A 72,089-nucleotide genomic window follows, 5' to 3' on the forward strand; every position below is an offset into this window, starting at 1 on the left:
GATGGATCTATCATAAGCTATTTTTATTTCTACCTCTATTCTAACTTTAAAAAAAAGGTAATAAAATAAAATTTAAAAAAAAATTAAAAAGAACTCTTTTCACACTTTTTTTTAATCAACTTGAAGAACGTTTATAATTTATTTTGTTTCTTTCTTATTTATAATTAAGTTTGTTTATGCTAGAAACTAATCAAAATTTCGGTTATCGATAAAGTTTGCTTGCATCATTTAGGTTACAATTCTAACTTGTATTAAGATAAGGCACATCTGAAATTTTAGCCACTCCCACCGCAGCTAGTCGAAATAAAATCGTGAAATTTTAACGATTGACAAAATGACTATTAATTTCACATAGAGCTGCCAGAAAACGATTCAGTTATTTGTAGTTTCATCAAATTTGGAACACCAGTAATTTTCGGTGCTCTAGCTTAGTGGTGCGCAAACTAGGGGTCGCGACCCCTGTGGGGGTCGCAAAATTTTTATGAAATGCATTATCCCCGCATGCTGCATACCATACCGTGTACATATAAAGAGTGAAGCGCCGTCACTCACTGTTTAATTGCAATTGGATTTCCGAAACGTCACGAAATATCGAGTCAGAAGTCATAAAACGCATACAAAATTCATCTCTATTTGCTTTACAACTGGACCAGTACATTTAAAAACTCGGATTACATTTAAAAACATCATTTCCAATCACATTGAAAAGTTAAAGAAAAATTTTTCGAGAAGATTCGAGGATTTTCCTGAAAATCTTGGTTGGATTCGTGATCCATTTTCCTTTGACATATGCAGTTCAACTCTTTAAATTAGTGAGAACTACTGAATCGAAATCAATTTAAGACTCAGCCTTGCCAAAAATTTTGGCTATCCGTGAAAAAACAATATCCCGTTTTATGCAAGAATGTCATCTGAATGTTAATACAATTTGCATCAACGTATTTATGTGAAACTGGATTTAGCAAACTAGTTTCAATAAAAACTAAATACCCTGATGATGACTAATACCCAGAATACCCTGACTGACCTAATACCCTAAATACCCTGAAGATACTAAACCCTGAAGATGATATGCGAATTGCAATTAGCAACATACATCCAAACATCGATGAGATAATTAGAAACTTGCAGCCACATACATCTCATTAAAGGGCAATTTACTGATTTTTGTGTTATACAAAAAGTATTTTCTTAAAATTATAAATAAAATTAATATCAGTCAAATATGATGATGTTTTTTTTCGATGAAACGAAAGAAATGCGCGAAATATACATCGTATTTGTGAACATTTATCTCTAGGGGTCGCCAAAATTTTGCTCTCTACAAAAGGGGTCGCAGTCGAAAAAAGTTTGCGCACCGCTGCTCTAGCTAATCGGAAAGCATTTGAGATTCAAATCACAAGATTTGACATTAATGTTTGGTCTAAAACAAAAGAGCTCACTTCTATCACAAATATCTTAGTGAAAGATATTCGAATCAAATTTTTTTGTTTGAGAAAAGTTAAATTTTATTCTTGAATAATAGTGATAAAAAGTTCTTCAATTGATGAGTTTTTATGAACTCTTTTACCAATGTTCCATAGGAGCCATTTAGTTTGTGCAACCAGGTAGGTACATTCCTTGGCGAAATTATTAGACGCACTATATGATTTCACGCAAAATCTTAATTATCAGGTGGGCTAATATACAGCTTTGCTGTTTTTACGCGGCTATAAACGGTTTGTACTTGTTTATATTTGTGCATCAATTGGATAGCATTGTAATACAATACGTTAAAAATAAATACAAATAGGAAGTATATAAAAATTCTCCTGAATAAGAACCCATTGCATATGTTTAAATATAAAAGTATTGCATATAAAATCGTACAAATCATGTCATTATTAAAACACTACAGTGCGTCTAATAATTTGATCTAATTTTTATAATATAATGCATGAATTAATAATCTGTATTAATATAATATATAGTCTAATTTATCTAGTCGTCAAATTTATATTATATATTTTCTAATTTAACCAATTTATATACGAACGTAAACCAGTGCAAACCAGTTTCAGTCGCGTAAAAGAAATTAATCTGTATAGTATTACCTGATAATTAAGATTTTGCATAGAATCTTATAGTGTGTCTAATAATTTGGCCAAGGACTGTATATCGATTAAATGTCTCAATTACTTTCAAATCGATTGTGATACTTAATAGCTATATTATATTAAAAATAAAATCGTTTTCGTTCGTTTCGCACTTCTATTCTCTTATGAATGCGCCGAGAAATATTCTTCTGGAATATAGTTTTGCGCAAATGGTTTGCCCCACTTCTTCGAGAGACATGTTAAATCATAAATCTGACTAAGAAAAAGACAAAATATGAAAGATGTAGATGTTTCTGAAAAAGATTTTTCAGAATTATGACTTGCCATTTCTAATATGATCGACAGGTCATGTTGTTTCTTCTTAAATAAAATATTATAATTTCTGACATGATTGGGAATAAGTTTTTCTTTTTTGTTATAATCTCAATAGATATAAAAAAAAATATTTAATTTTTTTAATATTTTAATAATTTTTTTAATATTTCCTATTTAATAATTTAAATAATTTTTTTAATATTTCCTATTTAAAATAAGTACTTTCATTACATTCAAAAGAAAAAAAAAAAAAAAAAAAAAAAAAAACACATTCGTGATGTCACAATAGGAATTACATATTTTCCATCTCTTAAAATTTCTTTAACGTCTTAAACTTATTTTTTTAAATCATTCTAAATTGAGTTGTAATTAAATTAAATAAATTATTTAATTTTTATTACAATTTTTAAAGGGCGAATATAAAATATTTTATTATTTTCTTATCGATCTTCTATTCTTTTCTTATCGATCTTACCGATCTTTTCTTATCGATGTAAAGGCTTTTATTTCAAAACTAATGTAGACTCATTAGTTCACTAAATCTAAAACAATTATTATTAAACTATTTATTCTTTAGTTCTTAACACATTCAGTTACATGGTTATGCTAATTCTTACAGTCTTATTGGCGATCGCCAAAATATTTTAAAATCTAATATTGATTATGGAGTTTGATTTTGGGCGATGTTATCTTTCGATAAATCACAAACCTTGGATCTCTTCCCATGCTCCTAACTGTCTGTTGGGAACAATTCATTCACTTTCAATTTCAGGCCAGCCCAGTATCAGCCGTTGAATATGAAATCCTAACTAGAATCCTCGATGTAAGAGAATGATTTTATTATAATCCCTTTGAGGGACTTCTTTTCGTTATTATTTTTATATTTTTCAATTATGGCCATTTGCAATAATTAATAAATCAATTTTTCTTGAAACGATTTTATTCATTTCTCTGAGACAATTATCATTTTATTACACCCAAATTAAGATGTGTCTGTAACGGCCTAAAGTCAATGATGATACCTAAACTATCACTAATTAATTTAAAACGATCACCTCCACTGCAACATTATATCAATTTATGGTTTTTAAAATTCAGTCCCCAAAATAAGTAAATGAAAAATTCATTAGTGAGGAAAAACAAATATTAGAAGCATGCATGTGAGCAGGAAAAGTAAAAATGTTAGATGACAATTAGAAGAGGGTTTGAATAATCTCTTCACCAAAACCCTTATTTTTTATTTTATAACCGATGTTGAACAGCAGACCCAATTTTTGTTCTTACGACTGCTAATGTTACAGGGCCGTAGCCTCGTCATTTTGAACCCAGTACAGAAGACAAGGGAACTCCTGGATTAAGTAATTGGAGAATTTTACTTACGTTGATGACTTTTTGATGGAATTAACAAGCATTTACGTTGCATGGAGAGGAAAACCCCGAAAACCTCCCACGGTAACTCAGACGGCACTCTACCACTGAGGATATTTCACATCACATAGATCGGTGCAAGCCGGATGCGGAATTGGTATCGAACAGCCATCGCCGGGATTCAAACCCGGTTCACCTCATTGGAAGGCGAACGCTCTATTCCCTGAGCCATCGAGGCTCAAACATAATCTCTGGATCGAAACAACAAAATTTTGAGAGAAAAAATTGTACGAAACTTTTTTTGTTTCCAGTCATAATGTTCCAAAAGAAAAGAGGTTCCGCTAAAATAATCTCAAAATTGTATGATTCCATAGCCAAAGTTATTATGAACTAGCCACTCCCTCTATCGGAGATCCACCGAAGCAGTAATAAAATTTTACCGTAGCTTTTTACGCTTGGAACTGCTCTATGTTTATTTAGGCAAGGAGAAGTCCAAAAGTGCTCCGATTCAAATTCCTTTGTAATTTTTCTGTAAATAGCCTTTTTTATAACGTAATTAAACTCCTTTCCTTATGCTAACTATTTCAGTTTTATTGATCGTTCATTAGAAGAAAGACGGCGTCAAGAAGTTATTAGGTCAGATCCGGACAATTACGAACTGTAGGAAGGTAAGCTTTTTTACCTTAATATTATTTCTAGTTTGAGTAGAAGAGAGGTTATTTTACACAAGTTATGACCTCGAACCATTACAATTGAGTTCTAGTACAAAAAAAATATCCGATGATTAGATCAAAAAATATTGAAGGTAGGGGAGAGGGGGGCACATGTGAACAAATTTTTTTATTTCTTCATTTTTCAAAAAATATTATCAATTTCTTACAGTAAAGAAGTTCATATGTTTAAATACTCTTTTCTTTATCTTATAGAATTTTTTGAGATTTTTCAATAAAATATTTCTTTATTACTTTATGATATTTTAAAAAAATGACTTCAATTGTTCACATGTGCCCCCAATAGGGGCACATGTGAACATGCCTGGGGCACATATGAACAAGATTAAAAACACAAAGGAATCATCATATTTCAAGGGAAAAAATCTTTAATATGACAGATATAGATACGTATTATACTGAAGGGGTTGTAGCTTACTATGTGAATTTAAACTGTACAACAGTACTGTCAATAAGAAAATAATTATTCAGCTGTACAATAATTTTTTCACTGTTGGGTTTTTCGCAACTTCATGTTCCTCAGGAGTTGTAATGGGCCTTTTTCTTTCCTCTCGGATACTCTTTCATGCTTTTTTTTTTTCATTTTTCTATCTTTTCATCTGTAGTTTAGCAATTCTATCTTTCTCAGGTGCATCAGTTAATATGCGTGATGCGCGATCAACCATTAAATAATAATAAAAAAATTTTAAAGAAAAAATTAATAAATTAATTATGGAAAATTAAATAATAATAATTTTAAATGCATAAATATTTTTTAAGCTTATAATATCGTGAGGATAATAATCTTAATACTACGTAGGGGCACATGTGAACTGTTTACATCTACCCCAGATGATTTGTTCACAAGTGTCCCATCATCCTTCTTAAACCTTACTTGAAAAATAAAGAATTTTTAATTGAGTAAAAAAAAAAAATAATTGTCATAAATTTACCTGAATGTTTATATAATGGTCTGCAATAGTTGATTTTAGTTTATTAGTTGATTTATACTATGCTTTCACTTGAAGAAGCTAGTGATTATAATATATACAACAACAGCTGATACAAAGAAATTGTCAGAATAGAACAACAAAATGTTTCATTGTTCTGAAAGTTTCGCAGAGAGGCAGGACTAGTACTGCCATCAATTGAAAATTTTTCAAGATTTTTTATTTCAAATCATATTGGTAAAACATACCATGTTCACATGTGCCCCCTGTTCACAAGTGCCCCCCTCTCCCCTATTAATAATTGAATATTGCGCATTATGCATTTTATACAATAATCTACTTTGAAACTTATTCTGATGTTCCAACAATAAATCTAAAAAGAAAATCTGACCTTTAAGCTATTTTCAGAATTTCTTCATTTCAACACTCTTTGAATGAAAATGTTTTGAAAAAGAATGCCCAAAACTTTTTTTTTTAACAGATTAAATTAGTTTCTGCTCAGGTACCGATTCTGTCACTTTGTTTGCAATGACTAAGGAATGACAAACTTAATGAAAAAGAACGTCAATTGACCATTTTGATGAAAATTCGACTCAAACAATATTTCAATGTTGCATCTTTTCCTGCTCGGGTACACAAACAGAAGAAAAAAAACACATCAAGTAAAGAGATATCAAATGACATTTTTGTCACCCTTCTTGTAAAGTTATGTTAGAAAGATAAGTTTTCGTCATAGTTTAAAAAAATATAAAAGTTAATAACGTTATATCTTTTTAAGGTAAGGTTTAAAAAAAATGCTTATTTCTGCTAGAATTCAGCCTGTTAAAAAATTGATTTACAATTTTTTGAAATTTTATAGTTAAAAATGCTACATTCAAGTATTTATTTAAGCATTAAGAGGCTGCAATCCCGACTCGCTCTTCTGAACTACCCCCATGATCACATCATTTTACATTTTTAATTTTTTTAAATCGATTTTTTTTTCTTCTTAAAAGCAAAGAAAGCCGTTGTGGCTCATGGAATAGAGGGTTTATTCTCCAATGAGGTGAGCCAGGTTCGAATCTCAGAGATGACTGGTCGATAAGAATTCCACACCCGGCTTGCACTCGGGTACCCACATGCGCAGGAGAGAGCAGAGGCTCTTATCAAAAGCGGCGTCCAAATGATGCGGCAGTCTATATGAGGAACAGAAACTCGAGCACAGAAAAACCATTAACTCCTATGTATACTGTGAGACACTCCAACGCCTAAGCAGGCCCATCAAGAACAAAAGACGGGGGCAGCTCGCGGAGGGTGTGTTTCTGCTCCATGATAACGCGCGTCCAGAGTCACACAAATGGAACTGGCCAAGTTCAAGTGGGAAACGTTGGACCATCCGCTCTACAGTCCGGACATGTCGCCCTGCGATTTCCATGTGTTTGGTTCACTGAAGAAACGCCTGAAAGGGAAGCGCTTCAACTCGGACGACGTACTTAAGGACGCTGTGAAGGACTGGCTCTCGTCACGGCCACAGGAATTCTGGGAACAAGGAGTCCTGCGACTTGTTCATTAGAGAGATCGTTGTGCTCAGGCCTATAGTGTATATTTTGAATAAAGTCTACATTTGTACCTACCGTGTCGTTTCGTACCTTTTCATTTGATCACCCCTTGTATTACCATATTCACCCAAAAGTTTTGCTTCATGGCAAATCCAATATGGAGAAGTTTCAGTTAGCTTCATAACAAGTTTCATTACTTCATACGCTTTTAAAGGAGGCCACACCTATCCTTTTGTTGACAACCAGGTCACTGGCACAACCTCATCTGTCAATAGAAATTTCACAATTACAAAATTGGTCCGCATTATCTGTATATTGCAAAATTAAAAATACTTTTGAACAGTTACATATTTCAGATATACAGTGGTGGCCAAAAGTGTGGACACTTTTTGAAAGTTTCATGTTTTTCAACTTTGTGTGCTTGTAGAATATATTAATTTTCACTTAAATACAAACGTTTATATATCAAATTGAAAGTAATTTAATGTAGAATTTAATAATAAATTCAGTATTACAATATCTGTATTACAAAAAAAGCTATGCAACTAATAGTAAGATCTATCTTAGATTTGCATTTTTTTAAAGTGATACTTACACATTCAATACTTAGCGGGATAACCCTTATATTTTAAGACAGCTTCACAGCGTCTTTTCATCGAGTGAACGAGTGTTTGGAGTTTATCTTTCGTAACCACATGGTGCCAAGAATCAATTATAGCTTCAATAAGTTGTCTTTTATTGGATGGACGTTTTTATCGTACAAGAATTTTCAAACGTCGCCACAAATTTTCAATTGGATTGAGATCAGGGCTGTTTCCTGGCCATGGTAATATATCTATGTCTTTATTTTGAAACCATGCGTTGCATACTTTTGCTGTGTGGCATGGAGCTGAATCCTGCTGAAAAATCCATAGTTTCATGCACTTTTTTTTTGTTTTCTATTATTACAGTGTTCAACAATATATGGCGTCTTATGATGAGCAAAATAATTTATGATTGCAATCCCTTTTTTTTTCTTTTTTTTTTAATTTCTATTTTAAATTTATTGTATTGCTTTTCTTTGTCGCCTGGACAGGATCTTCCTCTTGACGACGAATATATATTCTTTGTATTTATGTGCTTTTGTTCCCAATAAAGTTATATTTGTTTGTTAAAAAAAATAAATAAATAAATGGTGCGTTGTTTGGGAAGACATCCCTGATGGAAGGTATCAATTTTGGTTTCAGGACAGTTTCGATGTATTTTTTGGCATTCAGGATGCCATCAATCACTTGAATTCGGCCCACACCATCTGCAGACATACATGCCCAAATCATAACATTTGTTGAGTTTTTTGTAGTAGCTTCAATGCAATCAGGATGAAGTGCTTCACCTATTCTACGTCTCACGTATTTTCTACCATCACTACCAAAGAGCGATATTTTACTCTCATCGCTCCAGATTACTTGCTTCCATTGATTTTTCTGACCATTTAATGTGTTCTTTTGCCCACTTAACTCGTTTTTCGCGTTGCTCTTGAGTTAAATATGGTTTTTTCCTTGGAATTCTAGGTTGTAGTCCAAATCCTGATAACCTTCTTCTTATTGTTCTTGAACTTACTGCAATACCCGCTGCATTCATTTCACATCTAATGGCATCTGATGAAATTTTTCTATCTTGTAGGCATAGCCGTATAATTTTTCTATCGGCAGTAGCACTTGTGCATTTTTTTCGGCCTGATTTGGCTTTATTTTCCACTGATTTCGTTTTTTCATAGCGTAAACAGAACTTTTGTACACCAGAACTTCCCCAACAACGCACCATTTATTTTTCAGCTGGATTCAGCTCCATGCCACACAGCAAAAGTATGCAAAGCATGGTTTCAAAATAAAGGCATAGATGTATTACCATGGCCAGGAAACAGCCCTGATCTCAATCCAATTGAAAATTTGTGGCGACGTTTGAAAATTCTTGTACGAAAAAAACGTCCATCCAATAAAAGACAACTTATTGAAGCTATAATTGATTCTTGGCACCATGTGGTTACGAAAGATAAACTCCAAACACTCGTTCACTCGATGAAAAGACGCTGTGAAGCTGTCTTAAAATATAAGGGTTATTCTACTAAGTATTGATTGTGTAAGTATCACTTTAAAAAAATGCAAATCTAAGATAGATCTTACTATTAGTTGCATAACTTTTTTTGTGATATAGATATTATATTACTGTATTTATTATTAAATTCTACATTAAATTACCTTCAATTTGATATATAAACGTTTGTATTTAAGTGAAAATTAATATATTTTACAAGCACCCAAAGTTGAAAAACATGAAACTTTCAAAAAGTGTCCACACTTTTGGCTACCACTGTATATATGAATAAAAAAATTACATTAAAATAAAGAAATTCTTAGTTTATGATTTTTTAAAAATAAAAGCTATATATACAATGATAATCCATTACATTCAAGCTCAAGAAATCATGGGTGGCATGGAAACATTATTTTGATACACTTGGTCATTATCCATATAATGCAACATACTTTTGAACATTTACATATTTCAGATATATACATGAATAAAGCAATTACAATATTATAAAAAATGAAAATAACAAAATTCTAAGTTAAACATTTTTTAAATTAAAGGCTATATATACAATGATAATTCCTAATACTCAAGAAATCATTTTAGTGAGTATGGAAATAATAAAAAATACAATACAATAATAAAAAATTATTAACAATTTCAGCAGCCAATATTACATATAAAATATATACAAATAAAATAACGATGCATTAATATAATATCATCAGCCTGACAAATGGCTAATGTATTTAAAATTAAAAATTTAGCTCTGCAATTTGTAAGCGGGTAAACAAAATAGAAGAATCGTATATATTTATATATATTGAACAGAATTCAATGCTAATATTAAAGGAATGATTTTGTCAGGAAAGCAGGAATCCTCTGTTAAAACTTTCAATTCTACAGAGTGAAAAAAATTAATGTATTTAGACTTGTCAATCTGAACTGCCTGTCTGAACTTAACATATATCAGCTTAATATTGGCCCATATTTTTATTGGACCACGTAATATATTACCGGGTACTAGTCTATCATACTACAGTAAAAAATTATAGGCTTATTAGGGGGTACACAATGTGGCCCTTAGGTCACTCTGTGTCATGATAATTCTGTACATTGTAAGTTGGTGTTGGCAACAGTACCATTATTGATTGATTGTTGTCTTTGATATAAGTTGTTGTTGCAATGGCTGTGTAGCTAAAGAGTTGTTATGCTTAAAAGATGAACTATATTAATCCAGAAATAATCTCATTGTAAATACTATAAATAAAATGAATATGAAAGAACTATTTGTGTTCCATTAGAATTGTATTAACAACATTTGACATGGTGTCAGAAAGGAAATTGATGAAATCAGATTTCCATCGAGTCTAATCCACGTTTTTTCGATTTGCCATGGATGCGTTCCGACCACCTGCTCCTTTGAAGTTCTCCAGTGGAAATGTTAAAGAGAAATGGAGAAAATGGAAACAGGAGCTGGAAAATTATCTGCTTGCCACAGAAAAAGATGAACGCGCAGATAAAATAAAAATCGCAATCCTGCTGAATTTACTGGGAAGTGAAGGACTTGAAATATTCAACACATTCAAATTTGAGTCTCCTGAAAGCAAAGAAAGGTATCCAGATGTCCTAAAGAAGTTTGAGGATTATTGTTCACCACGGCAGAATGTCGTTTATGAACGTTATAAATTTTTTTCGTGCGTTCAGCAAGAGGGACAAACAATAGAATGCTACGTGACTCAACTTAAAACTTTAGCTTCAACCTGTGAATTTGCCGATCAAGAAAATGGATTAATTCGTGACCGCATCGTCCTAGGAATTAGGGACAGTGGTTTGAAAGAACGCCTGCTTCGAGAATCTGGTCTGGGACTAGAAAAAGCGATTGAAATCGTTCGTGCAGCTGAGAGTAGTAGAGAACAACTCCGAAACATGAAAGACGAAAGCACAGTGTCTGTTAATAGTGTAAAGAAACATTGCAAGCATAATCAGTTGAAACAGTCTGGACAAGAGTATGATTGCAAGAAGTGCGGAAGAAAACACAAACCTCGCGAGTGTCCAGCCTATGGAAAAATTTGTGCCAAGTGTAAAACGAAGAATCATTTTGCAGCTAGGTGCCACCAGAATTCAAAGTATGTGCATGAAATGAAGGTTCCTGAAGACGAATTAAGTGTATTCGTTGATTCTGTGATTACAGTACCTCCAGAAAAGAATCTAAGTGTACAAATATGTTCAAAAGATGGTTGAAAAGTATAACATTGTATGTAAACAATAAGTATTTTAATGTTGATTTTAAACTTGATACGGGTGCAGAAGTTAATATTTTACCTATGTATGTTTTAAATAGTGTTAATGTTAAACCAAAACTTAGTGAAACTAATTTGTCATTAACAGCATATGGTAATTTTAAATTGAAGCCAGAAGGTACGATTGTTATTAATTGCTCAACTGACAAACTTAAAAATGTTCCTTTACAATTCTACATTGTTGATGTTAAGTCTAAACCAATATTAGGATTAAATGCATGCTCTAGGTTAAAATTAATTGAAAGAATTGATTCTGTAAAGTGTATAAACATAAATAAAAATGAGCTGATCAATCGTTACAAAGATATATTTACTGGTACAGGTGAATTTCCTGATGAACCTTATCACATAACATTAAAAGAAAATGCAATACCAGTAATTCACCCTCCAAGGCGTGTTCCTCAGGCATTGCAGCCTAAACTAAAAGACACACTTGAAAAGTTAGAAAAAGAAGGGATTGTGTCAAAAGTAAACAAACCAACAGATTGGGTTCAAAGTCTTGTAATAGTTGAAAAACCTAATGGGAGTTTAAGATTGTGCTTAGATCCAAGGGATTTAAATAAGGTTATAAAGAGGGAGCATTATCAAATTCCTTCTGCTGATGATATAATCAGTAGATTAGAAGGTAAAAAGATATTTTCTGTTGTAGATTTGAAAGACGGATTCTGGCATGTTCCACTTGACGAAGCTAGTTCTGAAATTTGTACGTTCAATACACCATTTGGGAGGTATAAATTCAACAAAATGCCTTTTGGAATATCCTCTGCCCCTGAAATATTTCAGAAAAGAAACCAAAAGTTGTTTGGAGATATCGAAGGTGTCGAGGTTTATTTTGATGACATAATTGTCGCGGGATCTGATGAGGCCACACATGACATAATTATGTCTAAAGTTCTAGAAAGAGCTAGGTCTCTAAATATAAAATTCAATCCTGATAAATTGCAGTATAGAGTACCCGAAGTAAAGTATGTAGGCCAAATAATTTCTGAATTGGGTGTAAAAGCTGATCCTAGTCATATTAAGGCAATTACTAACATGCCAACACCTAAATCAAAAACTGAAGTTCGACGGTTGTTAGGCATGATAAATTTTCTATCAAAATTTATACCGAATGTTTCTAAAGTAACTGCCCCATTGAGAGAAGTCATTCATGAAAACGTAGAATTTATTTGGGGAGGAACTCAAGAAGAATCATTTAATAACATTAAGGAATTGTTAACTAAGGCTCCGGTTTTAAAGGTTTTTAGCGCAAATGAAAAAATAGTGATACAGTGTGATAGTTCAAAAGATGGCCTGGGTTCATGTTTAATCCAAAATGGTCAACCTGTGTCATTTGTCTCCCGCAGCTTAACAACTAGTGAAAAGAACTATGCACAAATTGAAAAAGAGTTGTTGGCAATAGTTTTTTCATTTGAGAAGTATCACAATTTTGTATATGGGCGTAAAGTCATTATACAAAGTGATCATAAGCCTTTATTGGCAATTGTAAAAAAACCTATGCATAAAATATCCTCTAGAATGCAAAGAATGGTATTAAAATTGTTAAAATATAATTATGAAATAAACTATGTACCAGGTAAGCAAATGTTTTTAGCTGACACACTTTCACGTGCATTTCTTGAAAATGAAACCATTAGTGATGATCCCGAAATGTTAAACATTGTTCATACTATTTCTAAATATCTACCTATGAGTGAAAAGAGAATTGCACAATTTAAAAATGAAACTGCATTAGATTCAGAATTGCAAATAGTTCAGAGATATATCAAAGAGGGCTGGCCCAACTCTTACAAAAATGTAGATAACAGTGCAAAGACATATTACAAAGTTAAAAATGATCTTCATATTAATGATGGTATATTATTTATTAATGAAAAAGTAATTGTTCCTGTAAATTTACGAAAAGATATGTTGCAATTAATTCATGAAGCTCATTTTGGGATAGAAAAGTGCAAGAAAAGAGCTAGGGATATAATGTATTGGCCTGGGATAAATTCTGATATAGAGAAATTAGTATCACAGTGTGAAATTTGTGAAAAATTTAAAAGAGCTAATAGTAAAGAGCCCTTAATGCCCCACACAGTTCCAAATAGACCTTTTGAAAAAGTAGGAGTAGACATAATGGATTTTGGTAATCTAAGTTATCTGATTGTAATGGACTATTATTCAAAATGGATTGAAGTTAGTGAAATTGTAAATAAATCAGCAGATGAGGTAATTATTAAACTTAAATCTATTTTTTCTAGGTTTGGTGTTCCCAATACTGTTATCTCAGATAATGTTCCATTTAATAGTTATGTTTACAAGAAATTTGCAAATGATTGGGATTTTAACTATTCATTTATTAGTCCCCACTTTTCCCCAAGTAATGGAATGGTTGAGAGAGGGGTAGGAATTGTAAAATGCATTATGAGAAAGGCAAGGGAAGATAGGAAAGATTATTTTGTAGGATTAATGGAGTATAGAAATACCCCAATTTCAGGCCTTGATCTTTCTCCTGCTCAAATGATGTTTAATCGCAGATTAAAAACTAAGCTACCAATATCTAACAGACTGTTAAATGCTAAATTGTTTAATAACATTAAAGAAAAGTTAATTGTAAGACAAAAGATTCAAAAATCTCATTACGACAAAACTGCTCATACACTATCAGAGCTTCAGCCAAAGGAAAATGTTAGAATACTAAATTTCAAAAACAAGACTTGGGAACCTGCTGAAGTAATTTCAAAGGATAAATTCTATCCTCGTTCATATTATGTTAGAAATAGTTCTGGTAGAGTTTTCAGGCGTAACAGAAAACACATAAGACAGTCAAATACAAAGTTTAAAATTGAAATAGATCCTAATGATGATATAATTAGCAATTCCCAAGCTGATTTAAACAGTTCTTCAAATTCTCAAATCTCACAGAATTGTCATATATCAAATAGTAATGTGCAAAGAAAAAGTAATCGTGTTCGTAAGTCACCATCTTATTTAAATGATTATGTTGTATAATTGTATAACGTAAAAAGGGGGATGTCATGATAATTCTGTACATTGTAAGTTGGTGTTGGCAACAGTACCATTATTGATTGATTGTTGTCTTTGATATAAGTTGTTGTTGCAATGGCTGTGTAGCTAAAGAGTTGTTATGCTTAAAAGATGAACTATATTAATCCAGAAATAATCTCATTGTAAATACTATAAATAAAATGAATATGAAAGAACTATTTGTGTTCCATTAGAATTGTATTAACAACATTTGACACTCTGTATGTATAGATATAATAGTGTGTTAAATAGCTTTAAAATGAGGAAATTCGTATTCAATATTCTGTTTTAACACATGGCCTGATATCTCACCTTAATATTGACCCATAATATTTATATTGGACCACGCATATGCGTGGTCCTATATAAATATTATATAATAAATATTATAAATATAATATAATATTATATTACCGGGTACTAGTGTACTCTACCAGAGGAAATAATTATTGGCTTACTAGGGGGTACAAAATGTGGCTTTACTATGTATATATCTATATAATGGTATAATAATATTGAATGGTGCTTTTTTTGAAATCTTAGGCTTAAAAATCAATCGAAATTAGTAACCCGGCATATTTACGACGAATTTTTTTCACTAGCTTTATCTGTGCTTAGCTTTGCACAGATAGCGCTAGTGAGTGGCACGGTTCCCAGCAGATCACCGAAGTCAAGCATCACTGGCTGCGGTCAGTGTGCGGGTGGGTGACCACTTGGGTCAGTCTGCGTAGGGACCGAGGGTGTGCGGTATTGGTCCTCGTTAAACTGTTCTACCGCAGATTGCTCGACTTTGCGTGCTGGTTGCCTGGCTACCGAAGCGGGGGTGCCATCCCCTCTGCAGAGGATCAAAATTGCGATGGCTTGTCTTCGCATCATTCTCAGGGATGTTTCCCAGTTCGTTGTCAATAGCACATCGTGCAGCTCTAGTACAACGTAAATAAAGTACCAACCTACTTGCGCCACCTGTAGCTACTACGTCTACACAAAGATTTGAAAGTTCAAAGCTTGTTTTAAATCGCACAGACATATGCAGCTGCAAGCATACTCAGCAAAACAAAAATCTGATCTCTTTCAGATACAAGATTCTAGTTATTTAGTCTTTCTGAAATAAATTTACGACATTAGCTTTTCTAATAAATGTAGTTCCGAATTAGGATGAGTGCTTCTACTTTTAATGACTGATGAAGAGCAGGTTGAGTTTCATTTTCTATGTATTCTGTAATCAGCTTGTGGGTAAGGAACTGTTTTTTTTTCATATTTCTTTTAATTATGGTATGCGAGTGATTTTTATTAATTCATTCGACTTTAATATGAAATCAAATTATAATATTAATTTGATTTCATATTAAAGTCGAAAAAATGTGAATCGTTTGAAACAATTGTAACGAAGCTTACTGTTATTTTTTTTTTAATAGTAAATGACATAGTTACACGTCAAATGACACTCATATCATTTAACTGGTCTGTCAAATTTTTTTTTATAAAACTATCGTTTTAACTAAATTTTGCTTTAATTCATTAAAATTAAGTGCATAAAGTATTAAAACTAAATTAAAGAAGAAAAAAGTGAAAAAAAATTGTAAACAATTAGTTTTGTAATCATGCATCTATTGATTAGTTTGCTTGTATATGGTACATGGGTTATTCCCTACAAATTGGCTATTTTCAGTCAATAATTTTCTATAATAAGCTACAGGATAAGGTACTAAACAAGAAAAAAAGCAGTCTTGGTTAATATTAAAAAATTGCTTTTATTATTTGAAGTTTTTATTAAAGTGAGTCTATGATAACATAGTAAGAAAACAATAATTTTAGTCACAAACATGTTTAAAATAATATTTTTAATGAACATGTTAAAGTACATCCTTAGTCCTTAATTGTTTTTTTTTTTTATTCATATATTATTCATTACTGCCAAGTATTAACTATAAAATATATATATTATTTACTTGTATCAGCTATAAGTAGTAAACATGTAAATAAATTATGGGCTGCTAATTTTTGACAGTTTTTCATTGTTTTCCTCTTTTTTTTACCAGTAAAAATCTACTTTTTATCATGTTATAGTACACCTGGTTATTAAAATCTTACCTTAACCATGTAATTCCAATTGTTATTTAAGTGTTCCAGCTATTGAAAAAGCGCTTGATTCTATAAAGATCAGTTTTAGAAAACAACTCTATGGGTACAAACATATTACTGAATTAAACAATTAATTCTCTTTTTCTGCCCATTGAGATTTATAATTTTATTCTTTAGTATCAAGATCTTCATAGCTATTTGAATAGTCTTGGAGGCAGTATTTAAGAGGAGAATTCAGATGAAGGATTTCTAGCTGATATAAATGATGTGATTGGCTGTTGCGAATTTTGACTTCATGAAGCTGGTAAAGTTACTTTTTTATTTTTCTGGAAAGAACAAATGATTATATGATTGGGAGGTTTCTTTAAGGAAGAATTGCTGCATGTGGCCAGCTCTAAATATATCTTAATGAGTAAATATCTACCTGATTTTTTCATTGCATTTCCACATATAAGAAAAACAAGTACCAGAGGTTCACAAAAAGATTTAACAAGGAAGATGCAGATACATAGACAATCAAAATGACAAACGAAATTCCAAGATCTCTGCACTCTTTAGAATCATAAAGCCATCTACCAGTTCAGGGTTAATACCTACACATATGTGCATAACTCAGAGTAAAAAATAAACAGGCCCGGACTGGCCAGTAGGCAGACCGGGCAAATGCCCGGTGGGCCGGTCTGACCTGAGGGCCGGTTGGGCCGAACCAGCAGCGCAATTTTTTTTTTATACATTGCATGAATTTCAAGTAATATTGCGCAAATAATAATAATATTAAATAACATATATATGATATATGTAGTAATAATATTGTTTTAATGTACAGGGTGATTCAGAGCATGCGTGCCACCCATTTTCTTCGAGAATGGAGCAAATAATCGATTTGAAATAAAAAATCTAACAACTAAATCGACCCCAAGGAATTCAATAGTGATATTGTTAATTCCCGGAAGTACCCTGCCTGAATCACCCTGTATTTTATAACTTAATATTAAATTAGTTCCTGGAGATACTGTTAGATGTCGTTGTAGACACATGATAGAATCAAATAAATAAATAAATGTCCGACTGGGAGTCTTTAGTGCTGTGTAAGATTCTCTTTCTTTATTATTTCCAGTATTGCACAAACGTGAACTTTTATTTTATCCAGTAGAATTTTCTACAATGTGTGACTCTTCACTAAACTTTTAATCTAATGTATTATTTGTTTTTATGTGCTTTTTAAATTCCATTTGGTAAGTACCTATCTTTAATTTTTCTTTCTATATTGTATAGGTATTAAGTTCCAGGGGTTTCCTAAGGATCGGTATCGACCCCCAACCGGTCGAAGGACTTTTAAAGGGGGTCTATAAGGACGAAGGGGTTATGGGGGCCTATAGTCGAATTTGTACCGTACTAAAACATTAAAAGTAAAAACTGGTTTAACCTCAGAATTCAATAGCATATCTCATCATCATCATAGTTGGCTAGACAGCCGAATGTGAGCCAATGCCTTCCGCAGAAGATTTCTCCTCGACGACTTCCGATTATTCAATAGCATATCTATTTGACTAATATTTGAATACACTATACACTTCATTGTCTTCTAGCAAAAATAGTAGTAAAGTTGATATTTGTTTGTATACAAATTGACTAATACATATTGTATTTATTCATGCAATATTTTTTCATATTTTGATTGGAAAATTAAAGAATTTTTATGAAACAGCTATTCTTAATGGGCTCTGAATCTTATAAACTGCTAAATATAAATGTCTGTCATTTTCAAACTCAGATTCAACTACAAAGCCGTTATATGTCACATTGATTACAAGTTTAGAAACTATACAACAAAATTCAAATTTCAAGCCAGATATCCGTGCAAAGGCAAAAATATTTTTAGAATCATTTTGCAAATATGAAACAGTAATCCCCGCCAAAATATTCTCAAGAATATTTGAATTAACTACACCACTCTCCCAATATTTGCAAACCTCTGGTTTAGACATCTTAAAAGCTTTTGGAATGGTATCACAAACGTGTTCAGAACTAAAAAAAAATAGTGAGAGATTTTGAAAGTGTACAAAAAGTTACAGATGATTTTATTATTCGCGTAAATAAGGAATTTGAACAAAGTTTCCACAAAAAAGAGTGAAGAAAAGAAAATTGATGCCGGTTGAGATAGCGTCGAATGAAACAGTTTTTGATGATGAAACCACTGCATTTAAGATAAACGTCCATAACATTATTTTCAGCACAGTTGTAGCGCCAATGGAACGCCGGTTTCCCGCAAATGGAAAATTGTACGCTGACTTTTCCGATCTAGATCCGAAACATTTTCCTGAAATACGTCTTAACAAGCTTCAATCTGGCGAACTAAATGAGTTAAGCAAACTCTTGCTAAAATTTGACGAAACAGCTATAGGTGAAAATTTGAGGATTGAACTAAGAAATTTAGCTTTACAGTGGGAAAAACTGAAAAATTCAGACCTAGAAGATTATAAAATAATCAGAGATGATCATTCAAATGACGATAATAACGACTTTACTTTGGAAACAGAAGAAGAAGTAAGTCTAAAATGTGAAACACGCAGTGCGTGCAAAAATTGTGTTATTTGTTGCTACAAGATATTACTGAGATACAATTTATTGACCAATTCTTGCAATTTAATTGGTTCAGCATTAAAATTTTTACTAACATTGTCAATAAGTCAGGTGGCTTGGGAAAGATCATTCTCCACATTAAAAGTAATTAAAATTCGAATGAGGAGTACTTTATCTTCGGATAATTTGAATGCTCTCATGGTAATGGCAATGGAAAAAGAATCTATTAATGAAATTAGACAGCGACGACATAATCAATAAAGTGGCAGAAAATAGTGAGCTTCTTCAAAAGTCATTAAATTAAATTTTTATTTAATGACTTGACTTTTGAAGAAGCATTAAATCTATTTTTAAAAAAATGTTTAGATAAATCATTCATGTATGTGTAGTATAATAAATATTTTTATTTACTCTTCATCTTTCACCTTCTTTTTGATTTTATCAAGCTATGTTTCCTCATAAGAACCATGTATTTTAAACTGAAATATATTCTATAAAGGATTATTAAGCAATTTCAATCTTCTTTCTTACTTCGATAAATTATCTTACGTTCATGAGAATTTATAAGTAAAAAATGCCTAAAAATGATACATTAGGAGCCGCGTACGCTTCGCGCACACGGTGTTTATCTGAAATAGAGGGCCGATATCTCCAAAATGCCCGGGCCGATTTTAAATCCCAGTCCGGGCCTGAAAATAAAACAACTGTCCACACATGGTATTATTTTTCTGAAATTACAAATGATCATATGATAGTGTTTTCTTTAAAGGATTATTAAAGTAGACTCAAATTAAATTCTAACTTAAAACATATTTTTAAAAGTATTTTTTCTCATTGAAGGGAAAAGATTCCGTTTATAATTAAGCATTACGATTGCATCTTATTATTTTTACTTTCTATAAATTATTATTTTCTTCTTTTTATAATGTTTTATGGTACATTAACATTAATTTTGGTCCCATCTGTTTTTTAAAAAATAGTTTTTATGGATAATATAATTATTTTTAAAGCAATGCAAAAAAAAAGACAGGAACGTGGTATAAGTATTAAAACATACTGTAGTGAAAAAATAAATGATTGGTATAAATTTCTTTGCCTAACTAATTCTATTTAATTATTTCTACGATTAACCACTGCATGTTTTGAGAAATGAAGTAAAATAGAAGTTAGTAAAAAGTTTTTAAAAACTGAAATTTAAACCATTACATTAATGAATACAAATTTACACATCGCTTATTTGAAACATTTTAAATTTTAATTCAAAAATTAATTTAGTTTTCATGGAATGCCAGATTTTCTCTTTTCACTAACATTAAACTTATTGTTTTGGGTATATACATTTTTCCTGCATTTTTATTTTGTTTCGAAAAATTATTTTAGAGTATGCCATACCCTTAAGGAAACTTTTCATTGAAAGTTCTGTTTCATCTCCATAACTAATTTAAAGTGAAGAAAAAGTGAGTTCAGACTAACCTAAAGTAAGTTATCAAGTTTAAATCGCTGAAATTTTTTTAAATTTAAATTTCAAAATGCAAACAAATTATTGGAAGCAAACCATTGCAAAATCAGAAGTTATCTTCTCATAATTTTCATGTTGATAAGTTTAATACTTTATTACCAGCGTTTGAAACTTTATGGCTTACTCTTGGTTTGTCTGAACTCACTTTTTCTTTAATTTAAATTAGTTATGGAGATGAAAGAGAATTTGCAACGAAAAGTTTCTCATGTAATATGACGTCCTCTTAAACATAATTTTGCATTTAGTAGTATAAAAATAATTTTTCTATCAGCACTTACTATTGTTTGGACCAAAGCTTAATGTTGCCTTCTACTTTTAATCATGAAGTATACACGCATAACATTTAAATAGTATTTAAATGTGCAATTGCTGGTAATAAGATATTTAAACTAAAAATAAAATTTAATGAACATAATGTAGCTTTAATTATGGTAAATTAAGAAAATATTTTTAATGAAATTATCCAGATAAAAAACAATGGGTCCAAACTAATTATTTTCTGCCAACCTTGTATTTCTACTTATCAAATTCTTTCCTGATAACCTTTAAAGTTTGAGCCTTTGTCAGTAATCAATTTGATTGCCATTCATTTTATTGATGCTGAATCTTTTTTTCAGATGCAGAAGGTACTTTAAACCCTCCTTATAATGGTTCTACAAAGTGAGTTTCAGAATGCTTCTTGCATTTTTAGTAGTTTAATTTTCATATGTTTTATTACTGAAGTTAAAGCATTGTACCTGATAGTGTTCTGTTAATTCTGAAATGTTTGTTTTCATTTTTATTTGAGTACAAATGAATAGAAATTCGATTAATGTCTTAAAAACTATTTTGCCATGTCCACCTGCTATTGTTTTCGAATAAGTTTTTATAGTTGTATGAATGAGACTCCCTACTCTTGAAATCCCCATATAGATTTGTACAGTTGCATGCTGAAATAGTCTTTTATTTATCTCGATGTTTTTATGTTCCTTTATTTTTGTTATTTTTGAAATATTAGTCCTTATCAATTTTCAATAAAGTCTTTTAATTTAGATGGATATTAAAGTAATGAAATTCTTTAGGCAAATATTTGAAAAGTCTATATATCTTACTAATTGTGAATTATAATGAATTCCTCTTATGATCAGCCTAATGGGGATGGGTCTCCATTTGTCTACCATAAGGGTGCCCAACCTTTTTGAGTGAAGGGCCACATGCATAGCAGATTGACCAATGAAGGGTCGCATGCCAAAGGGAACACCCAAAGTATTTAGGCAGACATATTCACAGCAATTTTAGGTAGTAATTGTTATAAAAACATTGTTCTAACCACTAAATTCTTTTTCTAAGTTAACCTTGTAATATCTTAGTATAAAATTAAATACTTTTAAATGTTTAAAGTTAAAACTTCTAAACTGATTACTTAAGAAAAAGATAGAATCCGAAAACCAGAATCAGTTAATCAGAAAAAAATTTAGATAAATTGAAATACAGTAGAGTCTCGAAAATCCGAGGTAATTGGGGCTGACACTACCTCGGATTACTGAAAACTCGGATTTTCCGAAAAAGTAGAAAATTTTTAACAACTAGAAATGAAATTAAATAAAATGAACATATTACCTTAAAATCCTTTATTCTTTAGTATAATGACGTAAAAGATTCTTTACAATTTAAAAAAATTGTCAATTTTTTGTTGCGTCAGTATATTACTTCTCTTTGTTGATGCGATAGTCAGCCGACGCTTCAAAAGCAAAACATCTGCAGGGGTGGCTTCAGTTTGCTGTTATACATTTTTTAAGCCTAGTTCTAAGGCTGCAGAACCTTCACTATGAGATTTTTTTTTTATGATAACGGAGAGTCGTTTTCTTCTGTTTCATATTCTTCCTCATCTTCCATCATTTCTATAATACTTGAATCTGTTATTTCCACCTTGTCGTCACTATTTAGCCATTCAGTTAGATCAACTGCATTAGAGTTTTCGCAGCCTGGTAATTCCTTCACCAAATCTTTCAAAACAATTGTTTCACTATCATCATCATTAATTTTCTCAATAGGCGTAACCAATTCAGGTAGAAACTTAGTCCACGATTTAATTACTGTGGTAGGTTGAACTTCTTCCCAAGAATCTGCTATCCAGTAGACAACATCTCTCAGACTCACATTCCTCAAAACATCCGCAACACTTTCATCATCAGACTGAACTAAATGTTGTAACAAACGGTGTCGATATTTTTTCTTTAAATTTTCCAATACGCCCTGATCCATTGGCTGAATCAAACTTGTAACATTGGCGGGAAAAAATATAGCACGGATTTCACCTCAACGTAGCTCATCATCGTCCGGATGAGATGGAGCGTTATCTAAAAACAAAATCGCTTTGCAAGGCAAATTTTTTTTTCTCAATGCCTTCCGTGTTTCTGGAACAAAATGTTCTAGAAACCATTGTTTGAAAATTTTTCGATTCATCCATGCACTTTTCTGATTTTCTGATTTTTGCACTTTTCTGATCAAATTTGGCACCTCGAATTTAGCGGAACCTCGGACTTCTGAGACTCGAACTTTCGAGACTCTACTGTAATTTAAAAACTTTGGGAAAATTCATGTTTTTTTAAAATCATATTACACAATACAAAAGTCCATTTAAACATAAATTTTAACTTTAAAAAATTTGTTCATAGAATTAAATTTAAAAAAAAATATTCTAGTTACTAAAATAAATGTAAGTTAAATACTTTGATTGAAAAAAAGTTTATAGGGTTAAAAATGATAAAAATTGACACAAAATCCCTTCTGCGAAAAATAAGATTTAGCATTTAGTAGGGGAATATACTAAAACTTTAAAACATTTATTTTAAAATAATGATATGACTCAGGGGCAAAGAGTGGGGGGAAAAAAAGAAAGGAAGAAAACATTAATTTTGAATAAACTATTTTCCTTAATAATAAAAAACTATTAAGATACTTGTTTACAATTTTTTATGGCAAATATTTTTTTAACATGACACTTACTATTTGGTTTAAAAAATGGAAAATGGTTTAAAAAATTTCTTAGTGGTTATCCTGTAATTTGAAATTTTTTTAAATATTGTGATAATTTTATTCACTTGATCATGTGATAGCTTTTTAGAGCCATTAAATGAAAATTTAATAATTTTGTTTAAAGACTGCTCTGTAATTTTGAGCAGGCCAAATTTATTCTGGAAAACAATCTTTCGACAGAAATAGTATTAAGTTAGGGCAGGGGTCGGCAACCTGTGGCTCGCGAGCCACAGGTGGCTCTTTTGATGTAAAGCTGCGGCTCTCCAGTTCCATATATGAAAAAATTTATAAATTGTTACCAAAACCCTTAAAAGTAAGAAAAAATATTTTTAAGTACCTAATTTCTCAAGAGCTTTGTATTATAATCGTTAATTACAAACCGCTACGCTCAGGCCCGTCGTTTACGGGGGTTAGAGGGGTGTCTCATTCCGACTCGATTCCGAGTATTCACCCAGAAAAGTATCAAGTCTGTTGTCTGTTTGAGCATGTCGTTACCAACACTATGAAAAGGCACAAAAAAAGGATGGTGCCCGCAGCTCTGATCTTGTGAAACAGCAGACAAAACCCCGGAAATTTCTGTCAACTTGAAAAATCCAGGGTGTTTTAAAAGTATTTAGCTAGAAATGCCTTTTTCTCACGTTTTCTCTTACTCTTTCTAAGAATAAAGACAATATCTTTGTCCATGTCGTTAAGAAGGGGAAGGAAAGGGCTCAATGCACATACAGCTGTGGTTTTCTCTATATGACTGTCCAGTTTCTTTTCACTCACCCCACCAGTTACTTCACTGACCTGTCCAGTACCAGTTTACAAGTACTTAGTTACTCAAAGCGTATTTTATAAATTAATATTATTATTGAATGTAAGTATAAATATTTTACGAATATTTACTATTTGCAGTCTTATTGTTTAAATATTAAGGTAAAATTAAATTGCATTAAATATGTTATTTTCAAAATAAATTAATTCCTCAATTATTGCTTCAAAATTTAGGTATAAGACTTTTTTTCAAAAAAGAAAAAAAAATTACTTTTTTAAAAATATATATGGGTAAAAATTGATTTTTCTGAAGTAGATAAAAAAAATTTAATCTCTTTTCTTCAGTAAAATGATTAAAAGAAAGAAAAAAGAGCAATTAAATTTTTTTTATGTTATTTATATTCATTAGTAGGAGCTTGAGATAGAAATAGATAAATCACATTTGAATTCTAAATATAGGAATTCTTTCTCCTTTTTTAAAACAGTTATTTACTAAGCTTTTTAATTTTGTGTTTGAAATAGCAATTTATTTTTAAATTTAATTTTTTCAGTTGAGATTATTTTTTATAGATCTTATTTAATTGAAATTTCAAAAATCAAATTCTATATTTGTTCGTATTTGTTTTTATAATAAGTTCAAACTGCAATCCTTTATGAACAAAACTATACTAATGCTTATTTTATTAAAAATTTAATGCGTTTAAAAATAGAATTGCGTTTAAAAAAAGCTTCAGTTTTTTTTAAATAATTTTTTTTCAAACTTTTTTGTTACTACGTTGATGTATTTCGTATATATTTAATGTTTTTTATATTATATTTTAGACTTAAGTTAACAATTTTCCATTTGTTTAAGTTAATTATTAGTATAAAGAAACTTAATATTTTTGTAATTATGTAAAAACTCAATTCGCAGTTTTGTATTAAAAGGCAGGATAATTAACAAAATAAATAATTAACAAAATTGTACTTTAACTGCCTTAACTAGAAAAAAAATTATTTTGCGATTTAAGGTTTTTTTTTTTATTTAATATTTTTAAAAAAAACTTAAACGTTCTTCGGTAAAGCATTATTTACAAATCATCAAATTTTACAAATATTTATTTATGATTAATCATGCTACAATGTTTGAATACATAGTTAAATTTTTTTAAATTTTATTTATTATTTTTATTGTGTTATTTTCATATAAAGAAATATTCGGATAAAAAATTTAGCATTCTACAAATTATTTAAGGCAAGAATGCATGAAAAAATTTATCTGTACTTCCAAAACTAGTTCATCCCCCCCCCAGAAAAAAAGAACTATTTCTATATCCCCATTCAAGATTTTATTCACAGCTCTTATATTAATTACAATGTAAATTATAAAATGAATAATAAAAATAAATAAATTATTAAATAAAAATGAATAATAAAAATAAATAAATTATTAAATAAAAATGAATAATAAAAATGAATAAATTATTAAATAAAAATGAAAAATAAAATTTTAGTAATAAATAAGCATTAAAAGTAATTATTAGCAAATAAGATTACTAAAATTAAATAAATACGCATATAATATTTGAAATGCATAAAAAAGAATCCTACTTAGATTAAGAATTTTAAAAAAAAAATGCACGAGTCATAATTGATGTCTGATAATTTTTCAGTTTAATGAACAAATACTAATTTAATTTTCATCTACATTTTTTAAAGCCTTTGATGTGTATCACATGTTATTATTATGTAAAACATGATGTTATGAAAAGACCACGCTTAATATAAATTTTTATAAACCTTGTCAAAAATAAAGATAAAAATCTACTTCAGCGGAAGTAGTAAATTAAAATTTAAAAGGGAAAAAACAAGCATATGAATTTAAAAAATATCTAATTCAATACATTGATAATAATCTTTATAATAATAGTAATAATAACAGGCCTGTTTAATTGCCAGGTGAATGTTAAAGTTTTTAATTTATAAAGTTATTTAATTTGGTAAAAAATCGTTAATCGCCTTTTTACACTTGCCTTCCTCAATAGTGATTAGTTTGTTTTCGATAGTTAAAATTCTAACGTGTGATCTCTATCCTTTCTTTCTCGCGTTCACTTGAAACAAAATTTCTTTAAATGCATATGCGGGAGCCGTCACTCCGAATCACCTGCATATTATTAAATTTGATAATCAAATACATTAATGTTGTAATTTTGCGTATAAAAGATATTTAAAATAATAGAAGATCGTTACTTTCAATGACTTTTATTAAATTAATTTTTTAAAAAAATGTTAAATTATTTGAGTCGGAAAGCTCGAGGCTCTATAAATGTTAAATGTTTTTACAATAAATAGAAAAAGTATGTGACCATCGTTTCTAGCACTTCATCATAAGTCGATTTAACGTTTGCTTTGACAAAAAATTTTTTAATTTATTTAAATGTTCAATAATTAAGTGCTTAAAATTTTTTTTTAACAGTTACAAGAATAGACAGTACATATTTCTTAAAAAAGGAAAATTGTGAAAAAATTCTGATATAATATAAATGAATATTATTGCGGAATTGCTATGAAAAATTAAAAAAATTTTTTATAAAATCTATCTGATAAGATTGTGTTTCGTTGCACATTCAATAGAAAAAAAATCGCGTTTTCTGTTAAAAATTTGACAAGAATTAGTAAGAAAATTTACAATTTTCATCGAATTTTAATTATCCAAGTATTCTTATCCCCCCAAAAGAAATAATTTAAAAAAATTAAATGAAAACTAAATTTAAAAAAAATTATTAGCGTATTTTAAAAATAAAGAATAAATGCATTCAAAACCATTTTTTTTAATTAAAAATTAAATATACATAAAAAAATTCTATAATATTAAATCAAAAATTTTTAGTGGCTCTTTAAACACGGGAAATTTTGTAAAATTATAACTTTTGGCTCTTTCATTTCAAAAGGTTGCCGACCCCTGAGTTAGGGCAAATAACTTAATCACTTTTGGAATTTGTCCCATATGGTGTTCTTCATTTCCATATTTTTAAATCACGTTAATACAAATAACAATGTGTTATTTTGTAATTGCCTAAATACTAATTTCTATGTGTGCTTTTTAAATTGCGTATATATAAAACGCAATGTGTGATTTTAAAATTGCGTGAATACGAATTGAGATGTACAATTTTAAATTGCGAAAAGACTACTCGCAGCGCATGATTTTTAAAATGTGTGAATCGCGATATATGGTATTTAAATCGCATGAAAATGAATCGCGATGGATAATTTTTAAATCTCGTTATTGTTAATACGAAATGCGATGCGGAATTTAAAGATCGCGTAAATGCGAATTATGATGTGTGAATTTTAAATTACGAGAAGAATTAAAACGTGTAAATACGAAACTCGACATGTGATTTTTAAATCATGTAACAAAAAAAAAAGTATATAGGTTGGGTGTGTGATGTTAAACTTGCATTTGTTCATGGGACTAAAAAAATATACATGTGTTTTGAATTATTTTTTAGCAAAAGGGAACGCCTTTAATATAAATGTACACATTATGTTTTTTTTTTTTAATTTTCAGGAAGGGATCGATTTTGTTGAAATAAGTAATTACTTTTTAAATTTCAAAAAATTTTTTTAAACAGTATCGAATTTTAAGAGTTGTAATATTGTGCTAAAATATCCGGATATCAGAAGTAAAAATGTAGCAATAATTGGAAAGAAAAAAAAAAACATTTGAAAAACCTCTTATATTTATGTAAAAATCGACACAAATACAACACGTAAAAAGTAATTATTTTAATGCGCTATTCAAAACTCGCGTGCTGTCAAATTATAGTATGAAAAATATCAGAATTTCTTTAAATCGTGGGTAAAAAACATAGTAATAACTACCAAGGAAATTATCAAAATCCCTTTATATTTACGGTGAAATTGGTATAAATAAAGCGCGTCAAAATTTTATGTATTTAAATGCAAAATTAAAGTATCGAAATAGCGTATAAAAAATATCGGATTTTCAAAACCTTGTAGAAATGTGTAACAATAATTGCCAAAATAACGAGTGAAAAATAATTTTATTTGCAATAAAATCGGCACAAATAAACCACGTCAAAAAATGGTTATCTAAATGAGCGATTATTTAATCGCGATTCATAATAATATCGTGCTAAAATATAAAAGTGTAAAAAAACATGCGGAAATGCGTAGCTCCAGCTGCCGAAAAAGGATCAAAAGTCGATTAGATTTTTCATGGAGTTTGCACAAATGCAGCGTTTCATAACTTTTAAAAATCGCAATTTCAGAAAGTACGTGAAAATTGGCAGCAATAACTGCCGGAAAGTCATTGGATTTACAATGAAATTGGAGCACACGTCAAAAGTAATAACTTAAATTAGAAATTCGTATATCGTAATAATGATGTGTTAAAAATAATGAGATTTTCAAAACTATGCCTAAATCTGTAGAGGTAACCATCGAAAAAAAAACGATCGAAAACTACATTGAGTGAAATTGGGTGCATCAAAAACTTAATGCGCAAATTTGAAATTTCCAAAAAATTTTTAATTTAAAAATTTTTTTTCTTTTTCGTTTTGTTCAGATTGCGGCCACGGCCGCACATTGAGAGTTGGCGGGCCGCAGGTTGTGCACCCCTAGTCTACCAGATTGTCTACTGTGCTTATAAGTCTTCATTATCATTAAAAAAACATTAAAATGTATAAGAAATGTAGCAAGAATTGATCTGGGGATTATCTGTAAGGATATAAACTCATTCATGTATTACTGTAATTGAAAATGGAGTAGTTAATACTTTCCTTTTGTAAATGTTCATTTGGAAAAATTTTCTATCAATCTAAATTTTTTTTAAACAATTTGTGGGTATTTGATATGTGTTAAATTGAATCCATTCTTAGACCTTGGAATTTTTTTTATGATCAACTGTTCTTTAATATTTTCCTTTCTTTTTGAGATTGATTTATATTCTTTTATTTGTTAAAAAATCAGGAAATTGTCATGGAGAAATCTTCAAAGGAAGGCATTGGCTCACATAGGGCTGTCTGGCCAACTATGGTGATAATTTATTAAAAATCTATGTTTAAATTATTAACATTTTTAGAAAAGAATGTTAATTATTTGTCTTGTAAGGTTTGAAACTTTAAGGACTCACTTTGTTAAACACAGATGTTAATGTTGTGTATTTGCTTGATATCTTCAGGATATTATGTCCCTCTTGGAGGATCAACTCCATCCACTAGTCCAATCAGAGTTATTAGTGTTAGTTGATGTTCTGCATTAACCTGAACTTTTATTCTCTCCTGGAACTGAAGCTGGCAAAAAATGTGAAAATGATGGATTCATGTGTTGGATTTAGAACTTTTACAAAACATCTATGTATGAAATGTGAGGGTATTTTCTGTATTTTTCATCACATTTAACCTGTGCAATTAATATTTTAATTAATTGCACGATTAATTACAATCTCCTGGCGAAAAAGGGAGCCTCTGTCCTACACAGAACTAATTGAAGACTCCCTTTCTATAATATCAAAGGTCTCATAAAGAACATCTTCAGGGCCTCTTTTCACGAGGAACTCAAAAATCGTAATTCCAATAAATCATGGCTTAAACGGATTCTCAATGTCCCTCAGTGGCCTAGGATGGAATCTGTTGCCGTGTTTCGTTTGAGAACTGGCCACGATTACCTGAAAAAACATCTATGTCGCATCAACGTGGTTCATGATCCCTTTTGTACATTGTGTGACCTCCACGAGGTAATAGACTTGTATCACCTGTCTAAGTGCCCTGCTCTCGCTCGGAAATCTCTCTGGGAACGCTACTGAATTGCTTGCTCTTATTTATAGATTTATTGTTATCTTTTTGATGTTCAATTGTTGTGTGCCATTGGAAATAAAATAAAAAATAAATAAATATTTTATAAATTATTATCTGAAATATCTTTATACTGAATATTAATGTTTATAAACAGTTATACTCATATTTATAAAAGGAAACCTATATAAAAGATTATAAACTCAGGTTTTCACCGAGGTGGAATTCAATCATTTATCAATTATGCTTATCAATTCGTTAATGAAATTTAATAGTTTTTTTTTAATTAAAAGTTTCTTAGTAAAAGTATTTCTTAATCACTGTATCTGTTATCAAAATATATTTGCAATTGTTAAAATATGTAATAATTCATTTAAATATGTTTTTAACTTAAAATTAAATATAACTGATATGCATTACACTTTTTAATGTCTTGTTTTCTATTTATATTGCTTGAATATAAATATTCGAGCATACTTGTTATTTTATCCTTAGTTTTTAATTGAAAACAATATTTTGAGTTTAAAGAAAAATGTTCTGAAAATTTTTACTGTAAGAAAGAAACAAGAAGTAATGCCAATTAAAAGAATATATATTTTCTTATTAAAAGAATATATATTACGATATATTTGCTTCCTTTTAAAATTCATGGTTTAAAATTATACAACTAGGCTTGATCATTAGTATATTGTAATAATTTGTATAATTATGGCTACTTGAAAGGATAAATTATGACTTTGTTAAGCATTTTATAATAAAATGGTTCAATTTTGTAATTATTCACTAAGTTTGAAAACAAAAAATTTACATTAAATTGAAATGTACAGTAAATCTTCGAAAGTTAGTTTATCTTTTTTTTTAAAAAAAATATTGCTCTTTGTGCTTTCTTTTTTGTTAGACTTTTAAAGGTTTAGTTATTAATGCAAATTAATACGAAAAAGGAATTAAAAAGTTAAAATCTACTTGCAAGGTAGTAGATTTAGATCTTTATATGTGGTGCCATAAATTTTGAGTTCTTTAAAAAAAGTATAATTTTCTTCATACCTTGTCTAATTGCATCAATACAGTTTTCAGTAATATTAATTTTCTTTATAGCATTATTGTTTATGTATAATTCATTATAATATACTTTTTTCATTTCAAAATAATATATTTTACATTTCAGTACTTGGTAATGTATATATATATTTAAATACAAAAGAAAAGAATTTTTTTAAAAATAACTTATGATAAAATGGCTCACGCACACACATCACTTATTGAGTCTTATGCCACTTTTGCATCTTAGTTTTTCTTTCTTACATTAATTAGTCTTATTAAAGTTTTTTATATGTTTAACAAGATGATTTAGTCATTTGTAGTTGGATAGAGAATTTCTTAATATATAACTAATTGCCCTTTCTTATTTTGCTTTCTTCGCGTAAACAATGTGGAGTTTTTTTTTTTACGGTCTGAAGAACTATTTAAACAGTTCTCTTTTAAATATTATTATTTGTATGAACTGTTACATTAGAGGATAGCTTATTTTTATGATAGGTTCACTACAGAATTTTTACTCCTGTGAAAAATTTATTTATTCACAAACATGAGAATAACATAAAATAAATCATTAGCAGCACAAAAATCAGAAAGAGTTTTAAAAAATAACAGTTTCTGTGCTATTAACAAATCTCAATATCAATATAATAAATTTAGATGCTTGGTTATAGTGCTAAAATAAGCAAACACTAGACTAAATATTTTTAAAAGACTGACGCTTGCCTTTCAAAATTCTATTTTACATAATATTCATTATTTCTATTTACTACCAGCAGAAAGATTACCCTACTTTTCTTGAATACAAGGGCAACATATTAGGAAAAAGATTTTTGCAATAATCATAGAATTTAAGTTATAGAGTAATAAAATTTATAACATACTTATAGCAAGTCTATGTTAAAAAATAAATTGCTTTAAGTTAAGGGCAGGAAATTTATTATATCTCTTAAATAAATCTTTCTTCAATTTAATATGCCTCCATATTTCAATTACTCTGTATAATGTACTAAATTTCCCAAAAAATTTTAAAGAAATATGTTTTTCAAAAAAATTTGGTACATGCAAATGGTAAAGATACCACTTTTAATTGATTTATTGAATTTTTATACCAAATGCTATTGTTTTATCATTTTCCTTCAATAAATGCTTACTCCTAATTTGAAATTTTTTATGAATACATTATCAGTTATTTGACATTTTATTAGTTCTCACATAGTTTATTTATTTGCTGTTTAGACTTATATGTCAAACTGAAAGATTGTTGGAGAAAAAAGAGGAAAAACTTTGCATTAAAGTGCTGCAAACTTTTAAAGAAATGATGCCATTAGACCCAGACTATGGAGAAAAGGTATGTTTAGTCTTAACTATTTACTTACAAGGGCAGTAAATAACCAGTGACTTTTGATTCTTATTTGTTCCTATTATAAATGGTTATGAAAGCTTAAGTTCTGATAACGACCAAGTGTGTGTTTTTTTTTATTCATTGTTCTGCTTTTATTATACTAATAGATTACAAAGTTTGTCATCATTGCAAATTATTGGTTTCTTTTTGTTTCATGTAAAGTTTCAGAAAAATATGAAACAAACCTTCACTTCGATTTTCATTATTATTACATGGTGCGTAGCGTTTTTAAAAAGGGCTTAAAGGTGCTTATTTTCGTTTTTTAAAATCCCTTGAAGGTGATTTTTTCATTGGGTGTTTTTAAAAAATGCTTAATATCCCGAAAATGAACTTTTTTTCTTCTTTACCATGTCGACTTTCGCGCGTTATGCAAAAGCATGCTTTTCACATTGTTCTATTCAACGTCTTCACAATTCATCCAATCACAATCTATTTCGGCTTCCCGTCGGTCCATAACGTCTGAGAGCACCAATCATTTTACTTGTTTGATGAAATATTTGATAGTACACGTCTACTTAATACCCAAATAGATAAGGTTTTGAATCACTGCCATTTTAGCATTTGAACACAGCTGATTTCTGCTCCTTTGCCATTCAACTCAATGACACTCCTTCAATGTGTATAGGTTGTTATCTCAAACTTTTTAATCAAACATATTATTTTTCAACTCAAATACTTTTTTATTTAAAAGATGTCAATCGAGTGATTTTTTTTTCTTAATAATTATGTTATATAAAACATAAAAATTTTTCTTAATAATTATGTTAACATAAAAATTATGTTATTGCAGATTACTAAAACTTTAGTTCTAAAAGAAACTGTTATACCTGCTTAACACACTTTACTTTTACTTGAATTACTCTTATATTTTTTTCCCCAACAGATTGTCACAACTTTTTTTTTATATTTTATTATTTACCTTTAAATTATTCTTTTTATATTTATATATATTTTTTAATTATTTTATTTAAGTGTGTTGATTGTGAACCAAATTTTTCTTTCATCTGGTGCATGAAATTCTGGTGAGTATGATGCTTTTGTAGCATTAATCTATAGGCTTTGTTCTTGTCTTCTGTGGCCTTTCTGCAATCATTGTCAAACCACTCATTTCGGGTTCGTCGTTCCAGATCTGGGATAGCTTCACGTGCAGATGATCCTTTATTGCGTACCAGTCAAAAGTGAAGCCTGGTTTCCCTTTTTGTTCACCAATTCAATTGGAGAATTTAATTTTATATTCTTTAAGAATGTTTTGATCATTTAATTTAGAAATGTCAGGTTTGAAATCTCTGATTTCTCTCCTGTGATAGAAATTCTTACATAATAGGAGTCTGACTTTGGATATCACAAGGACATTGTTGTGTCAACATTCGCTCCTCTAAAACTTCTCACGTCCATCGCATTGCTACGGTGTCTCAAGTCCCCAAGTATATGATCCATCTAGTTAAGAGTTAACCCATCAGGGGCCAGCCAAGTATGCTTGTGTATATCTTTATGTGGGAATGCCGTGCTTGTGATGAACAGATTTTCTGACACAGCAAAGTTAAAACTTCTCTGTCCGTTTCCGTTAGTATCGAAGTAAAGGCTTTCACCATTAGCATGGGATCTAACAAATCTTTCCCTGCCGATCTTAGCATTGAAGTCCCCAATTACCATCTTCATGTCCTGTGTGTGCAGGGCAGGAATTATAGCTCTTCATCAAAAGGTCATAAAATAAGTCCTTTTCCACGTCGTCTTTCTCTTCAGTCGGTGCATGAGCACAAATCTGGGTTATGTTGTAGTGTCTTCCTTTCAGTCTTACTTTACAGAGTCTCATGCTTATAACCTGAAAGTCAATGACTGCCCTACTGAGTCTTTTGTTCACAATGAAACCATCACCAAAGTGGTGTGATTTGTCATGGCAGCTGTAATATACTCTGCATTCCCTTTTTATCAAAAATGCCTTTTCCCAACCATCTGATTTCCTAAATTGCAAGGATATTTAACTTATAGTCATGGTCTAGCTTATTGCAAGGTTATCCCTTCCCATGCAGAGTCGTCTGGGTAAAACAGAGCCTGGTATATGCACATTGTTGAGGTTTCTGAACTGGAGGTCTTTTACAGGGTGGGGTAGTTGGTCCCACGCCCAACTCCTAACACAGTTCCCTGATATAATCCCCAGGAGCAGAGTGCCTGGCTATACCCCCGGACGCTGATGCCCTAGCTGACCCAACTCACAAAAACTCGACGGTAATTGCAATTAAAAAACTATGGCATAAAGGTATTACTCTTAATTGGACTAGAGCTCATGTGGGGAGGCGGATCAGGCAGCCAAGGAAGCCATCAGTCTCGACCAAGTGGATTTCACTGCCCAACTAACCCAAGTACAGGTCAAGTCGATAATAAATGAACGTGTCATGACACGGTGAAAAAGCGAATGGACAAACTTTTAGGGACGCTAAGGGACGTCAAACTTTTACATTTTTTAAAGATCCAAGGGTCACCAGACTGCAGGCAGATTTTTACCTAAATCAATTTCTTACAGGCCATGGCGTGTTTGGTAATCATCAATACCGCCTTTTCGGGAAATCCCCAAACTGTAACTTCTGTGGTAAATTCCAGGATATTAAACATCTATTACTTGATTGCCCGGAATTCCAGATGCGTCGTGGCACTGACTTTCAAAATAATAATACTGAACATCAACTCTTTTCTAATCAGGCCTGCAGGAATACTATCAAATACATCATCAAAGTGACCCTTAAGAACATTTCAGACTTTACGTAAACTATAATACTTGAACTATTACTTCTGAACTTAGACTGTCCCTCCATCGTTCCAACATTTTAACTTTTTACTTATTGATTTTAACTATCGACTTTTAAAACTTTACACCTGCTTTTATCATCTTATCTATCTACACTACGATGTTAGTTTTTTATTTGTTGAGTTTTATATGATTCGTAAATTTAAAGTTTTACTATTTCACCCATGTTTTAATTTCTTATAGATTTTAAAATTGCTCATTTTAGCATTTGATGTTAAATTACTTTTAGAATTTTACTTGTTTTGCGGCTTTTCCCAGGTTTTAAATTTCTCTTTTGTTCTATAGCTTAATATTTATCTTACTCGCCCACCATATTCATGGGCTGTTGCCATTTTTTATGTATCTTGTGTATTTTATGATTTGTATATCTTTTTGGATTTACATAAACATTTACCCGTATGCCCTAAATTGGGGCAGGTCGGGGTAAATTTTCATATCCCCGGACGCTGGGTACCCATTTTAGTCGCCTTTTACGACATGTATGAGCTACATTGAAACTATTCTTTCTCACCAGGTCACCTCACAGGTGTTTCTTATTATATTTTTTATTTTAGAATAATTCTATGAAACATATCAATTATATAATTATTGCTATTTATTTATTTGTTAGAAAAATTCTGAGACAAAACTTTTGTTTTGGTATATTTATTTGTTATATTATTGTATTATTCTTAAATGTATATTTATTTTATGCTTTGATAATTCCCTTCTGCATTTCTGCTGATGCTATTTTTTATTAGTTTCTATAAAAGCATAATTACATCTGTAATATTTTTATCTGATATAAATAAGGAATCTGCCAGATTATTTTTAAATATAGGGTATCCGCGCACCTGGAAAGTCATGAATTTTGGTATTGAGCAAATTTTGTCATGGTTTTAACTAGTTTTTTTTAAAAAAAAAATCATAAAAAGTCATGGATTTAAGTTGTCGATTAAATTTTTAAAATGGAACTTACCCGTCTCCCCTCTAATTTTATAGTGTTCCGAATATCTGAATTTGTAACAAAATTCCCACTCACCACTCCCATATTTGATTAAAATATAAAGTGTTTTTATCGTGTTCTATAAAAATTATGGTGTTCTTTCAAAAAATTTAAAGGAAAAACATCGTTTCTGGAGCGAATTATCTTTGAAACTTCTGTGATTTCAGAATTTTTGTTATTATTTTTATTTTATCAATTTAAAATTTTACCTGAAGGCAAGCCAGTAATTGGCGAATTTTTTTATTCCGAAATGTGAACAGAAAATTTAGGAGTATTCTTTTATTTTCCGATGAGCAAGAAAAGTATCTTTCGAATGTAATTCTGCCGAAGAAAAAAATTATTCGCTTTTGTATTTTTTTCAGCTATTTTATGGCTTCAACTCTTTCTTCACACTGTTTTTTTAAATTTAAAATCTATAAATATGAAAAGGCAGACTATAATAACTTTGGTTTGACATTGAAATGGTAGGTATTACCATTTCAATGAATGTTTTTATAATGCTGTTTTAAATTTATTGTTGTGTTTTTGTCAGAGAAAATAGTAACTTCGTTAAGTCATGAATTTGAAATTTATTAAATGTAACAGATACCCTGGTAAGTATTTTTCTAATTAGTTATTTTTACTTTATCATATTGTGTTGCATTTTGTCTTCTCAACAATAGTCATCATCACGACAATCCCTTAATTTCTGTTAAGCTTTGCGCTCCCATGCCACTGGTCCTGGGTTCGATCCTCGGGCCCGGCAAGGTTGACTCATACTTTCAGTGGGTCGATGAATGAGTACCAAGCATGCTTGGGGGCTAAACACTGGGGGGGTTGGAGTTCGCATTTGAATGACCACCTAGCCGGAACATCTTGCTTCTGCACCCCTGAGCCCAAGGTTAAGAAAACTGAGATGGGCACAGTAGGCCTTGGCCCTTTATGGGCTGTTGTGTCACTGAGTTTAGTTTAGTTTTGAATGGCAGCATTAAGAATTTTAAAAAACAATACTGGAGATTAAAGCACATTAATCAATGAATGCAGTCAATAATATTTATTGTTTCAAATCGATAATAATTCAGTTAAAATGTCTGAGTATAGAATATAAGATTAAAATAGTTTCATTTATTCAATATGTTATAAGACATTTATTTCACAAAATTTTGATATTTTTCCTTTTCCTAATAGTTTTGTATCAAACTCTTTTTAGGGGCTCATACCCACATTGCTCTTAAAGAAATTTTAGCCGAAAAGGCTGAAAAAGCAAAAGATGCCAAAGAAAACAAACTTCCCCAAGAAGTAGTTGTGATGCAGCCTATTTTAAGATTCTTACAACTCTTGTGTGAAAACCATAATTATGATTTGCAAGTAAGTGCACATTTTCATAGCACAGATTATTAATGAAAAAAAGGATAAATTAAATAAAAATTCTAAGTAAAAATATTCCTTAGCTCCTTATTTAGTATTAATATGTTTTACGGGAGACATAAGTTTAGCTCATTAAATTTGGATGTAGCTTCGTAGCTATAGATTGAATGGTGTTTAGTTTTGTTTATTTAGTAATTATAGTTAAATTTCAAAATGAAATTGAGAAAGTTTGTTTTATCCAAAAAGGCTGTTGAAGTAGTAAATCAATTATCTTAAATATTTGACTTATTTTAAATTTACAGGTTGCACTGTGTTTACTTATCTTCAAATATATATTGTAAAGAACTACATTTTTATTCACTCTTTATCTGAAACAACTCACTATATTGTGATAGACTTCAAATAATAATATGCATTGTGAATTTTAAAAAGATTTCCTTGCATCTTTCATTGTCATCATTTAGTTGTGTTGAACCCTTGTGTTGGTTATTTGTATACAATACCCACAATTGGTATGACTGTGGCCATTGACATAACTGAAAATATAGTACAATTTATTTTGTGGAGATTATAACCAAAGTCTTGTATCGAAAATCGTCTTTATGCTAGTGTTCTAATTATGAAACCTCTCTAATTCTGTAAGTTTTAAAGTATCTTTCATTTTTCTGAATGTAAAGCAAACTTTTTTTCATCGCATTTAACCGTATATTTTTTAAAATTCTGTTAAGTTGTGTGGATTCGCAATGATAACTAGGTCTAATAATTTAATTTTGATATTATTTACTATTATTTATTTTGATATTTTCATTAAGACTGTTAACAATTAGAAACATATACTAAATTAAATTAAGTCTAAGAAAGAAAATGTATGTGTTGTGCAAACCAATTAGTTATCTCTCTTTTTTTCCAAATTATAAACGACATCCTTAATTATTATCATAATTATAAAGAGTGGATAAGCATTGCATAGTTATGAATATTTTTTTAAAATATTTTTGTTTGCATCTTGCAAATAAAAACTACCCCCAAAAAATTTATTATTTAAAACATTATTTTGGACAACTAAGCACTATTTTAATTGTTTTTTTTTAATGTTATTTAAATTTTTTTAATTAAATGTTTAATTACATAACTTATGACTATTTAGTTTTTATCTGTTCCTTTTTTTAAAATCAAAACTTGAAAAATTGAATACAATATTTAATATCCATCTGCTTTTGTTAAATATCTTTAGTTTCTTTTATTTTTAGAATTTCTTGAGAAACCAAACCGATAAAAATAATTACAATGTTGTATCTGAAACTCTTATGTTCCTTGATTGTATATATGGAAGTATTACAGAAGGCCTTGGATTATTAGGTTTATATATTAATGAACCTGAATATTGCCAGGACCATGCCATGAAAATCAAGTAAATAGTTTTAATTTATTTTCTTTACATTTAGTGTTTATTTTTACACATTGTATTTGCTTTTGTTTTAGTGTACTCATGTGGTAAAAATTGGTCCTCTCCAAAAAGTCCTCTCCAGTATTAGAAAATTTTATTTTTTTAATACTGAACTAACTCTTTTCTTTTAAAGTTTTCAATCCAATATAATTAGTTTTAAAATGAATAAATTAAATTAATTTTGTAAAGAAAATATCCTTGATCGCAATTTTCTATTTGTATTAAGGAGTGACTGTGCTTTTAAGTATTTCATCAGTTCATGTACCATTTGTTGATATTAAATCCTGTAAGTTTAAGAAAAATTATTTTGAACCAATTTAAGTGAGAATAATATTACTTATGAAATTATTGGTTAATGAACAATGTACTTGGTTAATGAACTTCTCAGAGCTATCCCACAGTCAACTGATCATAAGACTTCCTGTACATTACCAAAGTCAAGCTTCACTGAGCAAGTGGGTAACCACTTTGATCAGCATGAGAAGTGACCTTATTAAACTGTTCTACTATAATGTGCTAATTTTTATGGGCAGATGGATCAAACATGTGATGGCATGTTTCTGAACCATCTTCAGTGATGTTTCCCCGACTGTCCCCCATTATGCAGCTCTAGTGCAATGTAAATATTGTACTACTTCTCAGGGCCAAGATTTAAATTTCAGTTGGCTGTATTAGAACAATCTGACCAGTTTCTGTTGAACAACTATGTCAGCTTTTAAAATATTGGTTAAAGTGGTTTAAAGCAAATGTTTCTCAAATCGATAATTGAAATGCTTCTCACTGTTATTTAGATCCTATGTTGTAAGAACTCGAATAATTGTTATTCAGGATCCCAAAAGAAAGGAGAGAAATGATTTTATCATTCTCTGATTCTAACAGGGTTGCCACTCCACAGGAAAAGCCTGAAAAATACAGGGAATTTAAAAATCACCTAAAATAAGTAGGAAAATGCAGGGAATTTGGATTTTTTCTTTACAAACTGGAAAAATACAGGGAATTTTGTTTCTTATTTTTGTCTTTTAAAAAATGGTGACTCCTCAAAGTGTAATCTATGGGATATTTAACCCTTATATTTCAGCTATACTAAATTATTTCATTTGCTAAAGCATTATTTAAGTATGTTCACTGTTTTTCCAGCAATTAAAACTAATAAAAATAGTTAGCCCAATATAGATCACACAAGAGCACAGTAATTGTTGTTTCCTCTTAATATATTGTGTATAATATGTACAGGGAATTTTTTCCCCAGATTTGAGTGGTAACCCTGTGTAAGATAGTTCTTATTGAAATCCAACCTAATGTAATGTCCTTAATAGTTTCTAAATTAAGTTCCTTGGTTGGTTAGGAAACAGTGTGGTAGCCAGGTAGTTACTACTACAGTATGGGGAAAACGAATTGATTTAGTCCTTGAACTGAAGGTTTCTGTGTATTTCTTCTAATCTAACAAAAAATGTTTTTCTTTATAAACTTATGTAATATTAGAATAATAAAACCTGTAATTGGTTCTAAACTGTAGCTGTTTTTGTAATTTGTTGTTAACCTTTCCATTTTTTAATTAAATTTTTTTTTAAGTAAACCAATAATCAATATGCAATGTTTTAGATTTAAGTTAATGGATTTAAATTTGGTTTAAAAAAATTGTTAGCTACTTTTGTAACCTATTTTGTATTCTTTTACACAGAACAATGCATCGAAGTTATTGCGGGCAAGAATGGAAGGCAGAGGTGACAGTGAAAATGCTGAAACGAATTCTCCATAATATGAGTCCAAAGCATCTGGTAAAGTAATATTTTAAATAAATTTCCTATTTAACGGGGACTTTTTTTTAAAATATTTATTTACATTATTCAAGTTAATAAATAAAGGATTAAATAATAAGGCAATATTATTTAGCATTATTTGACTTAATTTTTTAATTCAAATTACCAGTTACTTTGTTTTCTAGTTATTAATTTATTTAATTTTTTACTTATTTTTTAGAGATTTAAGTTTTACAGATTTTTTTCTTTGACAACAAAATAAATGAAATATTTTGTAAACTGCTGAAAATTTCAATTTCTTCATTTTATTAATGACTTCTTATCTTCTGTTACATTAAAAAAAAAGAGAAAAAAACATTGAAGAAGGGATATTTATGTGAATAAGAGTATTACTATTACCAGCATACCTGCTGAAATTTTTTATTTTAACTGTTTATTTTTTTATTTATTATTTTTAGTATTTAGTTATTTTGAAGAGTTTGATTTTATGTGTACTTTTTTTTAATTAGAACTTCTTTGAAATTGTTCAAAATACTTCTTTGTACGTTAATGGAATGTGATATTTTAATAAATTATCAAGTGCAGAAATTTAAATTTGTATCTAGCTCTAGAAAATTGTGGGAAGCTTGTGAAAATTACATATTTATTTTTCTGTCAGTATAATTCTTGTAGCAATTGAAAAATATTTTAAGATTAAATTATTTCAAATTATATTAGGAGAAGCTTTCTAAATTTATTTTAACGATAATTAATAAGTCACAGAGATTTCAAAGATTACAAATGTTTTATTTTTGTCAGTTATTTTTTTTAATCTAATTTATTAAGTTCGGAACTCATCATAATGTACATTATCTTTGTTAAATAGAAAATAAATAATTTCATTTGTAATAATTATTAATAATTTTTTGATCTGCTTACATTCTAGTATTTCATAATAAGAAGCTAATGCATCCTTATAGGAGATGAGTCCCAGCTGGGCTTGACAACTAGCTGAGACTTATTGTCTGGAAACATTTTCCATACTCAGGCTTATGACATAGTTTTTATTTACTTGCTAATTTTTAAATAAGTGATCTCAATATACTGATCTCAAACATATTTTACTTAGTCTTATATCTTTACAAATTTTAGCTTAATCTTACATATAAAATCTTTAACACATATAAAACCAGCTTAAATTTAGAGTCAGCCTCTAAGAGCGAGTCTATGCTTAACACTAATTAGTACTTCCTCAAAACAATAAAAGTTTCATTTAATAGTTAATTATCATAAGGCATTTGATCTTTTAATACTAATTTTTTTTTTTAGTAGTTTGAAGTCTTGTGACATTTTGTTTCCTCCATTTCATTCTCATTGCGGTTTTAGTCTCTTCTCGATTCAGTCCCGCTACTAATTAGATGTGTCCATTTTGATATAAACATTCCAAATTGTTTATTTAATATTTCTATTAGAAAAGCCAGGAATTTCTTTAATGATTATTAAGTATTTACAAGCTATTAAGTGTGAAATCATATCTCCAAATTATTTCAAGTACTATTTTCCAAGGATTGCCCACAATATTCTAATGAATTAGAGAAGAACCTATTTAAGTTTCAAGGAAAACTGTCCTTTTTTGTATTCTGTTATTTATGTATCTGTGTTAATTATTATGAAATAATGTATAAAAATTGTAAAAGATTTTTAAGATGACTACCTCCAGTCATTCTTTTCAAATGATTCCTCCCTTGAAAAAAAGAACTTTGAAAAAAGGATAAATATTAGGAGCTGAAAAATTAATAAAATAGAGGTACAGATCATTACAATTACGTAGAAATTTTTGCACATTTTTAAAAAAAATTTTAATTTTATTTCTCTTTTCAAATGAAAGAGAAAAACAGAAATGGAAAGGGCCCAAGTGACAACAGGACTTAGAGTTTGGGTTTAAAATGTCCTGTTTTGCCTTTAGTATGCATTTATTGCTCAATAAAATAATTAGTTATGTATTGGGAGTACAAATTAGTTCAGTCCTTTTTTTGTGGTTAAAAATCCATTTATTTCAAAAACAAAATGAATGAACAGATTAATCAAAGTATTGTCCATTGTTGGCTACTACTTTTTCCCACCTCTCAGGCAAATTTCGAATTCTATCTCGAAAAAATTTCTCTTCTTTTGAGGCCATCCACGTTAAGTGGCAATTTTCGATTTCTGCAAAAGAATTGAACCGGTGACCTGCCAAATCGAGCTGCGTCCGTCGGAACAACCAGTAATCAGAAGGAGCAACTAGAGCGTTAACAAAAAAATTTTTGCGACATGAAGCCAACCGTTGTCATGAAGAAGAATAACTTTGTCATGTCTTTACTCGTATTCCGGCTGTTTTTCTCTTAATGCACGGCACAAACGAATCAATTGTAGCCTATACCGATCGCCCGTAGTGGAATCGCCAGGTAGTAGCAGCTCATACTATACCACACCATTCTTGAAATGTCGAAACCATTCCCTACATGATTTATTAGTTTATTAATTTTCATTTTAATAGTTCTCTCCCCTATTCAATGAAAAAAAGTGTTATATTTATAAATTTTATTAATGTATATGAAATACTTTTTTTAATTTTATTAAGTACAATAAGATTTTGATTGTGCAAACACAATCATATTTAAAAACCTACCTTGTTAACATAGCTTAAAAATATATAGGTTAAAGAGAGAAAAATAAATGACAAAGTACTGATTTGAAGCATCTTGAAACTAACCTGTACAATATTGAATGCCTTCTAAGACATTATTTGGTAGAACAATTTTTTGCAATAAGAAATTTTTTTTAGTTCAAGCAAGTAAAATGCCTTGTAAAAGTTTTTTAATTTATGGTAACTAAAAATAATGTTAATAACACCTACATTTCACTTATTTATCTATTCTTAAATAGTAGAAAATCTTTTTATTTGGCAAAAATACACCTTTTTGAAAAAAAAGTTTTCTTGAAACAGAAGTTTAAAATGTAAACGCAATAGGAATCACTAAACTAACATTTAAGTGCGAAGGAAGCAAAAAAGTTATGGAAATTTCACGATTTTCTTATGAGTTAAAAAAGATGAAAAACATCAGAACCAATTTAATTGCACATTGAAATGTTGAAGTTTTCAAAGATTATTTTTTAATTTTCCTGTCCTCTGGCAATCAAACAGGTTTAAATATTTTCATTCTGGTTTTCCTCCGAATTATTCATTAGATTAGATTGTTTCTTTTCGTTTGTGACCCTTGATGTGTGCGTCTTATAACAAAGTTTTTTTTCACTAGAATTCGAAAAGTATATATTGAAAGTGGTTAATGTGGAACACCTGCTATACTAATCTACAGAAAATGACAACTAATTTTTCTGTATCAAATGAAAATGCATGTAGTATGTAGTGTACATCCTCGAGAAGGGCCACCCCTCCTCACTGCCCTTTGATGACACTGTCTGTTAATATTCCTTTTAAAAAATTAAATGTGTATATGATAATTACATACTTTTAAAATTATTCGTGTTAATAGGTTTGATTTTGATACCATTACAAATATTTACTTTGTTAGGATTTTTCTCACCTGGTTAAATTTTTCAAAGTTTCTCTTTTTGGTATCAATAAGTTTATTAAGGGATATTAAAATTTTTTTGAAATAAATATATATTTTTTTTAAATGTACCTTTAAATATTTATTTTTCTCATAATTTTTAGTTTAAATTATGGAAAAAGATCTCAAGTTTAACAATTAATTTTTTTTTAAAGTGTGCTCAATGGTTTTCTTTTAGCATATCTTTTTTTTTTCGTAAACTACAAATTTTTCTCATTTTGATAATGGGTGAGAACTACTTTTTGAAATACACATGTAAAATAGTATAAGATGGTAATTTTACAGTCGTTGAGAATCAAATTCAGCTACTACATAATAGTACACATTTTGTTAAATATTTATGGTCTTAATTAAGAGCCCTTTAAAAATTCGATGTACCCTTTTCTGTGAGGAAGCATCTTGCTCTTTTTTATTCCAAGGGAGAACTCTGTAGTAGGCGTAGTAATGGAGTATTTAAGAAAAATTTTTAGTTAAAAAAGCAACTAAATAAATAAAAAAAAGTGAAGTAAAGAAATTTCTTCAGAGATGTAAACAATGTTATTAATATTTATGTAAACATTTCATTTTTTGTCTTACATCTGTACCAGTTATATAGAGACATTACGGAAATCGTGACTTGCTCAAATCTGTGATTATTCTTATCTAATTCTTGTGTTTTTTATGTAAGGAAAACTTATGAATTTCTCAAAGCATCACCATTAAAGTAATTTGAAAACTTTTTGAAATATAAATTAGTTACAGTATTGGAAAATTATCTGCCTTTTTAACTAGCAAATTTTGAGCAATCTTTTTTCATTTATTACTGAATTGGTTTCAATTTCATTACTTATTATTGTTTTAATATGAAAAATGTTGTAAATTTTGACATTTTTTTTGTTGAAGGAATCCAATAACAAATTTAATCATAAAAATAAACCGAAAAAGAAATACAATTGATAAATTCATGTATGTAAGTAATATATATATTTAGAAGTACTTTTTCTTCCATACCTTTCCTTGAAACAATAATTTACATTAGAATATCATAATTATTTTAAATATTAAAAGCAATAAAATTGAGCACCATAAAATAAATAATGGAGAAAAAAAACAGTATGTTTTTGAAAGTTAAATATTTTCTGAGAAAAGGTGTGCACAAAATAAAAAAGTGAACACCCTGAATAACTTTTCATTTAACAGTCAGCTTTTCCTGTACTAGGTGTCAATCTTAATGGGTTCGTGAGTCAATAATTTCATTCAAAAAGGAATTTTGTGTTCAAAATCTTTCTAAATTATAAGGCAGGTGTATACTTGCATGGTGTTACAATATGTATTTTGATGAGTCAAAATTTATCAATGAAATGATGAAAACAAAAACTTTTCAAGGTAGAAATTTTAGTTTTAAAAGCACATTTCTACAAAAATACTCAAGTTGCTTAAATATATGATTTGCATAATTTTTATTTTAATATCTTCTCTTTCAAGATTTTGAATAATGTCAAGCATTGTTTGTTGCAGTTGTTATATTGAAGTTTTTCAGAACTCTTCTATGCTATTCCAAGGGATTCTATGTTGACAAAAATATTTATTTCTCTGTTGTCTTTATTATTTTTAAAATTAAATATAAATAGAAATTTGTGTAATATTTGTATTGTTTATGGATATGTCTTTGTATTTATATATCTTTGTATAATAAAATGTATGCTAGAGGCAATGTTGATTATGTATTTAATTACTTTCAGTGTACATTCAATTCATTACATGAGATAACCAGGTGATTATATTAGTACATTTTTGTACAATACACTTATTTTTTGCTAAATTTGCTGCAAGACAAAATATAATCAGTAAGACATGAATTCATGATCAATACCGCACTAAATCATCATCTGTAGACAGCTTCTTAATATTTTCAGCTGTAGGTTGCATCTATTTCTGTATAGGGTACAATAGTATCACTAGATTCCTTAAAAACGCACAGCTTTTATTTTAAAACTCTATTTTTAACTTTATTATATATTTATTTTATGTTTAGTAATTTATATACATATATTGACTACAAGTTAAAACTTGAACAATTACTTGTGAGATACAGAATTTCTATAAATCTGGACAGCAGTTTTATTACTCTGCTTTTAAGTAGAATAGCACAGTAAAGGAAAAACTATTATGTATGTTTACCTAGCTTAAAAATGTATTAATAAGTTTAACCCCTTCCTTCTCGCTTCCGTGAGAATGACGGGGTGAGATTTTGCCCGCTATTTCTTGCTCCCGTGATATTAACGGGCTGGAGTGTTCAGTAGTAACGCGCCAATAAGAATAAAACTAATTCATTTCTTTTGCAAGGAAAACATTTTATTTCTTATTTTACACACCTGATGGCAGTAAAAGAATAATTTTAAGGTAATTGTAGATAATTAGTTTATTTTAAACTAGTTGCAGCACTAATCTAATACAATTACAAAAGCCAAGAAAATAGGCCCTTTCATGATTGTTTTCATGAAAATTAACCGATCGTTAAGGGGTTTAAACATAGATTATGCAGGGCACATCTTCTGGACTAAGGGGTTGAGCTGTGTAAAAAATATTTTTCTTTACAAAAAGCAATTTAAATGAAAAAATTACCTAAAAATATTTTCTTAGTTCATTTATTAATAATTTATTCAAATATGTTATTAGATAGCTAGATATTTATTTAGCTAATTGAATTGTATTAAATAAAAATAATTGGATTTGAGGGTTTTAATTACCTCTGTAACTAGGTCATTGACCTCTAGTAAATCTCAATAGACTGAAAGGATGCTGCTGGGTGCATATAAATTGCTGGCCCTCAATTATTGATTCATTGATTACCCTCTGCTGGAAAATGTCGGGCAATCCCTCATCCTGCGCTTCTTAAACAACGAATGCTGTGTTGAATACTACTGGCCAGCATTAGTACAGTTGAAAGTGACTTAGACCCGTCGCTTTAGCTGCTGGCAACCAGCAGTTTTGTGGTGCTGGACCTATGTATTTGTGTTTCCTGGGATGGAACTTTTCTTTATTATCATATAATACTAACAGCATGATGGTTATAAAATCATTTTCTTTTCTTGAATTCCAATTGCTCTTTGTAAGATTACTTAAAAATTATTTCTTTTTAAAAAATACATTTTATATAGGGGAATATTTGCTGAAATGAGGCACATTTCATGATGACATTTGATTTACTATCCTGAGTTATCTCAGAAAATGAAAAAAGTTAAATATGAGTCTTCGTATGATAGTTTTTAAAACAAGGAACAACACAAAGTGATACTTTCCAAACAACAGTGAAGTGATACGCCATTTTTTTTTTTACTCTTTTTTTTCCTACGTAAATTTAGTAATCGTCGTATATACAATCGCACAAAACACGTGTGCAGTATCACAATCCAACAGCAAAACTCATAAACAAACCTTGGTATCTTGGTACCTAAATCATAAACTAATCTTCCAATGACAGCAGATTTTTTTTTTCATTCCAGTCTTTTAAAAAAAAAAAAAAAACTGACAAATTCTGCTATGCCCGGGTATTGTCGGGATAATAAATAAATATTTGCAATATATAGACCCACCCGGGTAAACTCGATAAAAAATTATAGTAGCTTGATTGGGAGGTATCGTCGCATCCCCCATGTAGACCCGATCTCCCACTATCATTTAATATTTATTTATTTACATCATTTATCATATCTTGATTACCATTTTTACAAAATTTTAAAGATTTTATCAATAAAATTCACATAAAATTACCATTCTGTGCAGTAATGACATTTCTAGTAAAATAAAAAAAAAAGTTTTGCTTATAAGGACCTGAAGTTCTATGAGCTTTGGATCATGGAAATAGTAGAAAAGTCAGTCAAACAGAATGAAAGATATTTGACTAATTTTATTTTTTGTGTAGGAAAAAAAAGTTTATTTCACTCTAAAACACCGAAATTACTTTCAAGCTACCCCAATAGTAAAATAATAGTTTTAAAGGGGTTCCCAGAATTTTCACCGAGTATCTTTGTTTTTTAAAATTTGGGCCGCTGGAGCCCAGGTATCATACAAAAGATGAGTCAAAATTTAAAAACTTTATATGTTATAAAATATGCTTCATATAAGAAAACGATAAAAAACCTGCTTCAAATACATATGCGTACATAGTAAACTACAGGGCCACATTGTGTACCCCCTATGAGGTCTATAATAATTTCCTCTGGTAGGGTACACTATTACCCGGTAATATAATACGTGATCCAGTTTGAATATTATAGGTTGATATTAGAGGCAGGTATAGGACCATACTTTTATACAGAATATTGACTTCGTATTTCTTCCTTTAAACGCTATTCAACACACTATTATATTTATACAGACAAAGGAAATTGAAGAGCCACATTGTGTACCCCCTATGAGGTGTATAATTACTTCCTCTCGTAGGGTACACTATTACCCGGTAATATAATACGTGGTCCAATTAAAATATTATTTGTCAATATTAAGGTCTGATATCGGGCCTTGCGTTAATATTGAAAAAGGACTTCGAATCGCCTCGTTTTAAAGGTTTTTAGACCCACTAAATGGTCTATAATAATTCCTTTGGTACAATTTTTTGCTACATTAGACTCTCATTTCAGGCCGAGTTTGAAATTTATAGGTTAATATTATAGGGTGTGTGTGCCTCCTGATACCACTTTTGTCCCTTTTTCAGCCATTATTCGCTCTTTAACAAAGAAAAATAATTCTTTTAATATATAGAACACTTCATTCACTTAAAAATATTGAAAAAGAAGTTGAAAAAATAACATATAATAAAATAAATAAATAAATAAAAATAATCCAAAATTTAACCATTTATTAGCTATTATTCGCTATTTCAGAAAGGAAAAATAGTTATTTCTATGTACAAAACACATGATTCAAGTTAAATTGCTGAAAAGTATATTAAAAAACATAATATAAAAGAAATAAAAAAAATTTAAAGTCGACCCTTGCAGGGTTTCGAACCCATGACTCACGGGAACTTCATATCAACCTAGCACACAGCACTACCAACTGCTCCACGCTTCACATACCACCACCGCGAATAATTAGCTAAGAGTACCTTCTCCCGGTTAGTCTACAAAACTTATTTTGGCCCATTGTGGGCCCACTAAATAGATTATAAAAAATTCTTTTGGTACAATTGTTTATTACATTAAACTCTAATTTCGGACCGAGTTTGAAATTTATAGGTCAATATAATATGGAGACACGGGGTGTGATGTGTGCATTCCTCCTGATACGACTTTTGTCCCTTTCTCAGCCGTTATTCGCTCTTTAAAAAGAAAAATAATTCTTTTCTTATATTAAACAATTTATTCCCTTAAAAATATTGAGAAGGAAGTTAAAAAAATAACAATTAATAAAATAAATAAATAAATAAAAAATAATCAAAATTTTTCTGTTTATTAGCTATTATTCGCCATTTCATATAGGAAAAATAGTTATTTCTATATACAGAACACTTCACTCATGCTAAATTGTCGAAAAGTATATTAAAAAACGTAATATAAAATAAATAAAAAAAACTTAAATTCGACCCTTTCAGGGTATCGAACCCATGACTACCGGGACTACATATCATACTTGCCTACAGCGCTACCAACTGCACCACGCTTCATATACCTGCAGCGCAGAAGAACACATAATGGAATAAAAAATAAAATGAAATAAAATGGTGGGGAAAAGGCTCAAATTTCAAGACCGCCTAACTCCCTTGAATATTAAGCTATAATTTTCAAACTCGGAATGAAAGTAGGCCTCTATGAACCGAACCACACTACTTAAGTAAACTTTTATAGATAGATTAGGGAGGTCGCAGTCACCCCTCATGTCTTTTGTTTAACTAACGGGGAGAGGGTAATTGAAGCTATGTAGTAGCCCGAACGTCGTATAAGCTTGGTCCAACGACTAAGACCATGTGCTAGTGACCTACGATTAAAGCGAGGGGGACCGGGTTCGAACCTCGGCTTCTGTCAATTTTTAATTTTTTTTGTTTTGTTTATTTTACATTATATTATTTATTTAACGTGTTTTTCGATGTTTTAAGGGATTCTATATACAAAAAAAATTTTTTTTTTGTTCGAGAAAATTCAAATAATGCTTAAAAACAGGAAAAATCCCGGAAAAATAGTTTGTTTAAATTATATTATTTTTCTAAACTCGTTTTACAATATTTTCACGACAGTTTAGCATAGCAAAGGTGTTCTATGTATAAAATCAATTGTCTTTCTTTGCAGAAGAACGCATAATGGATTAAAAAATAAAATAAAATAAAATGGCGGGAAAAAGGCTCAAATTTCAAGACCGCCTATCTCCCTTGAATATTAAGCTATAATTTTCTAACTCGGATTGGAAGTAGGCCTCTATGAACCGAACCACCCTGCTTAAGTACATATTTATAGATAGATTAGGGAAGTCGCAGTCACCCCTCATGTCTTTTGTTTAACTGACCGGGAGAGGGTAATTGAAGCTATGTAGTAGCCCGAACGTCATATAAGCTTGGTCCAACGACTAAGACCATGTGCTAGTGACCTACGATTAAAGCGAGGGGGACCGAGTTCGAACCTCGGCTTTGGTCAATTTTTAATTTTTTTTGTTTTGTTTATTTTACATTATATTATTTATTTAACGTGTTTTTCGATGTTTTAAGGGATTCTATATATAAAAAAAATTTTTTTTTTGTTCGAGAAAATTCAAATAATGCTTAAAAACAGGAAAAATCCCGGAAAAATAGTTTGTTTAAATTATATTATTTTTCTAAACTCGTTTTACAATATTTTCACGACAGTTTAGCATAGCAAAGGTGTTCTATGTATAAAATCAATTGTCTTTCTTTGCAGAAGAACGCATAATGGATTAAAAAATAAAATAAAATAAAATGGCGGGAAAAAGGCTCAAATTTCAAGACCGCCTATCTCCCTTGAATATTAAGCTATAATTTTCAAACTCGGAATGGAAGTAGGCCTCTATGAACCGAACAACCCTACTTAATTAAATATTTATAGATAGATTAGGGAGGTCGCAGTCACCCCTCATGTCTTTTGTTTAACTAACGGGGAGAGGGTATTTAAAGCTATGTAGTATCACGAACGTCGTATAAGCGTGGTCCAACGACTAAGACCATGTGCTAGTGACCTACGATTAAAGCGAGGGGGACCGGGTTCGAACCTCGGCTTTGGTCAATTTTTAATTTTTTTTGTTTTGTTTATTTTACATTATATTATTTATTTAACGTGTTTTTCGATGTTTTAAGGGATTCTATATATAAAAAAAATTTTTTTTTTGTTCGAGAAAATTCAAATAATGTTTAAAAACAGGAAAAATCCCGGAAAAATAGTTTGTTTAAATTATATTATTTTTCTAAACTCGTTTTACAATATTTTCACGACAGTTTAGCATAGCAAAGGTGTTCTATGTATAAAATCAATTGTCTTTCTTTGCAGAAGAACGCATAATGGATTAAAAAATAAAATAAAATAAAAAGGCGGGAAAAAGGCTCAAATTTCAAGACCGCCTATCTCCCTTGAATATTAAGCTATAATTTTCAAACTCGGAATGGAAGTAGGCCTCTATGAACCGAACAACCCTACTTAATTAAATATTTATAGATAGATTAGGGAGGTCGCAGTCACCCCTCATGTCTTTTGTTTAACTAACGGGGAGAAGGTATTTAAAGCTATGTAGTATCACGAACGTCGTATAAGCGTGGTCCAACGACTAAGACCATGTGCTAGTGACCTACGATTAAAGCGAGGGGGACCGGGTTCGAACCTCGGCTTTGGTCAATTTTTAATTTTTTTTGTTTTGTTTATTTTACATTATATTATTTATTTAACGTGTTTTTCGATGTTTTAAGGGATTCTATATATAAAAAAAATTTTTTTTTTGTTCGAGAAAATTCAAATAATGTTTAAAAACAGGAAAAATCCCGGAAAAATAGTTTGTTTAAATTATATTATTTTTCTAAACTCGTTTTACAATATTTTCACGACAGTTTAGCATAGCAAAGGTGTTCTATGTATAAAATCAATTGTCTTTCTTTGCAGAAGAACGCATAATGGATTAAAAAATAAAATAAAATAAAAAGGCGGGAAAAAGGCTCAAATTTCAAGACCGCCTATCTCCCTTGAATATTAAGCTATAATTTTCAAACTCGGAATGGAAGTAGGCCTCTATGAACCGAACAACCCTACTTAATTAAATATTTATAGATAGATTAGGGAGGTCGTAGTCACCCCTCATGTCTTTTGTTTAACTAACGGGGAGAGGGTATTTAAAGCTATGTAGTATCACGAACGTCGTATAAGCGTGGTCCAACGACTAAGACCATGTGCTAGTGACCTACGATTAAAGCGAGGGGGACCGGGTTCGAACCTCGGCTTTGGTCAATTTTTAATTTTTTTTGTTTTGTTTATTTTACATTATATTATTTATTTAACGTGTTTTTCGATGTTTTAAGGGATTCTATATATAAAAAAAATTTTTTTTTTGTTCGAGAAAATTCAAATAATGCTTAAAAACAGGAAAAATCCCGGAAAAATAGTTTGTTTAAATTATATTATTTTTCTAAACTCGTTTTACAATATTTTCACGACAGTTTAGCATAGCAAAGGTGTTCTATGTATAAAATCAATTGTCTTTCTTTGCAGAAGAACGCATAATGGATTAAAAAATAAAATAAAATAAAATGGCGGGAAAAAGGCTCAAATTTCAAGACCGCCTATCTCCCTTGAATATTAAGCTATAATTTTCAAACTCGGAATGGAAGTAGGCCTCTATGAACCGAACAACCCTACCTAATTAAATATTTATAGATAGATTAGGGAGGTCGCAGTCACCCCTCATGTCTTTTGTTTAACTAACGGGGAGAGGGTATTTAAAGCTATGTAGTATCACGAACGTCGTATAAGCGTGGTCCAACGACTAAGACCATGTGCTAGTGACCTACGATTAAAGCGAGGGGGACCGGGTTCGAACCTCGACTTTGGTCAATTTTTAATTTTTTTTGTTTTGTTTATTTTACATTATATTATTTATTTAACGTGTTTTTCGATGTTTTAAGGGATTCTATATATAAAAAAAATTTTTTTTTTTGTTCGAGAAAATTCAAATAATGCTTAAAAACAGGAAAAATCCCGGAAAAATAGTTTGTTTAAATTATATTATTTTTCTAAACTCGTTTTACAATATTTTCACGACAGTTTAGCATAGCAAAGGTGTTCTATGTATAAAATCAATTGTCTTTCTTTGCAGAAGAACGCATAATGGATTAAAAAATAAAATAAAATAAAATGGCGGGAAAAAGGCTCAAATTTCAAGACCGCCTATCTCCCTTGAATATTAAGCTATAATTTTCAAACTCGGAATGGAAGTAGGCCTCTATGAACCGAACAACCCTACTTAATTAAATATTTATAGATAGATTAGGGAGGTCGCAGTCACCCCTCATGTCTTTTGTTTAACTAACGGGGAGAGGGTATTTAAAGCTATGTAGTATCACGAACGTCGTATAAGCGTGGTCCAACGACTAAGACCATGTGCTAGTGACCTACGATTAAAGCGAGGGGGACCGGGTTCGAACCTCGGCTTTGGTCAATTTTTAATTTTTTTTGTTTTGTTTATTTTACATTATATTATTTATTTAACGTGTTTTTCGATGTTTTAAGGGATTCTATATATAAAAAAAATTTTTTTTTTTGTTCGAGAAAATTCAAATAATGCTTTAAAACAGGAAAAATCCCGGAAAAATAGTTTGTTTAAATTATATTATTTTTCTAAACTCGTTTTACAATATTTTCACGACAGTTTAGCATAGCAAAGGTGTTCTATGTATAAAATCAATTGTCTTTCTTTGCAGAAGAACGCATAATGGATTAAAAAATAAAATAAAATAAAATGGCGGGAAAAAGGCTCAAATTTCAAGACCGCCTATCTCCCTTGAATATTAAGCTATAATTTTCAAACTCGGAATGGAAGTAGGCCTCTATGAACCGAACAACCCTACCTAATTAAATATTTATAGATAGATTAGGGAGGTCGCAGTCACCCCTCATGTCTTTTGTTTAACTAACGGGGAGAGGGTATTTAAAGCTATGTAGTATCACGAACGTCGTATAAGCGTGGTCCAACGACTAAGACCATGTGCTAGTGACCTACGATTAAAGCGAGGGGGACCGGGTTCGAACCTCGACTTTGGTCAATTTTTAATTTTTTTAGTTTTGTTTATTTTACATTATATTATTTATTTAACGTGTTTTTCGATGTTTTAAGGGATTCTATATATAAAAAAAATTTTTTTTTTTGTTCGAGAAAATTCAAATAATGCTTAAAAACAGGAAAAATCCCGGAAAAATAGTTTGTTTAAATTATATTATTTTTCTAAACTCGTTTTACAATATTTTCACGACAGTTTAGCATAGCAAAGGTGTTCTATGTATAAAATCAATTGTCTTTCTTTGCAGAAGAACGCATAATGGATTAAAAAATAAAATAAAATAAAATGGCGGGAAAAAGGCTCAAATTTCAAGACCGCCTATCTTCCTTGAATATTAAGCTATAATTTTCAAACTCGGAATGGAAGTAGGCCTCTATGAACCGAACAACCCTACTTAATTAAATATTTATAGATAGATTAGGGAGGTCGTAGTCACCCCTCATGTCTTTTGTTTAACTAACGGGGAGAGGGTATTTAAAGCTATGTAGTATCACGAACGTCGTATAAGCGTGGTCCAACAACTAAGACCATGTGCTAGTGACCTACGATTAAAGCGAGGGGGACCGGGTTCGAACCTCGGCTTTGGTCAATTTTTAATTTTTTTTGTTTTGTTTATTTTACATTATATTATTTATTTAACGTGTTTTTCGATGTTTTAAGGGATTCTATATATAAAAAATATTTTTTTTTTGTTCGAGAAAATTCAAATAATGCTTAAAAACAGGAAAAATCCCGGAAAAATAGTTTGTTTAAATTATATTATTTTTCTAAACTCGTTTTACAATATTTTCACGACAGTTTAGCATAGCAAAGGTGTTCTATGTATAAAATCAATTGTCTTTCATTGCAGAAGAACGCATAATGGATTAAAAAATAAAATAAAATAAAATGGCGGGAAAAAGGCTCAAATTTCAAGACCGCCTATCTCCCTTGAATATTAAGCTATAATTTTCTAACTCGGATTGGAAGTAGGCCTCTATGAACCGAACCACCCTACTTAATTAAATATTTATAGATAGATTAGGGAGGTCGTAGTCACCCCTCATGTCTTTTGTTTAACTAACGGGGAGAGGGTATTTAAAGCTATGTAGTATCATGAACGTCGTATAAGCGTGGTCCAACGACTAAGACCATGTGCTAGTGACCTACGATTAAAGCGAGGGGGACCGGGTTCGAACCTCGGCTTTGGTCAATTTTTAATTTTTTTTGTTTTGTTTATTTTACATTATATTATTTATTTAACGTGTTTTTCGATGTTTTAAGGGATTCTATATATAAAAAAAATTTTTTTTTTCTTCGACAAAATTCAAATAATGCTTAAAAACAGGAAAAATCCCGGAAAAATAGTTTGTTTAAATTATATTATTTTTCTAAACTCGTTTTACAATATTTTCACGACAGTTTAGCATAGCAAAGGTGTTCTATGTATAAAATCAATTGTCTTTCTTTGCAGAAGAACGCATAATGGATTAAAAAATAAAATAAAATAAAATGGCGGGAAAAAGGCTCAAATTTCAAGACCGCCTATCTCCCTTGAATATTAAGCTATAATTTTCAAACTCGGAATGGAAGTAGGCCTCTATGAACCGAACAACCCTACTTAATTAAATATTTATAGATAGATTAGGGAGGTCGTAGTCACCCCTCATGTCTTTTGTTTAACTAACGGGGAGAGGGTATTTAAAGCTATGTAGTATCACGAACGTCGTATAAGTGTGGTCCAACGACTAAGACCATGTGCTAGTGACCTACGATTAAAGCGAGGGGGACCGGGTTCGAACCTCGGCTTTGGTCAAATTTTATTTTTTTTGTTTTGTTTATTTTACATTATATTATTTATTTAACGTGTTTTTCGATGTTTTAAGGGATTCTATATAAAAAAAATATTTTTTTTTTGTTCGAGAAAATTCAAATAATGCTTAAAAACAGGAAAAATCCCGAAAAAATAGTTTGTTTAAATTATATTATTTTTCTAAACTCGTTTTACAATATTTTCACGACAGTTTAGCATAGCAAAGGTGTTCTATGTATAAAATCAATTGTCTTTCTTTGCAGAAGAACGCATAATGGATTAAAAAATAAAATAAAATAAAATGGCGGGAAAAAGGCTCAAATTTCAAGACCGCCTATCTCCCTTGAATATTAAGCTATAATTTTCAAACTCGGAATGGAAGTAGGCCTCTATGAACCGAACAACCCTACTTAATTAAATATTTATAGATAGATTTGGGAGGTCGTAGTCACCCCTCATGTCTTTTGTTTAACTAACGGGGAGAGGGTATTTAAAGCTATGTAGTATCACGAACGTCGTATAAGCGTGGTCCAACGACTAAGACCATGTGCTAGTGACCTACGATTAAAGCGAGGGGGACCGGGTTCGAACCTCGGCTTTGGTCAATTTTTAATTTTTTTTGTTTTGTTTATTTTACATTATATTATTTATTTAACGTGTTTTTCGATGTTTTAAGGGATTCTATATATAAAAAATATTTTTTTTTTTTGTTCGAGAAAATTCAAATAATGCTTAAAAACAGGAAAAATCCCGGAAAAATAGTTTGTTTAAATTATATTATTTTTCTAAACTCGTTTTACAATATTTTCACGACAGTTTAGCATAGCAAAGGTGTTCTATGTATAAAATCAATTGTCTTTCTTTGCAGAAGAACACATAATGGATTAAAAAATAAAATAAAATAAAATGGCGGGAAAAAGGCTCAAATTTCAAGACCGCCTATCTCCCTTGAATATTAAGCTATAATTTTCAAACTCGGAATGGAAGTAGGCCTCTATGAACCGAACAACCCTACTTAATTAAATATTTATAGATAGATTAGGGAGGTCGTAGTCACCCCTCATGTCTTTTGTTTAACTAACGGGGAGAGGGTATTTAAAGCTATGTAGTATCACGACCGTCGTATAAGCGTGGTCCAACGACTAAGACCATGTGCTAGTGACCTACGATTAAAGCGAGGGGGACCGGGTTCGAACCTCGGCTTTGGTCAATTTTTAATTTTTTTTGTTTTGTTTATTTTACATTATATTATTTATTTAACGTGTTTTTCGATGTTTTAAGGGATTCTATATATAAAAAATATTTTTTTTTTGTTCGAGAAAATTCAAATAATGCTTAAAAACAGGAAAAATCCCGGAAAAATCGTTTGTTTAAATTATATTATTTTTCTAAACTCGTTTTACAATATTTTCATGACAGTTTAGCATAGCAAAGGTGTTCTATGTATAAAATCAATTGTCTTTCTTTGCAGAAGAACGCATAATGGATTAAAAAATAAAATAAAATAAAATGGCGGGAAAAAGGCTCAAATTTCAAGACCGCCTATCTCCCTTGAATATTAAGCTATAATTTTCAAACTCGGAATGGAAGTAGGCCTCTATGAACCGAACAACCCTACTTAATTAAATATTTATAGATAGATTAGGGAGGTCGTAGTCACCCCTCATGTCTTTTGTTTAACTAACGGGGAGAGGGTATTTAAAGCTATGTAGTATCACGAACGTCGTATAAGCGTGATCCAACGACTAAGACCATGTGCTAGTGACCTACGATTAAAGCGAGGGGGACCGGGTTCGAACCTCGGCTTTGGTCAAATTTTAATTTTTTTTGTTTTGTTTATTTTACATTATATTATTTATTTAACGTGTTTTTCGATGTTTTAAGGGATTCTATATATAAAAAATATTTTTTTTTTGTTCGAGAAAATTCAAATAATGCTTAAAAACAGGAAAAATCCCGGAAAAATAGTTTGTTTAAATTATATTATTTTTCTAAACTCGTTTTACAATATTTTCACGACAGTTTAGCATAGCAAAGGTGTTCTATGTATAAAATCAATTGTCTTTGTTTGCAGAAGAACGCATAATGGATTAAAAAATAAAATAAAATAAAATGGCGGGAAAAAGGCTCAAATTTCAAGACCGCCTATCTCCCTTGAATATTAAGCTATAATTTTCAAACTCGGAATGGAAGTAGGCCTCTATGAACCGAACAACCCTACTTAATTAAATATTTATAGATAGATTAGGGAGGTCGTAGTCACCCCTCATGTCTTTTGTTTAACTAACGGGGAGAGGGTATTTAAAGCTATGTAGTATCACGAACGTCGTATAAGCGTGGTCCAACGACTAAGACCATGTGCTAGTGACCTACGATTAAAGCGAGAGGGACCGGGTTCGAACCTCGGCTTTGGTCAATTTTTAATTTTTTTTGTTTTGTTTATTTTACATTATATTATTTATTTAACGTGTTTTTCGATGTTTTAAGGGATTCTATATATAAAAAATATTTTTTTTTTGTTCGAGAAAATTCAAATAATGCTTAAAAACAGGAAAAATCCCGGAAAAATAGTTTGTTTATATTATATTATTTTTCTAAACTCGTTTTACAATATTTTCACGACAGTTTAGCATAGCAAAGGTGTTCTATGTATAAAATCAATTGTCTTTCTTTGCAGAAGAACGCATAATGGATTAAAAAATAAAATAAAATAAAATGGCGGGAAAAAGGCTCAAATTTCAAGACCGCCTATCTCCCTTGAATATTAAGCTATAATTTTCAAACTCGGAATGGAAGTAGGCCTCTATGAACCGAACAACCCTACTTAATTAAATATTTATAGATAGATTAGGGAGGTCGTAGTCACCCCTCATGTCTTTTGTTTAACTAACGGGGAGAGGGTATTTAAAGCTATGTAGTATCACGAACGTCGTATAAGCGTGGTCCAACGACTAAGACCATGTGCTAGTGACCTACGATTAAAGCGAGGGGGACCGGGTTCGAACCTCGGCTTTGGTCAATTTTTAATTTTTTTTGTTTTGTTTATTTTACATTATATTATTTATTTAACGTGTTTTTCGATGTTTTAAGGGATTCTATATATAAAAATATTTTTTTTTTTTGTTCGAGAAAATTCAAATAATGCTTAAAAACAGGAAAAATCCCGGAAAAATAGTTTGTTTAAATTATATTATTTTTCTAAACTCGTTTTACAATATTTTCACGACAGTTTAGCATAGCAAAGGTGTTCTATGTATAAAATCAATTGTCTTTCTTTGCAGAAGAACGCATAATGGATTAAAAAATAAAATAAAATAAAATGGCGGGAAAAAGGCTCAAATTTCAAGACCGCCTATCTCCCTTGAATATTAAGCTATAATTTTCAAACTCGGAATGGAAGTAGGCCTCTATGAACCGAACAACCCTACTTAATTAAATATTTATAGATAGATTAGGGAGGTCGTAGTCACCCCTCATGTCTTTTGTTTAACTAACGGGGAGAGGGTATTTAAAGCTATGTAGTATCACGAACGTCGTATAAGCGTGGTCCAACGACTAAGACCATGTGCTAGTGACCTACGATTAAAGCGAGGGGGACCGGGTTCGAACCTCGGCTTTGGTCAATTTTTAATTTTTTTTGTTTTGTTTATTTTACATTATATTATTTATTTAACGTGTTTTTCGATGTTTTAAGGGATTCTATATATAAAAAATATTTTTTTTTGTTCGAGAAAATTCAAATAATGCTTAAAAACAGGAAAAATCCCGGAAAAATAGTTTGTTTAAATTATATTATTTTTCTAAACTCGTTTTACAATATTTTCACGACAGTTTAGCATAGCAAAGGTGTTCTATGTATAAAATCAATTGTCTTTCTTTGCAGAAGAACGCATAATGGATTAAAAAATAAAATAAAATAAAATGGCGGGAAAAAGGCTCAAATTTCAAGACCGCCTATCTCCCTTGAATATTAAGCTATAATTTTCAAACTCGGAATGGAAGTAGGCCTCTATGAACCGAACAACCCTACTTAATTAAATATTTATAGATAGATTAGGGAGGTCGTAGTCACCCCTCATGTCTTTTGTTTAACTAACGGGGAGAGGGTATTTAAAGCTATGTAGTATCACGAACGTCGTATAAGCGTGGTCCAACGACTAAGACCATGTGCTAGTGACCTACGATTAAAGCGAGGGGGACCGGGTTCGAACCTCGGCTTTGGTCAATTTTTAATTTTTTTTGTTTTGTTTATTTTACATTATATTATTTATTTAACGTGTTTTTCGATGTTTTAAGGGATTCTATATATAAAAAATATTTTTTTTTTGTTCGAGAAAATTCAAATAATGCTTAAAAACAGGAAAAATCTCGGAAAAATAGTTTGTTTAAATTATATTATTTTTCTAAACTCGTTTTACAATATTTTCACGACAGTTTAGCATAGCAAAGGTGTTCTATGTATAAAATCAATTGTCTTTCTTTGCAGAAGAACGCATAATGGATTAAAAAATAAAATAAAATAAAATGGCGGGAAAAAGGCTCAAATTTCAAGACCGCCTATCTCCCTTGAATATTAAGCTATAATTTTCAAACTCGGAATGGAAGTAGGCCTCTATGAACCGAACAACCCTACTTAATTAAATATTTATAGATAGATTAGGGAGGTCGTAGTCACCCCTCATGTCTTTTGTTTAACTAACGGGGAGAGGGTATTTAAAGCTATGTAGTATCACGAACGTCGTATAAGCGTGGTCCAACGACTAAGACCATGTGCTAGTGACCTACGATTAAAGCGAGGGGGACCGGGTTCGAACCTCGGCTTTGGTCAATTTTTAATTTTTTTTGTTTTGTTTATTTTACATTATATTATTTATTTAACGTGTTTTTCGATGTTTTAAGGGATTCTATATATAAAAATATTTTTTTTTTGTTCGAGAAAATTCAAATAATGCTTAAAAACAGGAAAAATCCCGGAAAAATAGTTTGTTTAAATTATATTATTTTTCTAAACTCGTTTTACAATATTTTCACGACAGTTTAGCATAGCAAAGGTGTTCTATGTATAAAATCAATTGTCTTTCTTTGCAGAAGAACGCATAATGGATTAAAAAATAAAATAAAATAAAATGGCGGGAAAAAGGCTCAAATTTCAAGACCGCCTATCTCCCTTGAATATTAAGCTATAATTTTCAAACTCGGAATGGAAGTAGGCCTCTATGAACCGAACAACCCTACTTAATTAAATATTTATAGATAGATTAGGGAGGTCGTAGTCACCCCTCATGTCTTTTGTTTAACTAACGGGGAGAGGGTATTTAAAGCTATGTAGTATCACGAACGTCGTATAAGCGTGGTCCAACGACTAAGACCATGTGCTAGTGACCTACGATTAAAGCGAGGGGGACCGGGTTCGAACCTCGGCTTTGGTCAATTTTTAATTTTTTTTGTTTTGTTTATTTTACATTATATTATTTATTTAACGTGTTTTTCGATGTTTTAAGGGATTCTATATATAAAAAATATTTTTTTTTTGTTCGAGAAAATTCAAATAATGCTTAAAAACAGGAAAAATCCCGGAAAAATAGTTTGTTTAAATTATATTATTTTTCTAAACTCGTTTTACAATATTTTCACGACAGTTTAGCATAGCAAAGGTGTTCTATGTATAAAATCAATTGTCTTTCTTTGCAGAAGAACGCATAATGGATTAAAAAATAAAATAAAATAAAATGGCGGGAAAAAGGCTCAAATTTCAAGACCGCCTATCTCCCTTGAATATTAAGCTATAATTTTCAAACTCGGAATGGAAGTAGGCCTCTATGAACCGAACAACCCTACTTAATTAAATATTTATAGATAGATTAGGGAGGTCGTAGTCAGCCCTCATGTCTTTTGTTTAACTAACGGGGAGAGGGTATTTAAAGCTATGTAGTATCACGAACGTCGTATAAGCGTGGTCCAACGACTAAGACCATGTGCTAGTGACCTACGATTAAAGCGAGGGGGACCGGGTTCGAACCTCGGCTTTGGTCAATTTTTAATTTTTTTTGTTTTGTTTATTTTACATTATATTATTTATTTAACGTGTTTTTCGATGTTTTAAGGGATTCTATATATAAAAAATATTTTTTTTTTGTTCGAGAAAATTCAAATAATGCTTAAAAACAGGAAAAATCCCGGAAAAATAGTTTGTTTAAATTATATTATTTTTCTAAACTCGTTTTACAATATTTTCACGACAGTTTAGCATAGCAAAGGTGTTCTATGTATAAAATCAATTGTCTTTCTTTGCAGAAGAACGCATAATGGATTAAAAAATAAAATAAAATAAAATGGCGGGAAAAAGGCTCAAATTTCAAGACCGCCTATCTCCCTTGAATATTAAGCTATAATTTTCAAACTCGGAATGGAAGTAGGCCTCTATGAACCGAACAACCCTACTTAATTAAATATTTATAGATAGATTAGGGAGGTCGTAGTCACCCCTCATGTCTTTTGTTTAACTAACGGGGAGAGGGTATTTAAAGCTATGTAGTATCACGAACGTCGTATAAGCGTGGTCCAACGACTAAGACCATGTGCTAGTGACCTACGATTAAAGCGAGGGGGACCGGGTTCGAACCTCGGCTTTGGTCTATTTTTAATTTTTTTTGTTTTGTTTATTTTACATTATATTATTTATTTAACGTGTTTTTCGATGTTTTAAGGGATTCTATACATAAAAAATATTTTTTTTTTTTGTTCGAGAAAATTCAAATAATGCTTAAAAACAGGAAAAATCCCGGAAAAATAGTTTGTTTAAATTATATTATTTTTCTGAACTCGTTTTACAATATTTTCACGACAGTTTAGCACAGCAAAGGTGTTCTATGTATAAAATCAATTGTCTTTCTTTGCAGAAGAACGCATAATGGATTAAAAAATAAAATAAAATAAAATGGCGGGAAAAAGGCTCAAATTTCAAGACCGCCTATCTCCCTTGAATATTAAGCTATAATTTTCAAACTCGGAATGGAAGTAGGCCTCTATGAACCGAACAACCCTACTTAATTAAATATTTATAGATAGATTAGGGAGGTCGTAGTCACCCCTCATGTCTTTTGTTTAACTAACGGGGAGAGGGTATTTAAAGCTATGTAGTATCACGAACGTCGTATAAGCGTGGTCCAACGACTAAGACCATGTGCTAGTGACCTACGATTAAAGCGAGGGGGACCGGGTTCGAACCTCGGCTTTGGTCAATTTTTAATTTTTTTTGTTTTGTTTATTTTACATTATATTATTTATTTAACGTGTTTTTCGATGTTTTAAGGGATTCTATATATAAAAAATATTTTTTTTTTGTTCGAGAAAATTCAAATAATGCTTAAAAACAGGAAAAATCCCGGAAAAATAGTTTGTTTAAATTATATTATTTTTCTAAACTCGTTTTACAATATTTTCACGACAGTTTAGCATAGCAAAGGTGTTCTATGTATAAAATCAATTGTCTTTCTTTGCAGAAGAACGCATAATGGATTAAAAAATAAAATAAAATAAAATGGCGGGAAAAAGGCTCAAATTTCAAGACCGCCTATCTCCCTTGAATATTAAGCTATAATTTTCAAACTCGGAATGGAAGTAGGCCTCTATGAACCGAACAACCCTACTTAATTAAATATTTATAGATAGATTAGGGAGGTCGTAGTCACCCCTCATGTCTTTTGTTTAACTAACGGGGAGAGGGTATTTAAAGCTATGTAGTATCACGAACGTCGTATAAGCGTGGTCCAACGACTAAGACCATGTGCTAGTGACCTACGATTAAAGCGAGGGGGACCGGGTTCGAACCTCGGCTTTGGTCTATTTTTAATTTTTTTTGTTTTGTTTATTTTACATTATATTATTTATTTAACGTGTTTTTCGATGTTTTAAGGGATTCTATACATAAAAAATATTTTTTTTTTTTGTTCGAGAAAATTCAAATAATGCTTAAAAACAGGAAAAATCCCGGAAAAATAGTTTGTTTAAATTATATTATTTTTCTGAACTCGTTTTACAATATTTTCACGACAGTTTAGCACAGCAAAGGTGTTCTATGTATAAAATCAATTGTCTTTCTTTGCAGAAGAACGCATAATGGATTAAAAAATAAAATAAAATAAAATGGCGGGAAAAAGGCTCAAATTTCAAGACCGCCTATCTCCCTTGAATATTAAGCTATAATTTTCAAACTCGGAATGGAAGTAGGCCTCTATGAACCGAACAACCCAACTTAATTAAATATTTATAGATAGATTAGGGAGGTCGTAGTCACCCCTCATGTCTTTTGTTTAACTAACGGGGAGAGGGTAATTAAAGCTATGTAGTAGCACGAACGTCGTATAAGCGTGGTCCAACGACTAAAACCATGTGCTAGAGACTTACGATTGGAGCGGGGGGCCGGGTTCGAACCTCGGCTGTGGTCGATATTTAATTTTTTTTGTTTTGTTTATTTTACATTATAATATATATTTAATGTGTTTTTCGATGTTTTAAGGGATTCTATATATATATAAAAAAATTTTTTTGTTCGGGAAAATTCAAATAATGCATAAAAACTGGAAAAAACCCGGAAAAATAGCTTGTTTAAATTATATTATTTTTCTAAACTCGTTTTACGATATTTTCACGACAGTTTAGCATAGCAAAAGTGTTCTATGTATAAAATCAATTGTCTTTCTTTGCTGAAGAACGCCTAAAGGATTAAAAAATAAAATAAAATAATATGGCGGGAAAAAGGCTCAAATTTCAAGACCGCCTATCTCCCTTGAATATTAAGCTATAATTTTCAAACTCGGAATGGAAGTAGGCCTCTATGAACCGAACAACCCTACCTAATTAAATATTTATAGATTGTTTAGGGAGGTCGTAGTCACCCCTCATGTCTTTTGTTTAACTAACGGGGAGAGGGTATTTAAAGCTATGTAGTAGCCCGAACGTCGTATAAGCTTGGTCCAACGACTAGGACCATGTGCTAGTGACCTACGATTAAAGCGAGGGGGACCGGGTTCGAACCTCGGCTTTGGTCAATTTTTAATTTTTTTTGTTTTGTTTATTTTACATTATATTATTTATTTAACGTGTTTTTCGATGTTTTAAGGGATTTTATATAAAAAAAATATTTTTTTTTGTTCGAGAAAATTCAAATAATGCTTAAAAACAGGAAAAATCCCGGAAAAATAGTTTGTTTAAATTATATTATTTTTCTAAACTCGTTTTACAATATTTTCACGACAGTTTAGCATAGCAAAGGTGTTCTATGTATAAAATCAATTGTCTTTCTTTGCAGAAGAACGCATAATGGATTAAAAAATAAAATAAAATAAAATGGCGGGAAAAAGGCTCAAATTTCAAGACCGCCTATCTCCCTTGAATATTAAGCTATAATTTTCAAACTCGGAATGGAAGTAGGCCTCTATGAACCGAACAACCCTACTTAATTAAATATTTATAGATAGATTAGGGAGGTCGTAGTCACCCCTCATGTCTTTTGTTTAACTAACGGGGAGAGGGTATTTAAAGCTATGTAGTATCACGAACGTCGTATAAGCGTGGTCCAACGACTAAGACCATGTGCTAGTGACCTACGATTAAAGCGAGGGGGACCGGGTTCGAACCTCGGCTTTGGTCAATTTTTAATTTTTTTTGTTTTGTTTATTTTACATTATATTATTTATTTAACGTGTTTTTCGATGTTTTAAGGGATTCTATATATAAAAAATATTTTTTTTTTGTTCGAGAAAATTCAAATAATGCTTAAAAACAGGAAAAATCCCGGAAAAATAGTTTGTTTAAATTATATTATTTTTCTAAACTCGTTTTACAATATTTTCACGACAGTTTAGCATAGCAAAGGTGTTCTATGTATAAAATCAATTGTCTTTCTTTGCAGAAGAACGCATAATGGATTAAAAAATAAAATAAAATAAAATGGCGGGAAAAAGGCTCAAATTTCAAGACCGCCTATCTCCCTTGAATATTAAGCTATAATTTTCAAACTCGGAATGGAAGTAGGCCTCTATGAACCGAACAACCCTACTTAATTAAATATTTATAGATAGATTAGGGAGGTCGTAGTCACCCCTCATGTCTTTTGTTTAACTAACGGGGAGAGGGTATTTAAAGCTATGTAGTATCACGAACGTCGTATAAGCGTGGTCCAACGACTAAGACCATGTGCTAGTGACCTACGATTAAAGCGAGGGGGACCGGGTTCGAACCTCGGCTTTGGTCAATTTTTAATTTTTTTTGTTTTGTTTATTTTACATTATATTATTTATTTAACGTGTTTTTCGATGTTTTAAGGGATTCTATATATAAAAAATATTTTTTTTTTGTTCGAGAAAATTCAAATAATGCTTAAAAACAGGAAAAATCCCGGAAAAATAGTTTGTTTAAATTATATTATTTTTCTAAACTCGTTTTACAATATTTTCACGACAGTTTAGCATAGCAAAGGTGTTCTATGTATAAAATCAATTGTCTTTCTTTGCAGAAGAACGCATAATGGATTAAAAAATAAAATAAAATAAAATGGCGGGAAAAAGGCTCAAATTTCAAGACCGCCTATCTCCCTTGAATATTAAGCTATAATTTTCAAACTCGGAATGGAAGTAGGCCTCTATGAACCGAACAACCCTACTTAATTAAATATTTATAGATAGATTAGGGAGGTCGTAGTCACCCCTCATGTCTTTTGTTTAACTAACGGGGAGAGGGTATTTAAAGCTATGTAGTATCACGAACGTCGTATAAGCGTGGTCCAACGACTAAGACCATGTGCTAGTGACCTACGATTAAAGCGAGGGGGACCGGGTTCGAACCTCGGCTTTGGTCTATTTTTAATTTTTTTTGTTTTGTTTATTTTACATTATATTATTTATTTAACGTGTTTTTCGATGTTTTAAGGGATTCTATACATAAAAAATATTTTTTTTTTTTGTTCGAGAAAATTCAAATAATGCTTAAAAACAGGAAAAATCCCGGAAAAATAGTTTGTTTAAATTATATTATTTTTCTGAACTCGTTTTACAATATTTTCACGACAGTTTAGCACAGCAAAGGTGTTCTATGTATAAAATCAATTGTCTTTCTTTGCAGAAGAACGCATAATGGATTAAAAAATAAAATAAAATAAAATGGCGGGAAAAAGGCTCAAATTTCAAGACCGCCTATCTCCCTTGAATATTAAGCTATAATTTTCAAACTCGGAATGGAAGTAGGCCTCTATGAACCGAACAACCCAACTTAATTAAATATTTATAGATAGATTAGGGAGGTCGTAGTCACCCCTCATGTCTTTTGTTTAACTAACGGGGAGAGGGTAATTAAAGCTATGTAGTAGCACGAACGTCGTATAAGCGTGGTCCAACGACTAAAACCATGTGCTAGAGACTTACGATTGGAGCGGGGGGCCGGGTTCGAACCTCGGCTGTGGTCGATATTTAATTTTTTTTGTTTTGTTTATTTTACATTATAATATATATTTAATGTGTTTTTCGATGTTTTAAGGGATTCTATATATATATAAAAAAATTTTTTTGTTCGGGAAAATTCAAATAATGCATAAAAACTGGAAAAAACCCGGAAAAATAGCTTGTTTAAATTATATTATTTTTCTAAACTCGTTTTACGATATTTTCACGACAGTTTAGCATAGCAAAAGTGTTCTATGTATAAAATCAATTGTCTTTCTTTGCTGAAGAACGCCTAAAGGATTAAAAAATAAAATAAAATAATATGGCGGGAAAAAGGCTCAAATTTCAAGACCGCCTATCTCCCTTGAATATTAAGCTATAATTTTCAAACTCGGAATGGAAGTAGGCCTCTATGAACCGAACAACCCTACCTAATTAAATATTTATAGATTGTTTAGGGAGGTCGTAGTCACCCCTCATGTCTTTTGTTTAACTAACGGGGAGAGGGTATTTAAAGCTATGTAGTAGCCCGAACGTCGTATAAGCTTGGTCCAACGACTAGGACCATGTGCTAGTGACCTACGATTAAAGCGAGGGGGACCGGGTTCGAACCTCGGCTTTGGTCAATTTTTAATTTTTTTTGTTTTGTTTATTTTACATTATATTATTTATTTAACGTGTTTTTTGATGTTTTAAGGGATTTTATATAAAAAAAATATTTTTTTTTGTTCGAGAAAATTCAAATAATGCTTAAAAACAGGAAAAATCCCGGAAAAATAGTTTGTTTAAATTATATTATTTTTCTAAACTCGTTTTACAATATTTTCACGACAGTTTAGCATAACAAACGTGTTCTATGTATAAAATCAATTGTCTTTCTTTGCAGAAGAACGCATAATGGAATAAAAAATAAAATAAAATAAAATGGCTTGAAAAAGGCTCAAATTTCAAGACCGCCTATCTCCCTTGAACATTAAGCTATAATTTTCAAACTCGGAATGGAAGTAGGCCTCTATGTACCGAACCACCCTGCTTAAGTACATATTTATAGATAGATTAGGGAAGTCGCAGTCACCCCTCATGTCTTTTGTTTAACTGACCGGGAGAGGGTAATTGAAGCTATGTAGTAGCCCGAACGTCGTATAAGCTTGGTCCAACGACTAAGACCATGTGCTAGTGACCTACGACTAAAGCGAGGGGGACCGGGTTCGAACCTCGGCTTTGGTCAATTTTTAATTTTTTTTGATTTGTTTATTTTACATTATATTATTTATTTAACGTGTTTTTCGATGTTTTAAGGGATTCTATATATAAAAAATATTTTTTTTTGTTCGAGAAAATTCAAATAATGCTTAAAAACAGGAAAAATCCCGGAAAAATAGTTTGTTTAAATTATATTATTTTTCTAAACTCGTTTTACAATATTTTCACGACAGTTTAGCATAGCAAAGGTGTTCTATGTATAAAATCAATTGTCTTTCTTTGCAGAAGAACGCATAATGGATTAAAAAATAAAATAAAATAAAATGGCGGGAAAAAGGCTCAAATTTCAAGACCGCCTATCTCCCTTGAATATTAAGCTATAATTTTCAAACTCGGAATGGAAGTAGGCCTCTATGAACCGAACAACCCTACTTAATTAAATATTTATAGATAGATTAGGGAGGTCGTAGTCACCCCTCATGTCTTTTGTTTAACTAACGGGGAGAGGGTATTTAAAGCTATGTAGTATCACGAACGTCGTATAAGCGTGGTCCAACGACTAAGACCAAGTGCTAGTAACTAGCGATTGGAGCGGGAGACCCGGGTTCGAACCTCGGCTGTGGTCGATTTTTAATTTTTTTGTTTTGTTTATTTTACATTATATTATTTATTTAATATGTTTTTCGATGTTTTCAGGGATTCTATATATATAAAAAAAATTTTTTTTTGTTCGGGAAAATTCAAATAATGCATAAAAACTGGAAAAAACCCGGAAAAATAGCTTGTTTAAATTATATTATTTTTCTAAACTCGTTTTACGATATTTTCACGACAGTTTAGCATAGCAAAAGTGTTCTATGTATAAAATCAAATGCCTTTCTTTGCAGAAGAACGCATAATGGAATAAAAAATAAAATAAAATAAAATGGCGGGAAAAAGTCTCAAATTTCAAGACCGCCTAACTCCATTGAATATTAAGCTATAATTTTCAAACTCGGAATGGAAGTAGGCCTCTATGAACCGCACCACCCTACTTAATTAAATTTTTATAGATAGATTAGGGAGGTCGCAGTCACCCCTCATGTCGTTTGTTTAACTAACGGGGAGAGGGTATTTAAAGCTATGTAGTAGCACGAACGTCGTATAAGCGTGGTCCAACGACTAAGACCAAGTGCTAGTAACTAGCGATTGGAGCGAGGGGGACCGGGCTCGATCCTCGGCTGTGGTCAATTTTTAAATTTTTTTTTCTTTTGTATATTTTACATCATATTTTTTATTTAACGTGTTCTTCGTTGTTTTAAGGGATTCTATATATAAAAAAATATTTTTTTTTGTTCGGGAAAATTCAAATAATGCTTAAAAACTGGAAAAATCCCGGAAAATTAGTTTGTTTAAATTATATTACTTTTCTGAGCTCGTTTTACGATAATTTCACGACAGTTTAGCATAGCAAAGGTGTTCTATGTATAAAATCAATTGTCTTTCTTTGCAGAAGAACGCATAATGGAATAAAAAATAAAATAAAATATAATGGCGGGAAAAAGTCTCAAATTTCTAGACCGCCTAACTCCATTGAATATTAAGCTATAATTTTCAAACTCGGAATGGAAGTAGGCCTCTATGAACCGAACCACCCTACTTAATTAAATTTTTATAGATAGATTAGGGAGGTCGCAGTCACCCCTCATGTCTTTTGTTTAACTGACGGGGTAAGGGTAATTAAAGCTATGTAGTAGCACGAACGTCGTATAAGTGTGGTCCAACGACTAAGACCAAGTGCTAGTAACTAGCGATTGGAGCGAGGGGGACCGGGTTCGATCCTCGGCTGTGGTCAATTTTTAGTTTTTTTTTCTTTTGTTTATTTTACATTATATTATTTATTTAACGTGTTTTTCGATGTTTCAAGGGATTCTATAAAGAAAAAATATTTTTTTTTCTTCGGGAAAACTCAAATAATGCTTAAAAATTGGAAAAAACCCGGAAAAATAGTTTGCTTAAATTATATTATTCTTCTAAACTCGTTTTACGATATTTTCACGACAGTTTAGCATAGCAAAAGTGTTCTATGTATAAAATCAAACGCCTTTCTTTGCAGAAGATTGCATAATGGATTAAAAAATAAAATAAAATAAAATGGCGGGAAAAAGGCTCAAATTTCAAGACCGCCCATCTCCCTTGAATATTAAGCTATAATTTTCAAACTCGGATTGGAAGTAGGCCTCTATGAACCAAACCACCCTGCTTAAGTACATATTTATAGATAGATTAGGGAGGTCATAGTCACCCCTCATGTCTTTTGTTTAATTAACGGGGAGAGGGTAATTAAAGCTATGCAGTACCAAGATCGTCGTATAAGCGTGGTCCAACGGCTAAGACCATGCCCTAGTGACTTTCGATTGGAGCGAGGGGGGACGAGTTTGAATCTCGGATGTGGTCCATTTTTAATTTTTTTTCTTTTGTTTATTTTACATTATATTATTTAATTAGCGTGTTTTTCGATGTATTAAGGGATCCTATATATAAAAAATGTTTTTTTTTGTTCGGGAAAATTCAAATAATGCTTAAAAACTGGAAAAAACCCGGAAATCAGTTTGTTTAAATTATATTATTTTTTTAACTCGTTTTGCGATATTTTCACGACAGTTTAGCATAGCAAAGATGTTCTATGTATAAAACCAAATGTCTTTCTTTGCAGAAGAAAGCACAATGGATTAAAAATTTAAATAAAATAAAATGGCGGGAAAAAGGCTCAAATTTCAAGACCGCCTATCTCCCTTGAATATTAAGCTATAATTTTCAAACTCGGATTGGAAGTAGGCCTCTATGAACCAAACCACCCTGCTTAAGTACATATTTATAGATAGATTAGGGAGGTCGTAGTCACCCCTCATGTCTTTTG

General features: G+C 30.6%; 2 protein-coding genes across 6 annotated transcripts; both read left to right on the plus strand.

The window, feature by feature from the left end:
• Nucleotides 1–10,442: 10,442 nt before the first annotated feature.
• LOC147816105 (uncharacterized) lies at nucleotides 10,443–11,291 on the plus strand. Its single transcript, XM_087156710.1, has one exon. It carries the CDS (start codon nucleotides 10,443–10,445, stop codon nucleotides 11,289–11,291), a length of 849 nt encoding a protein of 282 aa, XP_087012836.1.
• A 4,663-nt stretch (nucleotides 11,292–15,954) lies between these two features.
• On the plus strand, nucleotides 15,955–46,207 carry LOC147816106 (inositol 1,4,5-trisphosphate-gated calcium channel ITPR2-like). 5 transcript variants are annotated; one of them, XM_087158190.1, is made up of 6 exons: nucleotides 15,955–17,050; nucleotides 21,185–21,227; nucleotides 32,417–32,528; nucleotides 37,560–37,717; nucleotides 38,968–39,128; nucleotides 40,846–46,207. In XM_087158190.1, exons 4-6 carry the CDS (start codon nucleotides 37,658–37,660, stop codon nucleotides 40,949–40,951), a joined length of 327 nt encoding a protein of 108 aa, XP_087014316.1. In that variant the 5' UTR covers nucleotides 15,955–17,050; nucleotides 21,185–21,227; nucleotides 32,417–32,528; nucleotides 37,560–37,657; the 3' UTR covers nucleotides 40,952–46,207. The 5 variants fall into 5 exon arrangements, with proteins under 5 accessions (XP_087014316.1, XP_087014319.1, XP_087014320.1 ...); XM_087158193.1 differs by lacking the exon at nucleotides 15,955–17,050 and adding an exon at nucleotides 18,206–19,765 and having other exon boundaries at nucleotides 39,059–39,128; XM_087158194.1 differs by lacking the exons at nucleotides 15,955–17,050; nucleotides 38,968–39,128 and adding an exon at nucleotides 18,206–19,765.
• Nucleotides 46,208–72,089: the final 25,882 nt, after the last annotated feature.

This window comes from Parasteatoda tepidariorum, chromosome 2, assembly GCF_982258835.1.
Source record: "Parasteatoda tepidariorum strain Cologne lab strain chromosome 2, Ptep-v5.0, whole genome shotgun sequence".
In the NCBI taxonomy this organism is placed as follows: domain Eukaryota; kingdom Metazoa; phylum Arthropoda; class Arachnida; order Araneae; family Theridiidae; genus Parasteatoda; species Parasteatoda tepidariorum.

Excerpts from the sequence above, each read along its gene's own strand:
- LOC147816106 (XM_087158190.1), top strand. The coding sequence starts at position 37,658 with ATGCAGCCTATTTTAAGATTCTTACAACTCTTGTGTGAAAACCATAAT. Across the intron at positions 37,718-38,967 it reads ACCATAATTATGATTTGCAA|AATTTCTTGAGAAACCAAAC; the intron begins GTAAGTGCACAT and ends TTTTATTTTTAG. Across the intron at positions 39,129-40,845 it reads GACCATGCCATGAAAATCAA|AACAATGCATCGAAGTTATT; the intron begins GTAAATAGTTTT and ends TCTTTTACACAG.
- LOC147816105 (XM_087156710.1), top strand. The coding sequence starts at position 10,443 with ATGGATGCGTTCCGACCACCTGCTCCTTTGAAGTTCTCCAGTGGAAAT.